The 72,089-nt window shown below is 41.3% G+C and overlaps 3 protein-coding genes across 4 annotated transcripts; 1 reads left to right on the top strand and 2 right to left on the bottom strand.

The window, feature by feature from the left end:
* Positions 1 to 543: 543 nt before the first annotated feature.
* Positions 544 to 13,158, bottom strand: lyar (Ly1 antibody reactive homolog (mouse)). The gene is made up of 8 exons (XM_024401569.2): positions 12,588 to 13,158; positions 9,317 to 9,431; positions 9,121 to 9,228; positions 8,869 to 8,952; positions 3,922 to 4,270; positions 3,723 to 3,788; positions 1,024 to 1,109; positions 544 to 778 (listed from the first exon to the last, which is right to left on the bottom strand). The coding sequence occupies exons 1-8, from the start codon at positions 12,707 to 12,709 to the stop codon at positions 641 to 643; spliced, it is 1,068 nt and encodes a 355-aa protein (XP_024257337.1). The 5' UTR covers positions 12,710 to 13,158; the 3' UTR covers positions 544 to 640.
* A 10,893-nt stretch (positions 13,159 to 24,051) lies between these two features.
* Positions 24,052 to 33,843, top strand: LOC112233751 (neuronal vesicle trafficking-associated protein 1-like). Its single transcript, XM_024401568.2, has 5 exons — positions 24,052 to 24,243; positions 24,593 to 24,746; positions 25,048 to 25,164; positions 26,792 to 26,902; positions 32,220 to 33,843. Exons 2-5 carry the CDS (start codon positions 24,618 to 24,620, stop codon positions 32,409 to 32,411), a joined length of 549 nt encoding a protein of 182 aa, XP_024257336.1. The 5' UTR covers positions 24,052 to 24,243; positions 24,593 to 24,617; the 3' UTR covers positions 32,412 to 33,843.
* A 255-nt stretch (positions 33,844 to 34,098) lies between these two features.
* On the bottom strand, positions 34,099 to 55,229 carry LOC112233750 (syntaxin-18-like). Of its 2 annotated transcripts, XR_002950793.2 has the most exons (12): positions 55,000 to 55,229; positions 44,864 to 44,931; positions 43,577 to 43,692; positions 37,054 to 37,131; positions 36,897 to 36,963; positions 36,463 to 36,578; positions 35,916 to 36,013; positions 35,708 to 35,766; positions 35,522 to 35,591; positions 35,319 to 35,399; positions 34,454 to 35,112; positions 34,099 to 34,371 (listed from the first exon to the last, which is right to left on the bottom strand). XR_002950793.2 is itself a non-coding variant. In XM_024401567.2 (11 exons), the coding sequence occupies exons 1-11, from the start codon at positions 55,150 to 55,152 to the stop codon at positions 35,017 to 35,019; spliced, it is 1,002 nt and encodes a 333-aa protein (XP_024257335.1). In that variant the 5' UTR covers positions 55,153 to 55,229; the 3' UTR covers positions 34,099 to 35,016. The 2 variants fall into 2 exon arrangements, 1 of the variants encoding a protein (XP_024257335.1); XM_024401567.2 differs by having other exon boundaries at positions 34,099 to 35,112.
* Positions 55,230 to 72,089: the final 16,860 nt, after the last annotated feature.

Consider the following 72,089-nt stretch of genomic DNA (forward strand, 5'->3'; position numbering starts at 1 on the left):
GAGTTTGGAACATCTGTACGTCACAATGGGTAAATGAAGGTTGGGTGCTGATTTGACAATGTCCATTTTCCCCACTAACATGGGATGACCAGCTGCGGTGATTGCAATTTAACCAATAGCATAGACAGTGAGGCAGACCTGCCCAGCAGCTCTGACTTTCTTTACATAAGACAACATGTCTCATATTTTCTAACTTCAGAAATACTGCACCAAACCCCTTAGTTAAATGTAAATTTGCTGAACTAAAACATCCTCGGCAAAAGCGTTAACATTTATTACGGAGTTCGAGTTATAGATTCTTTCTGGGGATTTTGAGGACATGAAATAGGCTAGTGTCTCATAGGGGGCAAACATCATTAACCAAATGTGGAATTTTTCAGGAAACACACCTCCAAGACTGAAATCTCATTTTCCTAATGAGCAACAGAAAAACATGTGCAAATTGGCCTGTTCAGTGGCTCTTTACACTAAAGCCTGCATTGTTTCTAGTCTTAAAGAAACAAGACAACATTGGGTGTCCAATTAAAAGTCAGTAAAGGGTTATGACTTTGTGTTGAAAAATGATTTAATCTTTCAGATGACACGCATACCACTGAAGACGACGGTGAGTTGTTAAAACAGCCATGCTGGAATTCATGATCTACTTCACAAGTCTAACTTTGTCTTTTAATTCTCTAAACTTGGGGTTGCCTTTAATCTTCTTGTTGAAGAGTGCGAGCAGCTCCTCTTCTGATTTGAAATTCCCCTCTCCGCTGAATGAGTAGTAAGCTGACAAAACCTGAAGGGAAAAATGAATTGTGCCATTAGTGAAAACAGTGACAATTACAATCATGACCATGTCATATCACTATTCTAGCCCTACAGGCATAATGTAAAATGGTAAAACATGCTGCTCCAGTAGTATGTATGAACTATATTTGATCAAATGTACAAATAAAAGTGAGATGCCAGAAAAGCTGACCTAAGCTGAACTATCTTGTGTGATGCACAATATTCATAGATGTCTGATTCAGATAAACATACCTTCTTCCTGAGTTTTTTCACCGCAAGTCCTTCTTCAGGAGATTGTTTTAAGACTGCCTTTATCGTTCCTTTCCAATTGAACTTGCCTGGAAGTCAAACAAGAGCATTAGCTGATCATGACTAATCAAATTGTATTGGACACATGCGCCAACTAGAACAGGTGTAGACTTCACAGTTACATGCTGTCTTACGAGCCCATTCCCAACAGTGCAGCGTTAAAAAGTAAGACAAATATTTGCTAAATAAAAAAGGAAATAGTAGCACAAAAACAATAAAGACGCTATATACAAAGTGTACCAGTACAGAGTCAATGTGTAGGGGTACGAGGGAGTTGAGGTACAGTATTTACAGTGCATTAGGAAAGTATTCAGACCCCTTCTCTTTTTCCACATTTTGTTACGTTATAGCCTTGTACTAAAATTGATTAAATTGTACTTTTCCCCCTCATCAATCTACTACAATACCCCATAATGACAAAGTAAAAACAGGCTTTTAGAAGTTTTTGCACAAAAAAAACGAAATCTCACATTACGTAAGTATTCAGACCCTTTACTCAGTACTTTGTTAAAGCACTTTTGGCAGCGATTACAGCCACACGTCGTCTTGGGTATGACGCTACAAGCTTGGCACACCAGTTTTGGGGAGTTTCTCCCATTCTTCTCTGCACATCCGATCAAGCTCTGTCAGGTTACAGCGCCGCTGCACAAGCTATTTTCGGGTCTCTCCAGAGATGTTTGATCGACAAAGACATTGAGACTTGTCCCGAAGCCACTCCTGTGTTGTCTTGGATATGTGCTTAGGTTCATTGTCCTGTTGGAAGGTGAACCTTCACCCCAGTCTGAGGTCCTGAGCAGGTTTTCATCAAGGATCTCTGTACTTTGCTACGTTCATCTTTCCCTCGATCCTAACTAGTCTCCCAGTCGCTGCTGTGGAAAAACATCCCCACAGCATGATTCTGCCACCACCATGCTTCACCGTAGGGAGGGTGCCAGTTTTCCTCCAGATGTGACGATTGGCATTCAAGCCAAAGAGTTTAATCTTGGTTTCATCTGACCAGAGAATCTTGTTTCTCATGGCCTGAGTACATTAGGTGCCTTTTGGCAAACTCCAAGCAGGCTGTCATGTGCCTTTTACTGAGGATTGGCTTCCGTTTGGCCACTCCACCATAAAGGCCTGATTGGTGGAGTGCTGCAAAGATGGTTGTCTTTCTGGAAGGTTCTCCCGTCTCCACAGAGGAACTCTGGCGATCTGCCAGAGTGACCATCATGTTCTTGGTCACCTCCCTTCTCCCCCAATTGCTGAATTTGGCCCGGCGGCCAGCTCAAGGAAGAGTCTTGCTTGTTCCAAACTTCTTCCATTTAAGAATGATGGAGGCCACTGTGTTCTTCGGGACCTTCAATGCTGCCGACATTTTTTGGTACCCTTCCCCAGATCTGTGCCTCAACACAATCCTGTCTCGAAGCTCTACAGACAATTCCTTCAACCTCATGGCTTGGTTTTTGCTCTGACATGCACTGTCAACTGTGGGACCTTATATAGACAGGTGTGTGCCTTTCCAAATCATGTCCAAACGATTGAATTCACCATAGCTGGACTCCAATCAAGTTGTAGAAACATCTCAAGGATGATCAATGGAAACAGGAGCTCAATTTCTTGTCTCATAGCGAAGGGTCTGAATATTTATGTCAATAAGGTATCCATTTTTGTATTTTTTTAACGCATTTGATAAAATTTCTACTCTACACCTGTTCTCGCTTTGCCAATGGGTATTGTGTGTAGATTGATGAGGAAAAAAATGCATTTAATCCATTTTAGAATAAGGCTATAATGTAACAAAATGTGAAAAAAAGGGAAGGGGTCTGAATACTTTCCATGTGGTTAGGGGTAAAAGTGACTAGGATATATAATAAACAGAGTATCAGCAGTGTATGTGAAGTGTGAAAGTGTATGTGTGAAGTCAAGGATCGGTGTATATGTGTGTATATGTGTCTTTTGTGTGCGAGCGTATGTAGTGTGTGTGTTGGAGTGTCAATGAGTGTGTGCGTAGAGTCTAGTAAGTGTCCTTAGTGAATGTGCATATAGCCAGTGCAATGGAGTCAATGTAAAACAATTAAGATAAAGAAATAAATAAGAGGGGGAGGGTCAATGTAAATTGTAGCCATTTGATGAACTGTTTAGCAGTCTTACTGCTTGGAAGATGTTCAGGTGCCTTGTGGGTCACATAGTTGGCGCTCCAATACCGCTTGCTGTGCGGTAGTAGAGAGAACAGTCTATGACTTGGGCGGCTGGAGTCTGACTACATGCATGACAATTTAAAATTGAAGGTGCTTTTGTCTGATATCTAATAATCACTGTTTCCAACAATTATTGAAAGCACATTCATGTAGGCCTACTCTGCAGCAAAGGGATGTGTCAACACTGTCCCCTGGTGGCAACATTTTAAAAATGTAAAAAACAGTGGTAATGAACTAAGTCCAATGTGCGTCCCAATTCTCCACTCCTCTCAAAGTGTGCACCCTTCTCGGCATGGATTTAACAAAGTCGAAAACTCCCTCCTGCCAATGCTTTTCAATCCATGAAAGGGGCATGGATTGCACACTTCAGTAAAAAAAAATGTTGGGAATTCGGATGGAGCCCAAGTCTTTTCTCACTATGAAAACTATGCAGGACAATGAGCACATTCCCAGAATAACTGGTACCTTTGGAACTTGCTTCTCCTGCAGCACCCTCTGCCTCCTCCTCAGCTGCCTCTGTGTTTTGGTCATCTGGAAGGTAGAATAAAAAGAAACTGAATCAAAGACTAATGTGCATTTTCCAACAGCAAGTGTGAAGAAGAGCAGAAACACCGGAGTGTCACACTCACTTGAGAAAAGAACCCCCTGAAAATGTGTTATATACCTTCGGAACTGTCCTTTTTACTGGTCTTCCGTTTCTTGGTGGTCACCTCTCCTCCAGCATTGTGGCCTTTTTGCTCCCCATCTTCCTCAGAACTCCTCTTCCTTTTCTTGTCCTTTCGTTTGCCTGCGCTTGCTTCCTCCTCCTCGGTGCTACCGTTCTCCGGGGCTTTCTTTTCTTTCTTCCCGCTCTTCTTTTGTCTTGCCTCTTTGCGCTCACGCTTGTTCAACTTCTTCTTCTCTGGTGGTGGCTCCTCCGATGTGCCATTCTGATGGCTCCCATTAGTCTCGGTCTTGCTTTCAGCAACAGACTGCCTAGGTTCCTCTGTCTGATTCGGGGCTTCGGGAGCCAGCTAAAATCAAAAGTTTATTCATATAACATTGTTTTGAATTATGAAAATTAAATCAATTGCTTTAGTTAACGTCACATGATTTGTAAAAATACACATTGATTCTGTTTAATATTTCATATAAACTGAGTGTACAAAACATTAGGAACACCTTCCTAATATTGAGTTACACCCCCCTTTGCACTCAGAACAGCCTCAATTTGTCAGGGCATGGACTGTACAAGGTGTCGAAAGCGTTCCACAGGGATGCTGGCCCATGTTGACTCCAATGCTCCCCAAAGCTGTGTCAAGTTGGCTGGATGTCCTTTGGGTGGTGAACCATTCTTGATACATACAGGAAACTGTTGTGTGAAAAACCCACTAGTGTTGCAGTTCTTAACACATAAACCGGTGTGCTTGGCACCTACTACCATACTCCATTCAAAGGCACTTAAATCTTTTGTCTTGCTCATTCACCCTCAGAATGCACGATATATCGGTAAGCATATTGGAATCGGACAATATTAGTTAAAAATGCCAACATCGGCCTGATGTCTAGATTAACGTCGATGTGCAAAACCAATGTCAAAGCTGACTAACCTAGCCCACGTATGCTGTGTGGATCTATTTTTTTAAGTTTCAAAGGAAGATGACGAAATGTCCATATGCAACGTCTGTGTTGCTATTATTTCCCGAGGAGGGGAGAAAGTGAAATCTGTCAATACCACAAACCTAATTACTAATTTGAAAGTGCATCACCCCCAGACAACTAAACAAGTTCAAGTCGAGCAGTCATTAGAAAGAGACAATTCAAAGACGAAATCCATTAACGCCAAGATAACCTAATTCATTACCCTTGACCATTAACCGTTATCTATCGTGGATGATGTTGGCTTTCGCCGACTGGTTGAGCACCTCGAGCCCCGGTACACACATCTAAGTAGGCGCTATTTTTCAGATGTTGCCCTACCAGAGTTAGAGATAGTATTGTTGAAACACACATCCATGAGCTACTTGCTATGGGCGTCACTGCTATTAGCTTCACGACTGACATTTGGACCAGCGACGTCAGCCCCATGAACATGCTGAGTCTGACAGCACAGTGGGTCGACAAGAATTTCGTACTGAGGAAAGCCGCATTGCATGCTCAAGAATGTGTTGGTTCTCATACCGCTGCTGCCATTTGAGAACATGTTTAAACTAGAGGTCGACCGATTAATCGGAATGGCTGATTAATTAGGGCCGATTTCAAGTTTTCATAACAATCGGAAATCGGTATTTTTGGGCACAGATAAAAAATAAAAAAAATGAATTAAAGAAAATATTTTTTTAGACCTTTCTAAAGGTTAATTTTAACTAGGCAAGTCAGTTAAGAACACATTCTTATTTTCAATGACGGCCTAGGAACGGTGGGTTAACTGCCTCATTCAGGGGCAGAACGACATATTTTCACCTTGTCAGCTCGGGGATTCAATATTGCAACCTTACAGTTAACTAGTTCACCAACTACTTTGCAGACAAGAGTTCAGTGTGTCAAATCGGAGGGCAAGCTGTCCGGTCCTCTGGCAGTCTCTATGGGGGTGCCACAGGGTTCAATTCTCGGGCCGACTCTTTTCTCTGTATATATCAATGATGTTGCTCTTGCTGCGGGCGATTCCCTGATCCACCTCTACGCAGACGACACCATTCTGTATACTTCCGGCCCGTCCTTGGACACTGTGCTATCTAACCTCCAAACGAGCTTCAATGCCATAGAACACTCCTTCCGTGGCCTCCAACGGCTCTTTAACGCTAGTAAAACCAAATGCATGCTTTTCAACCGTTCGCTGCCTGCACCCGCACGCCCGACTAGCATCACCACCCTGGATGGTTCCGACCTAGAATATGTGGACATCTATAAGTACCTAGGTGTCTGGCTAGACTGTAAACTCTCCTTCCAGACTCATATCAAACATCTCCAATCTAAAATCAAATCTAGAATCGGCTTTCTATTCCGCAACAAAGCCCCCTTCACTCACGCCGCCAAACTTACCCTAGTAAAACTGACTATCCTACCGATCCTCGACTTCGGCGATGTCATCTACAAAATAGCTTCCAATACTCTACTCAGCAAACTGGATGCAGTTTATCACAGTGCCATCTGTTTTGCTACTAAAGCACCTTATACCACCCACTACTGCGGCCAGACCCACTGGCTCCAGGTCATCTACAAGTCCATGCTAGGTAAAGCTCCGCCTTATCTCAGTTCACTGGTCACGATGGCAACACCCACCCGTAGCATGCGCTCCAGCAGGTGTATCTCACTGATCATCCCTAAAGCCAACACCTCATTTGGCCACCTTTCGTTCCAGTTCTCTGCTGCCTGTGACTGGAACGAATTGCAAAAATCGCTGAAGTTGGAGACTTTTATCTCCCTCACCAACTTCAAACATCTGCTATCTGAGCAGCTAACCGATCGCTGCAGCTGTACATAGTCTATCGGTAAATAGCCCACCCAACTTTACCTACCTCATCCCCATACTGTTTATATTTATTTACTTTTCTGCTCTTTTGCCTACTAATATCTCTACCTGCACATGACCATCTGATCATTTATCACTCCAGTGTTAATCTGCAAAATTGTAATTATTCGCCTACCTCCTCATGCCCTTTGCACACAATGTATATAGACTCTTTTTTTTCCTACTGTGTTATTGACTTGTTAATTGTTTACTCTATGTGTAACTCTGTGTTGTCTGTTCACACTGCTATGCTTTATCTTGGCCAGGTCGCAGTTGCAAATGAGAACTTGTTCTCAACTAGCCTACCTGGTTAAATAAAGGAGAAAAAAAGAAAAGAAGTCCAATGCAATAACGACCTGCCTCTCTCTCGTTGCAATCGAATGCAGTAAGCCAAGGTAATTTGCTAGCTAGCATTAAACTTATCTTATAAAAACAAATCAATCATAATCACTAGTTAACTACACATGGTTGATGATATTACTAGATATTATCTAGCGTGTCCTGCGTTGCATATAATCTGACTGAGCATACAAGTATCTAAGTATCTGACTGAGCGGTGGTAGGCAGAATCAGGCACGTAAACATTCATTCAAACAGCACTTTCGTGTGTTTTTCCAGCAGCTCTTTGTTGTGCGTCAAGCATTGCGCTGTTTATGACTTCAAGCCTATCAACTCCCAAGACGAGGCTCGTGTAACCGAAGTGAAATGGCTAGCTAGTTAGCACTCGCTAATAGCGTTTCAAACGTCACTCGCTCTGAGCCTTCTAGTAGTTGTTCCCCTTGCTCTGCATGGGTAACGCTGCTTCGAGGGTGGCTGTTGTCGTTGTGTTACTGGTTCGAGCCCAGGGAGGAGCGAGGAGAGGGACAGAAGCTACACTGTTACACTGGCAATACTAAAGTGCCTATAAGAACATCCAATAGTCAAAGGTTAATGAAATACAAATGGTATAGAGGGAAATAGTCCTATAATTCCTATAATAACTACAACCTAAAACTTCTTACCTGGGAATATTGAAGACTCATGATAAAAGGAACCACCAGCTTTCATATGTTCTCATGTTCTGAGCAAGGAACTTAAATGTTAGCTTTCTTACATAGCACATATTGCACTTTTACTTTCTTCTCCAACACTTTGTTTTTACATTATTTAAACCAAATTGAACATGTTTCATTATTTACTTGAGGCTAAATGGATTTTATTGATGCATTATATTAAGTTAAAATAAGTGTTCATTCAGTATTGCTGTAATTGTCATTATTACAAATACATGTAAAAAATATATATATATACATTTCCTCTCTTAAATCGGCCGATTAATCGGTATCGGCTTTTTTGGTCCTCCAATAATCGGTATCTGCGTTGAAAAATCATAATCGGCCGACCTCTAGTTTGAACCTTGGAAACATGAACACACTCTTAGCTCCACTGACTCGAGAAATAAGCTCATCAACTGCATCTGCAGCAGACGTGATACCCTCTGACATGGCATTAAAAAGCCTGCTCAACAAAACTGCAGACACAGACCAGTACTCTACAAGAGGCTGTGAACAAGTGATTCAGTGGCATTCTCTCTGAGCCTCTTTACTGTGTCGCCACCATGTTCGATGCTAGGTACAGGGACCACTACTTCGAAGCAGACAAGAAACAGGGTTTACGTGAAATGTTACAGACAGTTGGACAAGATGGAAAAGGACACAGTGACAGTGCACATCGAGGAAGAGGACCCACGACAGAAGAGGCCACAGACAGACAGAGCTGAAACGTCACTGCTTGACATGTATGATGAAATCCTGGTTGAGAATGAAACGACTGAACAAATGAACAACGAAACAGCACAGCAAGTAAGTGAAAGAAATAGGTTATGATTATGTTTTACTGGTAATAGGGACATACGTAAATGCCAACAAAATAACCTTTGGCCAGTGTGTGTGTTTCAACTATTTAACTGTACTAGAATGCTTAAAAGGCTGCTTAAAAATGCAATATTGGATATCGGTATTGTGGTTTTTGGCAAGGAAAATATTGGTATCGGCCAAAAATTATAATATCGGTGCATCCCTAGATAAGTGTTTGCTAAATGACCCTAATTATGTTAACACCCTTCCTTTAAGAGATACTCACGCTGCTGGTTGCTGCTGAAAAGATGTCCCACACCTGGTCATGCAGCGTGGGATTGTGGATCTTCAGACTGTTCTTCATCCAGTTCTGATGGAGTGAGCACCACGTGACAGCATTATTACAACAGAGTGATTTAACATTTCAGAAAACCAAGCATAAAATAGCAGTAAACGGACACTGCGGGCCAGCACAAAGTCACGCACCACTGACAATAAACGGACCATCATATCCTTAGCAACCATAGAAATAACCAACCTGGAACTTCGACTTCTTTCGTGGGACGTTGTCATACGAACTGACTTGATTTAGAACATCTTTCAGCTTGGCACCGATTCCTGGTTTGTTCATGGCTTCTTGGATCCTCTATGGAAAAATCTCATCCATTAATCATCTACCCCACAAAGTGCTGAGAAACAAAAGAGGGAACTCAGATGAACGATCTATTTCTCACTTGAATCCATTGTTGCTGTTTGACATCCCCTTTGTTGGACTTAGCCTCATAGCCCTTGCCCCCATACTTCTGATCCTCGCTGATGCATTTGATGTGGTTCTTGTAGTCATTTCCCCTGTTGGGGGAAGACATAGAATAGCTATGTACCCATCATAATCATTTACCTGTTCAACGTGTGATGTTGGCTTGAACCAGTATATGTGTTTGAGACAAAGCACAGATTCAAACTCCCATTCACCAGCTCTGCAGGTGTTACGTCAAAACACGTTTGTTGATCGCAAAATATGGAGATTCACTAAGCAGCCATCTTCATTTACTCCAATTACGGCCGGTATCTATCCCAATACCTAATCAGTTTAGTCCTAGTTATACGGTGCCTATAGAAAGTATTCATACCTCTTGACTTATTCCACATTTATTTTGTTGTGTTATAGCCTGAATTCAAAATGGATTCAATAGATTTTTTCCCTCACCCAACGACACACAATACCCCATAATGACAATGTGAACCCGAGATAATACACGTTAGAATCACCTTTGGCAGCAATTACAGCTGTGAGTCTTTCTGGGTAAGTCTCAGAGCTTTGCACACCTGGATTGTACAATACTTGCTCATTATTCTTTTTAAAATTATCCTGTCATATTTGTTGATCATGGATAGAAAACCATTCAACTCTTCACATACATTTTCAAGCACATTTAGGTTAAAAAACAATTCACTCCAGTGTAGATTTGGCCTTTTGTTTTATGTTATTGTCCTGCTGAATTAAATCTCCCAGTATCTGGTGTAGAGGTCGACCGATTAATCGAAATGGCCGATTTCATGTTTTCATAACAATCGGTCATCAGCATTTTTGGACACAGATTATGGCCGATTACATTGAACTCCACGAGGAGACTGCATGGCAAGTTGACTACCTGTTATGCGAGTGCAGCAAGGAGCCAAGGTAAGGTGCTAGTTAGCATTAAACTTGTCTTATAAAAAACAATCAATCTTAAAACAATCACTAGTTAACTACACATGGTTGATGATATTACTAGTTTGTTTATCTAGCTTGTCCTGCGTTGCATATAATCAATGCGGTGCCTGAAAGTGTGTCACTTCTCTTGCATTCAGTGTAAGCAGAGTCAGGGTATATGCAGCAGTTTGGGTCGCCTGGTTCGTTGTGAACTGTGTGAAGACCATTTCTTCCTAACAAAGACCGTAATTAATTTGCCAGAATTTTACATAATTATAACATAACATTGAAGGTTGTGCAATGTAACAGCAATATTTAGACTTGGGGTTGTCACCTGTTCAATAAAATACGTAGCGGTTCCGTATTTCACGGAAAGAATAAACTTTTTATTTTTGAAATGATAGTTTCCAGATTTGACCATATTAATGACCTAAGCCTGGTATTTCTGTGTGATTATATATTATAATTAAGTCTATGATTTGATAATTGATAGAGCAGTCTGACTGAGCGGTGGTAGACAGCAGCAGGCTCGTAAGCATTCATTCAAACCAAACTTTCCTCCATTCACCAGCAGCTTTTCGCAATGCTTGAAGCACAGCGCTGTTTGACTTCAAGCCTATCAACTCCCGAGATTAGGCTGGAAATACTATAGTGCCTATAAGAACATCCAATAGTCAAAGGTATACGAAATACAAATGGTAGAGAGAGAAATAGTCCTATAATAACTACAACCTAAAACTTCTTAACTGGGAATATTGAAGACTCATGTTAAACGGAACCACCAGCTTTCATTTGTTCTCATGTTCTGAGCAAGGAACTTAAATGTTAGCTTTTTTACATGGCACATATTGCAATTTTACTTTCTTCTCCAACACTGTGTTTTTACATTATTTAACCAAATTTTACAAGTTTACTTATTTATTTGAGACTAAATTGATTTGATGTATTATATTAAGTTAAAATAAGTGTTCATTCAGTATTGTTGTAATTGTCATTATTACAAATATATATATATATATAGTTTTTTTTTTTTTTAAATGTCCGAATAATCAGTATCGGCTTTTTTTGGTCCTCCAATAATCGGTATTGAAAAATCGGTCGGCCTCTAACATATACACATATTTTTAAACACATATTTAACCCTTTTTTAAGGTAGCACAACACTGCCTTCATACTTCCATTTGTTTGTTTTTTAAACCAGTAACGGTTACCTTCAGACTAGTCCCGTGACACACCATCGTGTTTGTGACAGTCTCCCATTTCCTTAGAGTGGACATAATAGTGCACTGACCAAGACCAGACTGAGAGCACACATTACACCAGTTTTAAGGTCTCTTCACTGGCTGCCTGTGAGTTTTAATTAATTGTAAGATTCTTCTATTGGTTTTTAAATCAATCCACTATTGTGCAACCCAATACATGTCAGATATGCTTTTAAGTTATGCACCCAGTAGGTCCCTCTGGCACTGGCCTTTTAACTATCCCAAAGCCTAGGACCAAAATGCACGACAAGGCACCCTTTAGTTACTATGCCCTCAGCCTCTCGAATAACCTGCAAGAGAACCTAAGGGGGGGACAAAACTGGAAATATTTAAAAGAGATCTTAAAACTCATCTTGTTTAGCTTTGCTTTCCATATGTCACGTTTTTTTTTTAAATTAAGTTAGTTGTTGAGGTAATAGAGCTTTTTTCCCCCTCAATTTTTTCCCTGTGAGGCACATTGCTTTGCATTCCATGTCTGAAATGTGCTGTATAAATACAGCTTGATTTGATACCTGGTGTATATTGCCAGTGATCGTTACTCATTGTGTATTAATTATTACATGTTATTAACTTTCTATTATTTCGTATACTTTCTTTCTCTGCATAGTTTGGAAGGGCCCGTAAGTAAGCATTTCCCTGTTAGTCTACATCTGTGTTTTACGAAGTATTTGATGAATGCAATTAGACTTTTATGTACTTCCAAATAAGGTCTACATAAAAATGCACAAGCAACCTAAAAAGTGCCTCTTCGGCAGCCCCAATGCATACATTTTTATTTAGACCTTTTTTGAAAGTACATATCAGCCGTAACCGGAGTGAATTAAGATAGTTACTAAGCGAAACTCCATATGTAGTGATCAACGAACGTATTTTAACGTTATAACGCTTACACAGCTAGTGAATGAGAGCTTCAATCTGAGCCTTTTGGGCGTTAGAGGTGTCTAAACGCACAGACAGATACTGGTTCAATGTTGGCTATGCAAAGCAAGCAACCAAACTGCGATGTACCAAACACAGCAAGAAGGGAAAAAAACATTCACAAGCACTTACCAAAAGTCTTTCCCGCAGTCAATGCATGACAAAATTTCACATCCACGGCACATGTTCACATGTTTTTCGACTTGGGCTTTCTTTAGTGATTCACCACACGCATTGCACGTGAAGAAGACCATGATGGACTAACGTTAGCTGATACTACCGTTCTTTTAAATCTCAATGAATACTACCAACTAACACAAGTCAATGAACTCAACAAAACAAATTCCTTTTGGACAACGTTGCCTTGCTTGCTATATACTATGCCAAATTACGTTTTAATCGATACACAGTGAGACACATGGCATGGGCCAACAATTCCTGAACTAACTTACCGGGCGGTAGCTAGCGTACGTTAGCCGGCTAGCTAGCTTATTCTAGTCATGCAAGGAACAAGCTTGTTACTTACTAAGTTACAACGGCATTTCAAACTAACATTGTGTCATATTAATTATATGAAGCTACTACACAGGTCATTAGCTGTAGTAGCAATACAAAGACGTTGGGGGAAAAAACCCATGTAGGTTCGTCAGTGCAAAAGTTTTAAAACACGCGACTTCTTTCAAGCCAGGAAGTGTTACATTATTTACCTTCCGGAAAGGCGGCAGATGGTTTTGAGGAGTTCCAGTTCATGGCATGATTCTTAAATATTTTCTTATGGCCCTGGGCCCAGATTCACAAAACCTTCTTAATTAATCCTCCTGTTGTGTTCGTTTCATGTTAATTAATTCTGTGTTCCCGGTCCAAAATGACCGCCCCATTATAGCTGATTATAAATCCATAATGATACATATATTATTACCTAATGTTGTGTTAGATCTTTTTATAATCAACTTAAGTTCTTGTGAACATTACAAGTTTTGAACTTCTATTTGCTATTTATGGCCTGTAGACCTCATTGACCTGAGCATTTTTGAGTAAAAAAAAGCATAATGTATGGATTATTTTGACTATAAAAATACTCAAATGAAATATATTGTGCTATTTATCATAGACTACTTTGTGTCAACGTTTAATAAGGACATTTGTTTTGAAACCATTTCAAATGTTTAAATAGTGGCACAAAATAACATCTGTTGTGTTCACGGTCAAAACTGACCGGTATGATTTTATAAGTAAAGAAAGGACATAGGCCCAAAACTACACATGAAAACTTTACCATATTACAAAATGAATGTCTGAACACATTAAAGAACAACAGTAACAATAACAGTATTACTAACAATAACAAAAACATTCAAATGTTCACAATCTGTCAATCAATGGTGGTTACATTTTGTGTGTTCTCATGCACATGTTGGACAATCCCTGGTGGTTGTTGCATGTGCCTTGCAAATATATGCACTGGATTTATGGCACATAATGCTTGTTTTGACATCTCTTTTGCACCTCTTCCTTTTGTCTCTTCTGTCTCCGGTGGCCATAGATCTTGCTTCTGGCCCTTGTATATCTCTCACCAATCCAGCCGAGGATGGTGTTTGAGGAAGATGTTGACGCCTTTGAATGAGGGGTGCCACCATGGCTTTCCCCAACTCTTCAAGGAATAGTCTCCTCTTGAAGAATTTCCCCTGCTTCCAGCCTGGATTCACCTTCATCCACACCACAAACGCGTTGTAGGCCGACACATCTAGGATGTTGAAGAACACCACCATGGGCCAACGTGCCGTCATCCTCTTACAAGAGTATGTGTCAGTAACCTGTAAAAGTGGAACAATCAGTAAATAAAATAATGACTACATGCAATTGATACTTCATGTCTTGCATGGTAACGTGAAAAATTGCATCAAGCGAATATTTACATATTCAAATGAATAGAATTCACTCCATATTGTTCACAAATTCAATGAGCATTTCACCAAACAACAACATGTCTTATTTTTTATGGTGCAGATAAAACAATCTGGTAATAGGAAAAAAAGTACATGAGACTTGAAAGATAAAAAGTAACATACCGTATCAAATTTATCAACTCCCCTTTTGTTCCTGTTCTAATCCAGGACAGCGTTGGACTTCTTGTCCTCCCTGGTACTCACAGCGACATCCCTGTGCAGAGTTGTCATCAGAAGCACGTTCTTATTTTTTTTCAGGCAGTAGGACACGAGTGTGTGTATCGGTGAAGGTACATTTAGAGGGAAAACAATCCTTGTCCTTGGTAATGAATAAGGCAGGAGGCAACTCAGGCTTGTTCCTCCTGACCGAGCCTACCATGGTCATTGTTTTGGGGAGTAGCTCCTGACCATGAGCATATGAGGTGAAGAAATTGTCACATGTTATGTTGTGCCCCTGGAGACCTGCAGTCATTTCCAGGACCACCCGCTTCCCCTGGTTCCTTTCGGGAACACCGTCAGCAGGTATCCCGGTGTGAACCTGCATGTTCCAGGCATAACTTGTCCTGGCATCACATGCTGCTCATATCTTTATTCCATATTTTGACGGTTTGCTTGGCATGTACTGTTTGAATTGGCAGTGTTCCCTAAAATCGACCAGACACTCATCCACTGTGATGTCTGGACTTGGGTTATAGATGAGTGGCAGCCACTCCATCCACTTGTGCCAAATCTCTCTGATCGCTGCCAGCTTGTCTTGTTGACAGAGGCCTGGTCTTGTATCACAGTTGTCAAAGCGAATCACCCGTGACAACACGTGAAATGTCTGGAGTGACATAGTGGCACAGAAAATTGCCCGACCAGTCTCTGCATCCCATAAACTGGTGGTAGATTAGTTTCTGGATCTGTACCAACCAGCCAAAATCAAGAGACCCACGTATGCTTGGATGTCTGTCCGGTGTACCTCCTCCCAGTTGTCTTTGTAAACGTGTCTTCCCTCCAAGTTTCTCATGTTTATCACTATAGTTTTGATTGACTCTGTCAGGCACAGCTCGAAGCAGGATTTTATGTCATCAACCTGGGATATGGCATATCTCGATGGTTCTGGGGTCATCCTGATAACATTTTCAGCCGACAGCCGACCTCTCAGGTGGGGATGAAGACCAGGACAAATTCCCATTCTTTGACCGGAATGTAACAACAACCTCAGCAGGGCCCTCTTCCTCATCACTGGAATGTAACAACAACCTCAGCAGGGCCCTCTTCCTCATCACTGGATTGTTCCACATCGGTTGTCTCTTGGTCTTGATCATATTCGGTATTGCATTCAACTTCTGACACTTCCTCCTCTAATGCATATTCACTGTCAGTTTCCTGGCTTCTCTCCTCCTCACCAGCGTCATGATCAAAGATATGATCAAGAGCCTCACATACAGCATATCGTTTGGTCATTGGGCTGCCACAGAATGAATTGTGAGCAAGACATGAAAAAAGCTTTATATACCAGAGCTGCGAGAAAAGTTCCATATATTATTGAAACAATGTTGCGATTGTTTGTGAGAATGCCAACAGGTGTGGTTTCCGTGGGGGAAAGATTATTTTGGGGAAAGGTCCCCTTGGGGTTTGCCATGGAAGCCAAGAAGGGGAGTGAGGTGTGTGTGTGTGTGTGTGCTCAAACACACATGCATATGGGGGTCTGGGAGAGGTAGTGTGTCCATCTGATGAATGGGCATGTGCCTGAACTCAATTTTATACACTAATTGTAGTCTCACCAATTCATTTCTAATGACCGGTCATTTTTGACCGGGAACACCACAGGTGTACAAAAGTTCAATAAAACACCCAAAATGTAATGAACATCATCTAAATGTATTTTGTGTGTTCAGATGCCCTGTGTGGACAAAGTCATGGAACCATATGGCAATCAGATTAAATCAACTACATTTTTCAGAGAGAAAACATGTAAATAGGTCCAATTTGACTGGAAAACAACAGGGGGGTTAAGAAGAAATGTCCTCTTAACAGCCATTTTTTTCCTTAACTATAGACTTAAGAAGGAAGTTAAGCAAAGTTGCTAATCCTCAAAAAGGTTATTGGACATTTTGTTGCACTGTTTCTTATGTTTCTCCTTAAGCAAAAAGTTCATGGAAATGTTCGTAGTTCCAAGACAGCCAAACTCAGGGCAGTGAGAGAAAAAGCTAATGAAAGCCATTTTTTAACTCACTCACTGTCACGCCCTGGTCAAAGTATATTGTGTTTGTCTTTATTTATTTGGTCAGGCCGGGGTGTGACATGGGTTTATTGTGGTGTGTTTTGTCTTGGGGTTTTGTTAGGTATTGGGTGTGTGGCTTAGTGGGGGTATCTAGCATAGTCTATGGCTGTCTGGAGTGGTTCTCAATCAGAGGCAGGTGTTTTTTGTTGTCTCTGATTGGGAACCATAGTTAGGCAGCCATATTCTTTGAGTGTTTCGTGGGTGATTGTTCCTGTCTTTGTGTTTGCACCAGATAGGGCTGTTTTGAGTTCTCACGTTTATTGTTTTCGTTAGTTTATTCATGTATAGTTTTTTCTTCATTAAACAAACATGAATCATCATCACGCCGCATTTTGGTCCGCCTCGCCTTCAACTAAAGAGAACTGTTACACTCACAAACTTAATTTGAAAGTTTCAGTATTTATTATTTTAAACCCAAGAACATGTTTTAGAACAGTAATATCAGTCACATAATTAGTTAAATAAAGTCAATGTCTGCAATCTAAGTGTCACATAATCTGACACATCTCAGTATATATAAACATGTTCTGAAAGGCCCCAGAGTCTGCAACACCACAAAGCAAGGGGCACCACCAAGCAAGCGGCACCACCAAGCAAGTGGCACCATGAAGACCAAGGAGCTCTCCAAACAGGTCAGGAACAAAGTTGTGGAGAAGTACAGATCAGGGTTGGGTTATAAAAAAATATCAGAAACTTTGAACATCCCACAGAGCACCATTAAATCCATTATCAAAAATGGAAAGAATATGGCATCACAACAAACCTGCCAAGAGAGGGACGCCCACCAAAACTCACCGACCAGGCAAGGAGGGCATTAATCAGAGAGGCAACAAAGAGACCAAAGATAACCCTGAAGGGGCTGCAAAGCACCACAGCAGAAATTGGAGTATCTGTCCATAGGACCCCTTTAAGCCATACAATCCACAGAGCTGGGCTATACAGAAGAGTGGCCAAAAAAAAGCCATTGCTTAATTAAGGAAAAAAACAAGCAAACACGTTTGGTGTTCACCAAAAGGCATGTGGGAGACTCCCCAAACATATGGAAGAAGGTACTTTGGTCAAATAAGACCAAAATTGAGCTTCTTGGCCATCAAGGAAAACGCTATGCCTGGCGCAAATCCAACGCCTCTCACCACCACGAGAACACCACCCCCACAGTGATGCATGGTGGTGGCAGCATCATGCTGTGGGGATGTTTTTATCAGCAGGGACTGGGGAACTGGTCAGAATTGAAGGAATGCTAAATACAGGGAAATTCTTGAGGGAAACCTGTTTCAGTCTACCAGAGATTTGAGACTGGGATGGAGGTTCACCTTCCAAAAGGACAATGACCCTAAGCATACTGCTAAAGCAACACTTGAGTGGTTCAAGGGGAAACATTTAAATGTCTTGGAATGGCCTAGTTAAAGCCAAGACCTCATTCCAGTTGAGAATCTGTGGTATGACTAAAAGATTGCTGTATACCATCTGAACCCATCCAACCTGAAGGAGCTGGAGCAGTTTTGCATTGAAGAATGGGCAAAAATCCCAGTGGCTAGATGTGTGTGGGGGGGGTGAAAAGTTATGCACACTCAAGTTTTCTGTTTTTTTGTCTTATTTCTTGTTTGTTTCACAATAAATAAAAAAATTGCATCTTCAAAGTGTCATGTTATGTAAATCAAACGGTACAAACCCCCCAAAATCCATTTTTATTCCAGGGTGTAAGGCAAGAAAATAGGAAAAATGCCTAGGGGGGTGAATACGTTCGCAAGCAACTATAGCAGATGTTAATGCGAGTGTAGTGAAATGCTTGTGCTTCTAGTTCCGACAGTGCAGTAATATCTAACAAGTAATCCAACAAATTCACAACAACTACCTTATACACACAAACGTAAAGGGATTAAAAAGAAAATGTACATATAAATACAGTTGAAGTCGGAGGTTTTACATACACTTAGGTTGGAGTCATTAAAACTCATTTTTCAACCACTCCACAAATTTCTTGTTTAACAAACTATCGTTTTGGCAAGTCAGTTAGGACATATACTTTGTGCATGACACAAGTCATTTTTCAAACAATTGTTTAATGTCACGCCCTGGCCATAGAGAGGCTTTTATTCTCTATTTTGGTTATGCCAGGCTGTGACTAGGGTGGGCATTCTATGTTCATTTTCTATGTTTTGTATTTATTTGTTGTTTGCTGGGTGTGGTTCTCAATCAGAGGCAGCTGTCTATCATTGTCTCTGATTGAGAACCATACTTAGGTAGCTTTTTCCCACATGGGTTTTGTGGGTAGTTGATTTCTGTTTAGTGTTTTTCACCTTTCAGGACTGTTTCGGTTATTCCCTTTGTTATTTTTGTATGTAGTGTTCAGTCTCAATAAACTAACATGAACACGTACCACGCTGCACTTTGGTCCTCACCTTCTTCCACCAACAGCCATTACATTTAAAGACAGATTATTTCACTTATAATTCACTATATCACAATTCCAGTGGGGCAGAGGTTAACATAGACTAACTTGACTGTGCCTTTAAATGATGATGATGTCACCTGAGTCAGCTCTCCATACTCGTCCTGAGGTGAGTGCTAGCCGTCTGGTGAAGACTGTGCCAGCCCCACACACCAGGCCCCCTGTGCACCTCCCCAGCCCTGCACGTCTTGTGCCAGCTTGGCACAAGGGTGGGACTAGGGTGGGCATTCTATGTTCATTTTCTATGTTTTGTATTTCTTTGATGTTTGGCCGGGTGTGGTTCTCAATCAGAGGCAGATGGCTTTAGACGCTTCTGATAGGCAAATGGACATAATTTGAGTCAATTGGAGGTGTACCTGTGGATGTATTTCAAGGACTACCTTCAAACTCAGTGTCTCTTTGCTTGACATCATGGGAAAATCAAAAGGAATCAGCCAAGACTGCAGAATTTTCTTTTTAGACCTCCACAAGTCTGGTTCATCCTTGGGAGCAATTTACAAATGCTCGTACAAACAATAGTGACAATAGAAGGGAGTTGCAAACATAGTATAAATTCATTAAAAATACTACAATGTGATTTTCTGGATTTTATCCCCTCATTTTGTCTCATAGTTGAAGTGTACCTATGATGAAAATTACAGGCCTCTCTCATATTTTTAAGTGGGAGAACTTGCACAATTGGTGGCTGACAAAATACCTTTTTGCCCCACTGTATTATGTGTGTAAAATTATTTTTTGAAGGTTGTACTGATTATGATGAGCTAAGCTAATTCCAGCTATGTGTGTGGAGCCATGTTTGTTGGCATACAATGCATTCTGGGTTTCACGTAATCGTCTGTCGGACCAAAGATGCTATAACAAAGTTAGGTGAGTAAGGGTTCACTCATTTTTTGAGAACTTCAGGAAGTGAATGGTGAGATGTGAACGATGGTAAACACACCCCTTCAAAATGCATACTATAAACATACCAAACTCATCTTGTCTTCTCTTATTATCTTTGGTTTCTGTGAGGAAAAAAAGCATGGCGGTGCACTGAAACTAATCGTCGGATTACTTTCGATTTCTAGAAAGTGTTTTACTAGATGATTTTGATCAATGGTGAGCTCACCTGCGATGTGATTAATTATAAATAGTAATTGCTATTAGCTAATTCATATTGTAGTTTGTCAGCTGAGATCTATACAAATATGACCACGTGTGTTGCATCAATCTTTCTAGGACAAATGTAGCCTACATTTTCTTTCCCCGGTTTGGATGATTGTGTTATGCTATAGATACTTCTGTGAACATCTGAACACTGCATCCAAAAAATAAACTGCTCACATTGTGGATATAACTTTGTAAGGACTGTGTTTGTGTAAATAGTTTCTGAAAACAAGTGTGGTCAGCTCAAATGCTAATTGTTGCGTCATTCGAAACTGGCCATTCTAAATAAGCGTTCTAAATAAGCGCTCTAATCACACGGGGATGATCTTACGCTTCAGGGACCACTGTAGAATGACCACACCTGTGTGATGGTACATGTGAAAGGGTTAATAAGCATGAATTGGATAGCATCACTGTGATTCCCTGATACTCATAGGTTGATAGGAGTGGTATTGTGGGTGACCCTGCCTATAGAGCGTCGGGCGAAACGCAGATGCAGACACGGGAGGCAGATGGTTTGAGGCTCTGATATTTATTATGATCCAAGGGGTAGGCAAGAGAATGGTTGTGGACAGGCAAAAGATCATAACAAGGTCAGAGTCCAGAAGGTATTGAGTGGCAGGCAGGCTCGAGGTCAGTGCAGGCAGTATGGTCATGCAGGTGTGTTCAGAGTCTAGGCAGGCATGGGTCAAAACCCGGGAGGACTAGCAAAAACAGAAAAGGAAAAATCCGGAGCACGGAAAAACACGCCGGTTGACAAACAAGACGAACTGGCACAGAGAGACAGGAAACACAGGGAAAAATACACCGGGGAAAATAAGTGACACCTGGAGGGGGTGGAGACAATCACAAGGACAGGTGAAACAGATCAAGGCGTGACAACCCATCCAGCAATCTAACATCCATGGGAATGGAGAGGAGCTGAGTGAGGATGCCCAGCTCGGATGCCCGTGTGGCGTCAATAAAACTCTCATCGGCCCCAGAGTCGATGAGTACCCGGAGAGTTTTCGACTGCTTCCCCCACAGCAGGATGGCGTGGAGAGGGGTGCGAGTAAGCGGAGAGGGAAAGTTCTCCGTATTGCCTACCAGAGTACTCACCCCTACCGGTGAGCCTGGTCTTTTATTGGACATGCAATACAGGAAACTCTTCGTGTTAAACCTGTGTAAACTGTCGGCAACCTACCTCTGCCTAGATGCATCGGCTCGGGAAGAGGCGAATCGGCAGACTTTAGAGACTCTCAGGGGAACTTGGGTAGCATCGGATTTTCGCGGAAATGTAGAGGTCGGGGATTTCCGGGATGCCTCTGAGGTGAGTTGGAATCAGTCCTCCTCTCCTTCCTACGTTCCCATAGCCGCCCATAAATCTGGATGGTCAAGGCGATGAGTGAGTTAAGATCCGTCGGTAGTTCCCAGGCTGCTAGCTCATCCTTAACTTCCTCCGATAATCTGTGCAGGAACGTGTCAAACAGCGATTCCAGGTTCCAGGCACTGTCAGCCGCCAATGTGCGGAAATCCACTGCATAGTCTGGCACACTGCGGGAGACTTGCCGAAGCTGGAGTAACTTCTGGGCAGCCTCTCTCCCGGACAATGGAGAATCGATAACCTTCTTCACCTCAGCCATGATCTGCTCCAGACTGAAGCATACGGCAGACTGTTGTTCCTACACTGCTGTAGCCCTGACGAGAGCCCTCCCGGACATCAGCGTGATGAGGTATGCTATCTTCGAGCGGTCCGAGGGGAAGGAGGAGGGCTACAGCTTGAAGATGAGGGAACACTGAGTGAGAAATGCCTGACAGGTTCCTGACTCTCCAGCGAAGCGTTCCGGAGGAGGTAAGCGGGGTTCTCGGGAAGCCGGGGTGGCCGGGAGAGATGCGCGCTGCTGACAGCTGGATAACTGAGGGGCTGGGAGGTTACCCGTCGTGGTAGGCTGCCTAACAGACAACCCGCAGAATTGCTCCAGCATTGTATCCAGCACGGGGTCATGGCGTTCGGCCAAGTTCTAGAAACCTTCCATGACACCACGAAGCAACTCCTCATGCCTTCCAATGGTGACTCATTGGGAGGAGGTGACGTTGCGGAGCTGGTCCGAGTCTGCTGGGTCCGTCATGGCCAGTCCGTACTATCAGACTTCAGGATAAGATCCAGATGCAGACAGTTCAAAATAACAAATGTTTATTTACACAACAGGGGGCAGGCAAACAACAGGTCTATGGCAGGCAGAGGTCAGTAATCCAGGGCAGAGTCCATAAGGTCAAGAACAGCAGGCAAGCTCAGGGTCAAGGCAGGCAGAATGGTCAAAAACCGGGAGAGCTAGAAAACAGGAACTAACAAGAAACAGGAGTACGGGAAAAACAGTGGTACGCTTGACGAGACTAGATGAACTGGCAACAGACAAACAGGGAACACAGGTATAAATGCACCAGGGATAATGGCGAAGATGGGCGACACCTGGAGAGGGGTGGAGACAAGCACAAAGACAGGTGAAAAAGATCAAGTGTGACATACGCTCCGTATTTTCCACTGGCTGCCCCACCACCACAGAAAGCACAGAGCTAGGCTGAAACACCTGCATTTTGGAGCTGCCTTACTCAGTAAAACAAAAAAGAGACCATGTTTGTATTTTTGCAAACTGATATGTGACACGTATTAATGCCAAAATAATATTCCCCACCTGCCCTGAATGACGGGTCGCCACTGCCCATAACATGATGCATCCACCGCTATGCTTGAAAATATGGGAGTGGTACTCAGTAATGTGTTGCTTCGGATTTGCCCAAACATAACACTTTGTATTCAAGAGAAAAAGTTAATTGCTTTGCCAATTATTTTGCTGTATTACTTTAGTACCTTGATGCAAACACAATGCATGTTTTGGATTTTTTTTTATAGGCTTCCTTCTTTTCACTCTGTCAATTAGATTAGTATTGTGGAGTAATTACAATGTTGTGATTCATCCTCAGTTTTTTCCAATCGCAGCCATTGATATTTGTAACTGTTTTAAAGTCACCAAGGAAATCCCTGGGTGTTTTCCTTCCTCTCCGGCAATTTATACTGTATAGGAAGAACACCTGTATATTTGTAGTGACTGGGTGTATTGATATACCATCCAAAGCTTGATTAATAATTTCACCATGCTCAAAGTGATATTCATGTCACGTTCTGACCTTTGTTTTGTCTTTTGTTTTAGTATGGTCAGGGCGTGAGTTGGGTGGGTTGTCTATGATTTTCTATTTCTGTGTTTGGCCTGGTATGGTTCTCAATCAGAGGCAGCTGTCAATCGTTGTCCCTGATTGAGAACCATATTTAGGTAGCCTGTTTTCCATTGTGTTTTGTGGGTGGTTGTTTCCTGTTTAGTGTTTTTGGTTCACCTTTCAGGACTGTTTGTTTGTTTGTTTGTTTGTTTGTTTGTTTGTTTGTTTGTTTGTTTGTCTGTCTGTCTGTCTGTCGTGTTTGTTGTTTTGTCTAGTGTTGCATATTTCATTAAATAATATAAATACTTACCACGCTGCACCTTGGTCCTCCTCTCCTTCCCCAGACGACAAGCGTTACAATTCATTGTCAGGTTAAAAACGTCTTTTTTTGTACCCATCTACCAATAGATGACCTTCTTTGCTAGGCATTGGAAAACATTTTTTATTAAATGTTCAGCTCAGTATCAATGTTTCTTTCTTTTGATTAGATTTAAAATAGTCTTTCAAAGTTTAGATGTAAAACCATTATCTCCCTAGACCTGCTCCCATGTGTTATCTCGTGCGTAGCCAATGCATGGGATGTAGGCTAATGTTGTTACATCACTTGGCTGCCAGCAGCAGCATCCGCTCAGAGGGTCCGCCTTTGAGGAGCATCAGCTAGAGCTTGTCCATATTGTGCATCTACAACATCTTAAATCGGCTGAGTCACACCTACACCGGCGGTCTCAGTTATAACAATAAAATACGACCATCAACAAGGATTAAAATAAAAAACGTTAGCAGGTAAGGGTTGATGTATTAGTCAATGTCATATACAAGTTTATCGTTCTTATTATGATAAAAAGTGTTAATTGAAAGTAACATCCAAAGGATACTACAAAGGATGTTTTATTTGCGAGCGCTCCTTCTGGTATCATATAATGAAATTAACAAAATAATCCACGTTCCATATCTATGTTATCAATTGCAGTGTGTTTGAAATGCAGGCGTGTTTTTGTTTCAGCTCAGAAATGATTGGCTACGTTAAGATAAAACTAAAACAATCATATGCCATTCATAATTTAGACGGCGCATAGGCCTACATGTATTCATCATACAATCACTATTGAACGCCATGTCCTTCTCCGAACAGGTTTTACACCCTATCGTCTCGAAAAATGGTTAAATTGGGGAATAATTTAAGTGACAAAAACAACACCAAAACCGTCTCAGAAGATGGATTCGACACCATTCCCCTCATAACACCCTTAGATGCCAGTCAACTGCAGTTCCCTGTACTCGACAAGGTAATATTTATTCGAGTGAATTGAAAGCCTATTGGTGCAGTATATCTACTCTACCCATCGTCAATGTTTTTATGGAGTTTTTTTTTTACAGGATGAAATAATATGAATGTGACCATCTAAGGATCCAATAGAAATAAACGTTTCAATGTAACCACTATTTTGTCAATAGCCTCAAATAAAAATCTATCAATCTATTCACCATTACACACATGAAGGATATAGCCTACAAATGTTACACCTTCGTGCAGGCCTATGATCAGCATTATTTATTTACCTCTTGGCATTTGCCATTGTGTTTCAGGTGGTGGTAAAGACCAAAACAGACTATGATGGGGGGCACAAGAAGAGCAAGCTGCACTCCCCCAAGATAGCAGCATTCTCAATAAGCATCATTGAAGGGGTATCTGAGCGACTCAAAGTAAGATATGTTTTCTTGTTCTTCACCCAAACCCAAGCCCCCCTTGATTAATTCAACTGTTGCCATGGCAATGGTCTTGTAATTGTCGTGTCTCACTCAGTTTTTTTTCTCTGTTTTTTAAAATGTAACCTTTATTTAACTAGGCAAGTCAGATAAGAACAAATTCTTATTTACAATGACTGCCTACCAAAAGGCAAAAGGCTTCCTGCGGGGACAAGGGCTGAGATTAAAAATAAATTAAATAAAAATATAGAACAAAACACACATCACTACAAGAGAGACAACACAACAGTACATAACGAGTGACCTAAGACAACAACATAGCATGGCAGCAACAGATGAGTTTACATAGAGGTCTTTGAGAAGCAAATTGCTAGGCTACAGATCACCGGAAGAAGCCACACCTGCTCACTATCTAAGAGTGGTCCATCAAAAACATTGGTGCGAATGCATTCCATGACATCCCATAGCACAATTGATTTCTATATCTGTAGTGCTCAAATGCTCTTTGTGGTATTTTCTAGCTCGCTATGCTGATATCTTTGTATCTGAAGTCTTAAGGCATAATCTGTTATCAGATAGGGCAAGACATTTACTTTTCTGTAGGCAATATGCACACTGTAGTTGAAAGGGACATTCCCTACCTGGTTTCTTTTTTGTCTGGCTCCATGCTGGTTTTGCAGAGCAGCCCTTGATATCAATTCTTTAATGATTTCCGCAAGATGTTTCTAACTCTAATAGAGAAATATGACATCATCTACATCCTGGAAAATCAGAAGGAACTCTTAGTAAACCTCAGTGTCAATAAAAATTGATGATATAATACACTAAGTTTGGGCCCGTGATCAAGACAAAATCAGGTCCCATATTTATAAAGTGTTCCAGAGTAGGATTGCTGATCTAGGACCAGTTTTGCCTTTTTTATTACACTGGTCTTAGTACAGCACTCCTTCTCTGAGACGCTTTAAGAATACGGGCCCTGGCCTCATATCTGAGGCTGGCATATTTGACAAAGTGATTTTCCTGACAACTCTCTCCCACTCCCCGCCTCCTCAGTTCCTTGAAACGCCTGTAGCCATTGCATAATACCCTGGAGATGCCAGTGCAATGTACTTTTACTCTTTTAAAGACATCATGAGTCTCACTCTGTTCAGTCTAACGTCCAATACCTATTCCCTAATCAAACCCTTAGACATGTCTTGATGAGTCCCAGTAGAGCTGAAGTAATAGGATAGGTGCAATTAGCCCTCTGGCCCCATATTCATAAAGTGATTCAGAGTAGGAGAGCTGATCTAGGATCAGATCGCCCCATGTCAATGTAAACGTATTCATTATGATCTAAAAGGGAAAACTGTTCCTGGATCAGCATGCCTACTCCTTCTACTGAGACGCTTTATAAATACGGGCCATGAAATAATTGGATTGGTAGAGGCAAAATAGTAATAACTCCGCCTATCCCTGTGGTTGGGCAAATGCAGATTCTGTCATATTTCTTACACCCATCTAGTTCAGTAATCTACCACAGAGTAGTATCTAGTGGCTAGCCGTCTAGGGATTGATTTGGGCTTGGGCATAGTGTGACCTATCAGTAACCCAGAGATGATGTTTGTGTCTCTCATCTTCCTAGGTCACTCTGCTGGTGATTTGTGCTTTGGCATTTCTGGTCTGCGTGATGTTTCTGGTGGTCTATAAAGTCTACCAGTATGAGCAGCCCTGTCCAGATGGCTTCATGTACACGGTAAGCTACTACAGTAAGCATCCCACTGGGCACACACTGGTTGAATCAACGTTGTTTAAATGTAATTTGTCAGCATATTGTGACATGGAATCAATGTGGAAAATGCATTGGATTTGAAAAAAGTCATCAACCTCGGCTCGGTTTCCCGATAGTGATGGAATTTAGGCTTATGGACCTTAGGCTTAACTATGCATCATAAAAATAACTTCTGAAGATGTCACACCCGTTTCCCAAAACACCATGCAGTGCACTCGTTACAAAGTTAAACTTAAATGAGTCGCTTCAGGAGCTGTATTGTGCTGAAAATGATTCCAGAATATAGGCTAAAGAGCTCCCTGTTGCTCTTAAATGGTTTATGGTTCTTTTTTTACACAATAGCTTTCCCATCATGAGAATAAATGTTCTGTAGTCTATTATGTATGTAAGTGTTTGTATTATGTTTGTCATGTGTTATAAGTGTTTACTCGTACCATTTTTTTAAGCAATCTTTGATTAAGTAAAATCTGAATTTTTCAGTTTGTCTAAACTGTGAGCAAGAATGAATAAAAGTTGTTTGTTTGCTATAGAAATAGGATATGATGACAATGTTTTTTTGTAATTGCTCAACAAATCATTGTAGCCTAATGGCAGGCAGGAATTGGGCTTCAAGTAGGCCTAACAGATATTCTACAATTAAATCATTAAACAAATAGAATAATTAAACACGAAGTAGCAAGTTAAGCGACTTTGCTATAGACCTAATATGTTGACCTTTAGGTTATTGGTTAGGTTACAACGAAATGCGTCAGCTTCTAGATAATAGTAGTCTATAGGCCTAATAGATACGAATATGGAATAGACTCAGGTGTAGCCTAATGGCTTAATGCTAGGTAGGTCTATCAATTGCACACGAAAGTGCTGTCAAACATTTAACCTAAATATATAATAGCTAGATTATTATGCTATTTCAGTTTTCATTAAAAAAGCAAATTCATCCTTGCTTTGCTTGGTTAAAACACTGCACACTTTTTAGGCCATTCAACGATGACGTTTTCGGCGGTCACAGAGAGACAGATAAACATCTTCATTCTATGTTTAGCTGAGATTTTCTATGTGTAAAGTGGGTAAATGGTGATCTAATGATGCACTTAGCTGTTCTACGAGGGGTCTGAGGCAGGCATTAGATTACGAGCAATTTCAAGTACAGCGTTAATAAAGACAGTTTTGGGAAACGGCTCAGAAGTTCTAAGGATTAACTTAGCCTTAAGATGCTTTTGGGAAACCGGACCCAGGATTGTTTTCATCTCATTTCAACCAGCATTGTAAACATTGAAATTAGGGTAAAACGTCATCTTAAATTCATTGACTTAACCTGATGAACAAGTTTTTACATCGATCTAATTCCAACATAATCATCAGAACTATGTATATGTTGAAATTGCATTGACAATTCCATGTAGAAATGTTTATTTAAAAAAAATCCTACATCAATATATATTGGGTGGTTGAAGTTCTGTAGAATGTCATATTTGATTAGACATTTGACCTTGTTTCACTGTTGATAGTAAAATTATATTTGAATCAACGTCATTGTTTCAACATCATTCTATCAACTGAAATAAATAGATATATTTAAATCAAATGTGAAGCCACAGTCCAATAATTCCTGACTGAACAGGGACTCCTACTGGAATATGAGGAGTAATGCACTTCAGTGAGAATAAGTCTACCATCCAGATTCATACCTCTATGTTTCCTGTTTAGCTTTGGAAACAAGCTGTGTTCGATTCAGCTGAGCTATAATGTTAACACATTTAGACATTGATCAGCTTTCATACTCTTTTGCGTAGACAACCTAAATGACACTGCATAGTTGAAAATAGAGCATGAACAATATGGGATTTTTGGATCCGATATCGATTCAAATTTTAGAGTGGAAATATTCGCAGATAACCCATATCTGCCAATATGTCTATTATTATAGCTAGAATAAAAATAAAACCTTTTTCTGTATGGATTGTGCTTAAAACAGCCCTTCGACAATACTCAGAAAGCTGATTTCTTAAATTTGAGGAAATGACATTTATGTAAGTGCCACACAGAATTTAGGTGCACCAGAAAGCTGAGATTATTTAATGGAAAAACTGTTACTCTAGTGAAAGGAGGATAAACTGCACTGATTCCAGCAAAAAAATATTTTTCTCAAGGCTCTGAAAACTGAGCTGCCTCATGCTGGGAAACGACATAGGACACATTTTCAATGTATTGCTATTTAGCTATGTTTTCATCAATTGTAAGGCTATTGCCACTGAATTCTGGTAGTTGTCACTTGAAATGAAAAATATCAGTCACAAAATGCGCCGCTGGCACAGCGTTGGCTCTGTGATAGGTCCTTGCTATGTGGCATCCTTGGGTTGTCCCTACTCCATTGAAGTTGACATTTAAAATGGTTACGGTTCGGGTTTAACGTATGTATGTCCTAAGGATCCCAGATATCACTAACCCTCCATGAACGCCGTCAAGTACACAGCTAGTTATCTGGCTAGTTAGTTAGCACGCGTTATGGAAATGGCGATTAAGTGAAACGTGAATTTGAACCAGTGCCTATCAAGTGACAATGAGTCCATACATCAAAACGTAGCTACGAAGCGCTACTTTGTAACCTACTATGTTTTTTAGTGTCTCTGAAAAAATTTGAATGACAGATCTTGAGGAAGACCCTTTGCAAAGAGCAAATATAACACCAGATTTCGCTGGCTTCACTAAAGGGCTGTAACTTTGTGTAGGGTGGTAGTGTCCTGTCTTGCTGTAGCGCACCAAAGCAAGATAGGCTTATAGCCATGTAAAGAGTGCCCTCTTCAGGACAAATAATGAAATGCAACAACAACAAGCATTTAATTCTATTTAAAAAAAATATAATATATATAAATATAAATATATATATATATATAAAATATAATATATAATAATATATAATATATAATATATAATATAAAAAAAATTCTCCGCATTTTATATCGGTCATTCTCGGTGGATTAAATGGCGATACAAATACATCGGTAAAAGGTTAATATTATCGGTCACCGAGAATGACGTTTCGTACGTTTCTTTCTAACGTTTCTTACACAAGCTGTATGTGAAAGTAAATTCGGAGTGAGGTTGGGTTTATGTAGGCTACATTGACATCTGATTTGCCCAAAGGACAATCATTGGTTCATGGCATACTATCGTTCGTCCATGGTTGATTGGACCTTTCAAAGTAGTTACCATTAGCCCTATAAATGGGATGCCAAATTCATGATATTAGTAGAACACTTTTACCTTTGGATATTATCTCTGGTATTCATTATAAGTGGCCCGATTAAGAAATCATAGGCTCTGGGGTGCTTTTTTTGGCTGTTACCTGTATGTGCTTGTCATAAGATTTAATCCACAGTTCTTTTTAAAAAGAATGTTTTAGAAACAAAATTATGCTCTCTGCTGTATTTTGAACATTGAAAGTGGGCTCCTGTCGGTTTTTTAAATTATTATTCTCTGCCTCGGGCCCCCTAAGGGCTTGGGCCCACATACACTTGTGTAAGAAAAGTTAGTTACTTTTAACTATTCAATGTTATGTAGGTAGTCTATGCAAATGAGTATGGAAGCTGATCAATGTCTGAACATGTTGACATGATAGCTCAGCCGAAACATACACAGCTTGTTTCCCAAGCCAAGCAGGGTACATACAGTGCATTCGGAAAGTATTGACTTTTTCAGACCCCTTGACTTTTTCCAATTTGTGTTGCATTAATGGCCTTATTCTGAAATGTATTAAATTGGTAATTTTTCCTGACATCAATCTACACACAATACCCCATAATGACAAAGTAAAAGCAGGTCTTTAGACATTTTTGCAAACTTACACAAAAAATTAACCGAAATATCACATTTACATAAGTATTCAGACCCTTTAATCAGCACTTTGTTGAAGCACCATTGGCAGCGATTACAGCCTCGAGTCTTCTTGGGTATGACGCTACAAGCTTGGCACACCTGTATTTGGGGAGTTTCTCCCATTCTTCTCTGCAGATCCTCTCAAGCTCTGTCAGGTTGGATGGGGAGCGTTACTGAACAGCTATTTTCAGGTCTCTCCAGAGATGTTCGATCGGCTTCAAGTCCGGGCTCTGGCTTGTCGAAGAGTCCCAAAGCCACTCCTCCATTGTCTTGGCTGTGTGCTTAGGGTTGTTGTCCTGTTGGAAGGTGAACCTTCTTCCCAGTCTGAGATCCTGAGTGCTCTGGAGCAGGTTTTCATCAAGGATCTCTCTGTACTTTGCTCCGTTCATCTTTCCCTCGATCTTGACTAGTCTCCCAGTTCCTGCCGCTGAAAAACATCCTCACTGCATGATCCTGCCACCACTATGCTTCAACATAGGGATGATGCCAGGTTTCCTTCAGATGTGACGCTTGGCATTCAGGCCAAAGAGTTCAATCTTGTTTCTCATGGTCTGAGAGACCTTTGGGTGCCTTTTGACAAACTCCAAGCGGGCTGTCATGTGCCTTTTACTGAAGAGTTGCTCCCATCAGGCCACTCTATCATAAAGGCCTGATTGATGAGGTTTTCCCATCTCCACAGAGGAACTCTGGAGCTCTGGTCACATCCCCGACCAAGGCTCCCTTATTGCTCAGTTTGGCCTGGCAGCCAGCTCTCGGAAGAGTCTTGGTGGTTCAAAACTTCTTCCATTTAAGAATGATGGAAACAATGACGTTGATTAAAACATACAATTTGACTCTCAACATTGAAACATGGTCAAATAAAATGTCTAATCAAATATAAAATGAAACAACTTCAACCACCCAACGTTTCAATGTTTAATTTAACGCAATTTTAATGTATACATAGTTCTGAAGATTATGTTGAAATTAGATTGACGTAACAACCTGTTCGTCAGGTTTAGTCAATATAATTAAGTTGTACTCTTATTTCAATGCTTACGACGCTGGTTGAAATAAGATGGAAAAAGGCGCTGGCGGATTATATTTAAAAAAAATCTAATGTATTTTTCCACATCACAATGCATTGATAAATTATGTTGAAACAACCAGTGTTTGCCCAGTGGGATGCCTCTTGTAGGTACCAATGAAGACCTTCTTTCAAAAAAAATGCAGCATACAGTTGCACTTGCAAGACAGAACTTGAATCAATTCTCCTTTTTAAAAATATTATTGGCACCTTGATGTTATCTTCTTTTCAGTAACGACAACGACAGGTTTTCACAAGCACTTCCAGGTCTTATCTTGTCAACATTTTTAGAGTTCTGCCTCTTGTTCCTATGCTAAAATCGCTCTCTCCCTCTTGCAGCAAGGTCGGTGCATGCCGACGGGGATATACGGCTACTACCCCCCTGGTGGTCGCGGGCGTCTCTTCACCATCATCAACCACTACAACATGGCCAAGCAGACCATCACCCGGTCCGTGTCCCCGTGGATGACCGTCATGTCAGAGGAGAAGGTCACCCAGCAGGAGACCGAGACCCACCAGAAGCTGGCCTAATCCACTGGGCTGTATTCAGAGAGGTGAAACGTTAAGAATGTTACAGATACAATTGCAATGAATAGAGCCAACCTGATGCCCAATTCTACATGAGCGCTAATCATATGTGTGCTACAAAATGTGTTTCTATCTCAGCGTTCTGTAACGTTGCAGCCTTCTGTACTAGGATCACCATCTAGCCCTGTGAAAAACTCCAAATCTGGAAAAGCGTTGGAGCTAAAATGATTGTTCCTGAGCTGCACCAGTTTTAATTGTTATTGTAGAACTGCAATATATCAGAAAAAGTATAGTTTTAAATCAGTTCAATTATTTTACAGATGCCTTTGTGTAAGCAGACTGGAACAGGGGTAGGAGGGATATTGGTTTTGCTTGAATAGCATCCGCAGTTAGTTAAAATTATTTGAGGGGAGAACACGCACACAAACATGTCTTGCCACATACTCGTTGACAAAACGTATTTTTACACAAACGTAAAATGGGGAATGAAATCTCATTATAAACATTATAAACTCATCCCAAATATAAACTGACTGAACCATCTAGTGTCTGTGGAGCTGGTTTAACCACACATGACTTTACAAGGCTTCTGCATTTCACACAAGCAGACTGTCTTTGTTACAAAAATACACATGAAGTACTGTCAGAGAATGTCCTGTTTAGCCCTTGAGATCCAGCTAAAATGACTGATAAAAAAATACTGTTTTGCCTCCCCTATTTGTGGATGAATGGGGTATGACTCACTTGAAGATGCATTTTGATGATCAAAAATCATGTCCTATTTGGAAGTCAAATGACTCCAATGTGTAGATGAGTTTTAATTCTGGGTCTTGTTCAGTAAGCATGAAACAGGGGATCACATTTTGAAACGGGGAGATACTACCTAAACTTATCCAATAAGAAATTCCCATTTTCTGTTTCCGTTTCAAAACACTTTGCAACGCTGTGCTATACTGAACACGGCCCTAATATGACGCTCACTATATGTCTGTAGAGCTCACCTTTATTGTGGACACTGTTTGATCAGGCACTATGTCAAGGTCTTCAGAAAGCATGTGAATGCTTATTGTCACTGTATAGCATATCCCATGTATTGTTGTTGATACTGAATGTTTTTGCATTGCTCTTGAATGTAATGTGTAATGCCATTGAATAGGGTTCTGTAGTAGTCAGTCACCCTAAAAGGCAGTCAAGTCATACAGATATACCAGTGAGGGATGCGTGCAGTGCAACTCTAAAAACAACATATTTGACAAGAGAAATCTTCATTTGCTTAAAAAAAACTTTAAAAAAAGTTTCATTAGTTTTTTTCAACGATACAATGACTTAAAAACATCATCAAATGTACTTCTGTTTTTTGGGGACAATTGAGGAAAATGGATTGGCTTTGAACTGTACACCAAATATCTATTAAAATGCACACATTTCACATCAACCTTGGAGTAATCCATCATATGTTAAAAAAAAGCGATGAAGTTCCTTCATGCTCATTTCCAAAGGCAATTATTTGGATTGTGGTTCATGCCATAGGCCCAGATTTCTAGATCTGTATATAATCTGGATACTATTGTTTTGCCATGAACTAGACTAGAGAATGGCTGAAGTACAATCCATATAATATATCAACTAGTGAAAGTGTGGATTTCTTGCTGTAATTTGGGGAAATAAGAAAAAAAAAAGGAAAATTTCATTCATAAGTAGTGCTTCATTTTATTGGTGATCGGACCAGGTTTTTACACAAGCAGTGTAAGATGCAATGTGAAGTTATACCAACACAAATACTCCCATTGATTGATCATAACCACCATCTTCACACAAACAAAAGGCTTACACGCTCATTGTAACTAACTATTCTTGAAAATATCCCATCTGCAAAAGCTTAGCCTTAACTCATGGTATATTAGTAATTATTAGCCGGGTGGTTTGAGCCCTGAAAGCTGTGGTATGACAAAATATACCACAGCTAAGGGCTGTATCCAGGCACTCCGCGTTGCGCCGTGGATAAGAACAGCCATTAGCCGTGGTATATTGGCCATATCCCACACCCCATCGGGCCTTATTGCTTAATTATCTCATATCTTCTAAATGTGTACATACCATTGAAATAAATACATATGAAAGACCACAAGGGTTTAAAAAAAAACATTTTCTTCATCTCAACAAAGCATAAGTACAATATCAAGATCTCAATACAGAAAGAAAGACTAATAATTCAGAAACCACTTCCATCCTTTGAGAAAGACAGCAGAGGACAGTTGCTGTTGATGCAATAACAAGCATAGTGGTCAGTATGTATGCGATACCGACTGCCCATATATACACAGTGCAGGTGGATGACAGCACTTTGTATTCGGCCAAAAGCGTGCTTTGCTGAACAGGAAGAGTTACCTAGTAACATGCATTTACACTGACTTCTAGTGGCTCGAGTACGGTTGACATGTAGTGAAGTCGTCATCAAAGCACTGGTCTGGGGTCAGTATTCTGGGGGAGGGGGGGTTTAGGAAAAGCTGGTCCTATACCCAACACTCTGTCCATCCAACCATATACTTCAATGTGAAGGGCTAGGCCCGGGCTGATGTCACTTCCTGGTTCTGCCAGGTTCAGGGGGTTAGCTGTCGTACCAATCCAGGAAGAGCAGAGAGAAGGAGCACATGACAAGGAAGAAGAGGATCCAGACACGGAATCCAGCATTGTTTTTGATGGCCTGGAAACAAGTTAAGCGTACAATGAAACATACAGAGCTAAAACAGATCACTGGCTGTGTCGAGCAATCTCAAGAGTCAGTTCTGAATATTTGGTTTTAAAAAATTGTTATAAAAGTTATATCCAATGGAAATCTATAAATACAACAATATACAGTATAATGAGTAGGGCAAACTACTGGGGTTGTTTAGCATAACCTGCCATTACCTCTCGGATGTCCTCGTTTCCCTCTTTAACGTTTTCAGTGGCTCCCACAACTAGCTGATGGATACTGTCGATCTCAGTTTCCTGTGAACAATGCATCGACAGGAAATAAGTAACACACACTAATAACACTTTATTAAGTGGGGTGGGCGTTCTTTTCAATAGAGGCATTTTCCTTCAGGGATGGCCAAATGGAGGTCACTCACTTGCATTAGCACCTTCTCCGCAAAGATCTCCTGGAGTCGCGAGATCTCGACGACCTTGCCCTCAATTTGCCTGAAAGACATTCGGGGAGGAGATTGACTCATCTTTTTCACCTTTGTTTCACCTCAGTCATATCTAGAAATGTAGTGGTAAAAAAAAATGGTCTGAAGGACTGATTAGAGACTCACCTGACTTCATCTACTAGGTTGCTCATCTCACTCACCAGCCTCTGGTTCTCTTGTTCAAACTAGACAGAGTGAAACGCATGTATTGTAAATGCTGTGTAGAATCTGACCCATCAGACAACAACATAAAGGCAATAATATAAGTAACACGGAGAGAGAGAGGGAGAGCACATAGAAGCAGACACAACATCTCTGTTCCATAGTTCCATACCATCTGCATCTCCTCAGGCGAGAGCTCGTCCTCCACACGGCCCTGGCCCTCCTCCCACAGGCTCACGTTGTTCTCAGGTACCTCCGTCACGCTCCGCTCTTCAGGGAGAAAACACAAAGGGAGAAATACACCCCGTCTTCACTTCAAACTCACGCAAACTTCAAGTCACTCCTGTGACTGTCATAGCCATTTACTTTCCGCTCTATCCATTTCCCTTTATCACACAAAGCCACTCCTTTCATAACCATCCCTTTACCTCTACCCAATTTGCTTTATTTTAAATACAGAAGTCAACCATTTTCATTCAAACATTTGAGTTTTAGGCACTTGTAAGATGTCCACGTGCAAATAGCGCTAAATGTCAAATGATTATACCGGCAGTAGTAAATAAATGAAAATCCATGAGAGAATAACATGTTACATGTAGAGATGTGTGGGGCTGTAAATAAAGACAAACACCATGTAAATAGTCGGCTGTAGTGACTCAAAATAGATGTTCTTTCCAGCCAGAGTCTCTTTGGGAACTCGTCTTGGTCTCTGTACTCACCACCACCGCTGCTGCTGCTCTCCTCCTTAGCTGTTTTCTCCTCGCTGTGCTGCTCCGCCGGTGAGCTTCTGTCTACCGCCACCCTACCGTGGTGGTGCTCTGGCTCTAGTCTGGACCTGGAGTAATATCAAAACACCAAAGACAAGGTCAGGCTTCCTAAAAGCCCCCCGAAAAAAACACAAGGCAAGGTTACAGCATATATTATGGAGATAGCTTACTGCCAAAATGTTGTCAATGAATGAAGAATCATTCACAAATAAATGATGTGTTATGAATATACATTTGTCAGAATTCAACTCAACGGTCCCCGAAATCAAGAATTCTGTCAATAAATGAATAACTCAAGGTATTTTGTTCCATAATAGATGTGATTACTTTTAACATTCCATTGCAATTTGTTAAACTTTAAATAAAAATATCTTTAAAACACTCACAGTCTCTTCTTGTCCACCACTCGCTTCACTCTTATAGCCCTCTGCTCGGAGTAAAGCTTGCATACTCCTGCAAACAGGAATGATCAACACAAATCCGATATTGTCGACATTATTACAAAGTACTTACAATATGCACTGACGTCGCCAATGAGCCCACCTCTCAAATATATCTCTATGAGGTCGAGGACCGCCCCCCTGTGCTCTCTGATCTGTGTCGGTATGACCTGCTTCTCGGCTGGAAGGGTGACAATAAAGGACAAAAGGGTTGTTATTATTGTGTATTATACAGTATGTCTCGTCATCATCCAAGATGGCATAGCAGTCAGATGTCCTTTGTCCTCGTCTTGTCGTGTCCCGTGTATATACAGTGGGGCAAAAAAGTATTGTCAGCCACCAATTGTGCAAGTTCTCCCACTTAAAAAGATGAGAGAGGCCTGTAATTTTCATCATAGGTACACTTCAACTATGACAGACAAAATTAGAAAAAAAAATCCAGAAAATCACATTGTAGGACTGTTAATGAATTTATTTGCAAATTATGGTGGATTTTTACTTTTTTTTCTTCTAAAAACTCAACTTCAAAACACTCTCCTGCAACCCGCCTCACCAATTCATTAAAAAAAAGTATTATTGACCTCAAATCTGAAATCCACAACAGAAGCTAGTCAATTCACTGGCTAAGCATGCCTCTCCTTAATGTCAATATGCCTTGTCCATTGCTGTTCTGGTTAGTGTTTATTGTCTTATTTCACTGTGGAGCCTCTAGCCCTGCTCATTATACCTTTTCCAATCTTTCAGTTCCACCACCCACACATGTGATGACATCACCTGGTTTCAATTAAGTTTCTAGAGAATATCTCTCTCATCATCACTCACTGCCTAGGTTTACCTGCACTGTATTCACATCCTACTCTCTGTTTCCAGACGTCCTTGACGACCAATTCTCATAGCTTTTAGCCGTACCCTTATCCTACTCCTCCTCTGTTCCTCTGGTGATGTAGAGGTGAATCCAGGCCCTGCAGTGCCTAGGTCCACTCCTATTCCCCAGGCGCTCTCTTTTGATGACTTCTGTAACCGCAATAGCCTTGGTTTCATGCATGTTAACATTAGAAGCATCCTCCCTAAGTTTGTTTTATTCACTGCTTTAGCACACTCTGCCAACCCGGATGTCCTAGCCGTGTCTGAATCCTGGCTTAGGAAGACCACCAAAAACTCTGAAATCTCCATCCCTAACTACAACATTTTCAGACAAGATAGAACGACCAAAGGGGGCGGTGTTGCAATACTACAATCGAAGCTTGATGCCCTCAATCTCACACAAATGATCAATGAACCTACCAGGTACCACCCCAAAGCCATAAACACGGGCACCCTCATAGATATCATCCTAACCAACTTGTCCTCTAAATACACCTCTGCTGTTTTCAACCAAGATCTCAGCGATCACTGCCTCATTGCATGCATCCGTAATGGGTCAGCGGTCAAGCAAGCACTCCCTGAAACACTTCAGCGAGCAGGCCTTTCTAATCGACCTGGCCCGGGTATCCTGGAAGGATATTGACATCACCCCGTCAGTAGAGGATGCCTGGTTATTTAAAAAAATGCCTTCCTCACCATCTTAAATAAGCATGACCATTCAAGAAATTTAGAACCAGGAACAGATATAGCCCTTGGTTCTCTCCAGACCTGACTGCACTTAACCAACACAAAAACATCCTATGGCGTTCTGCATTAGCATCGAACAGCCCCCGTGATATGCAACTTTTCAGGGAAGTTAGAAACCAATATACACAGGCAGTTAGAAAAGCCAAGGCTAGCTTTTTCAAGCAGAAATTTGCTTCCTGCAACACAAACTCAAAAAAGTTCTGGGACACTAAAGTCCATGGAGAATAAGAACATCTCCTCCCAGCTGCCCACTGCACTGAGGATAGGAAACTCTGTCACCACCAATAAATAATAATAATCCACTATAATTGAGAATTTCAATAAGCATTTTTATACGGCTGGCCATGCTTTCCACCTGGCTACCCCTACCCCGGTCAACAGCACTGCACCCCCCACAGCAACTCGCCCAAGCCTTCCCCATTTCTCCTTCTCCCAAATCCAGTCAGTTGATATTCTGAAAGAGCTGCAAAATCTGGACCCCGACAAATCAGCCAGGCTAGACAATCTGGACACTCTCTCTCTAAAATTATCTGCCGAAATTGTTGCAACCCCTATTACTATCCTGTTCAACCTCTCTTTCGTGTCGTCTGAGATTCCGAAAGATTGGAAAGCTGCCGCGGTCATCCCCCTCCTCAAAGGGGGTGACACTCTAGACCCAAACTGCAACAGACCTTTATCTATCCTACTCTGTCTTTCCAATGTCTTTGAAAGCCAAGTTAACAAACAGATTACCGACCATTTTGAATCGCACCGTACCTTCTCCGCTATGCAATCTGGTTTCAGAGCTGGTCATGGGTGCACCTCAGTTTAGGACGCTCAAGGTCCTAAACGATATCATAACCGCCATCGATAAGAGACATTACTGTGCAGCCGTATTCATCGACCTGGCCAAGGCTTTCGACTCTGTCAATCACCACATCCTCATCGGCAGAGTGGATAGCCTTGGTTTCTCAAATAATTGCCTAGCCTGGTTCACCAACTACTTCTCTGATACTCTAACTTCCGCGACGCATATAAGACCCTGCCCCGCCCCCCTTTCGGAAAAGCTGACCACGACTCCATTTTGTTGATCCCTGCCTACAGACAGAAACTAAAACAAGAAGCTCCCACGCTGAGGTCTGTCCAACGCTGGTCCGACCAAGCTGACTCCACACTCCAAGACTGCTTCCATCACGTGGACTGGGAGATGTTTCGTATTGCGTCAGACAACAACATTGACGAATACGCTGATACGGTGTGCGAGTTCATTAGAACGTGCGTTGAAGATGTCGTTCCCATAGCAACGATTAAAACATTCCCTAACCAGAAACCGTGGATTGATGGCAGCATTCGTGTGAAACTGAAGGCACGAACCACTGCTTTTAATCAGGGCAAGGTGTCTGGTAACATGACTGAATACAAACAGTGCAGCTATTCCCTCCGCAAGGCTATCAAACAAGCTAAGCGCCAGTACAGAGACAAAGTAGAATCTCAATTCAACGGCTCAGACACAAGAGGCATGTGGCAGGGTCTACAGTCAATCACGGACTACAGGAAGAAACCCAGCCCAGTCACGGACCAGGATGTCTTGCTCCCAGGCAGACTAAATAACTTTTTTGCCCGCTTTGAGGACAATACAGTGCCACTGACACGGCCTGCAACGGAAACATGCGGTCTCTCCGTCACTGCAGCCGAAGTGAGTAAGACATTTAAACGTGTTAACCCTCGCAAGGCTGCAGGCCCAGACGGCATCCCCAGCCGCGCCCTCAGAGCATGCGCAGACCAGCTGGCCGGTGTGTTTACGGACATATTCAATCAATCCCTATACCAGTCTGCTGTTCCCACATGCTTCAAGAGGGCCACCATTGTTCCTGTTCCCAAGAAAGCTAAGGTAACTGAGCTAAACGACTACCGCCCGTAGCACTCACATCCGTCATCATGAAGTGCTTTGAGAGACTAGTCAAGGACCATATCACCTCCACCCTACCTGACACCCTTGACCCACTCCAATTTGCTTACCGCCCAAATAGGTCCACAGACGATGCAATCTCAACCACACTGCACACTGCGCTAACCCATCTGGACAAGAGGAATACCTATGTGAGAATGCTGTTCATCGACTACAGCTCAGCATTCAACACCATAGTACCCTCCAAGCTCGTCATCAAGCTCGAGACCCTGGGTCTCGACCCCGCCCTGTGCAACTGGGTACTGGACTTCCTGACGGGCCGCCCCCAGGTGGTGAGGGTAGGCAACAACATCTCCTCCCCGCTGATCCTCAACACTGGGGCCCCACAAGGGTGCGTTCTGAGCCCTCTCCTGTACTCCCTGTTCACCCACGACTGCGTGGCCATGCACGCCTCCAACTCAATCATCAAGTTTGCGGACGACACAACAGTGGTAGGCTTGATTACCAACAACAACGAGACGGCCTACAGGGAGGAGGTGAGGGCCCTCGGAGTGTGGTGTCAGGAAAATAACCTCACACTCAACGTCAACAAAATTAAGGAGATGATTGTGGACTTCAGGAAACAGCAGAGGGAACACCCCCCCATCCACATCGATGGAACAGCAGTGGAGAGGGTAGCAAGTTTTAAGTTCCTCGGCATACACATCACAGACAAACTGAATTGGTCCACTCACACAGACAGCATCGTGAGGAAGGCGCAGCAGCGCCTCTTCAACCTCAGGAGGCTGAAGAAATTCGGCTTGTCACCAAAAGCACTCACAAACTTCTACAGATGCACAATCGAGAGCATCCTGGCGGGCTGTATCACCGCCTGGTATGGCAACTGCACCGCCCTCAACCGTAAGGCTCTCCAGAGGGTAGTGAGGTTCCGCACAACGCATCACCGGGGGCAAACTACCTGCCCTCCAGGACACCTACACCACCCGATGCTACAGGAAGGCCATAAAGATCATCAAGGACATCAACCACCCGAGCCACTGCCTGTTCACCCCGCTGTCATCCAGAAGGCGAGGTCAGTACAGGTGCATCAAAGCTGGGACCGAGAGACTGAAAAACAGCTTCTATCTCAAGGCCATCAGACTGTTAAACAGCCACCACTAACATTGAGTGGCTACTGCCAACACACTGTCAATGACACTGACTCTACTCCAGCCACTTTAATCATGGGAATTGATGGGAAATGATGTAAACATATCACTAGCCACTTTAAACAATGCTACCTTATATAATGTTACTTACCCTACATTATTCATCTCATATGCATACGTTGATACTGTACTCTATATCATCGACTGCATCCTTATGTAATACATGTATCACTAGCCACTTTAACTATGCCACTTGGTTTACATACTTATCTCATATGTATATACTGTACTCGATATCATCTACTGTATCTTGCCTATGCTGCTCTGTACCATCACTCATTCATATATCCTTATGTACATATTCTTTATCCCCTTACACTATGTATAAGACAGTAGTTTTTTTTTTGGAATTGTTAGTTAGATTACTTGTTCGTTATTACTGCATTGTCGGAACTAGAAGCACAAGCATTTCGCTACACTCGCATTAACATCTGCTAACCATGTGTATGTGACAAATAAAATTTGATTTGATTTGATTTGATAGAGTTCAGTGTGTCAAATCGGAGGGCCTGTTGTCCGGGCCTCTGGCAGTCTCTATGGGGGTGCCACAGGGTTCAATTCTTGGGCCGACTCTCTTCTCTGTATACATCAATGATGTAGCTCTTGCTGCTGGTGAGTCTGATCCACCTCTACGCAGGCGACACCATTCTGTATACTTCTGGCCCTTCTTTGGACACTGTGTTAACAACCCTCCAGACAAGCTTCAATGCCATACAGCTCTCCTTCCGTGGCCTCCAACTGCTCTTAAATACAAGTAAAACTAAATGCATGCTTTTCAACCGATCACTACCGGCACCTGCCCGCCCGTCCAGCATCACCACTCTGGATGGTTCTGACTTAGAATATGTGGACAACTACCTAGGTGTCTGGTTAGACTGTAAACTCTCCTTCCAGACACATCAAACATCTCCAATCCAAAGTTAAATCTAGAATAGGCTTCCTTCACTCATGCTGCCAAACATACCCTAAAAACTGACCATCCTACCGATCCTCGACTTCGGCGATGTCATCTACAAAATAGCCTCCAATACCCTACTCAATAAATTGGATGCAGTCTATCACAGTGCCATCCGTTTTGTCACCAAAGCCCCATATACTACCCACCACTGCGACCTGTACGCTCTCTTTGGCTGGCCCTCGCTTCATACTCGTCGCCAAACCCACTGGCTCCAGGTCATCTACAAGACCCTGCTAGGTAAAGTCCACTCTTATCCCAGCTCGCTGGTCACCATAGCAGCACCCACCTGTAGCACGCGCTCCAGCAGGTATATCTCTTTGGTCACCCCCAAAACCAATTCTTCATTTGGCCGCCTCTCCTTCCAGTTCTCTGCTGCCAATGACTGGAACGAACTACAAAAATCTCTGAAACTGGAAACACTTATCTCTCTCACTAGCTTTAAGCACCAGCTGTTAGAGCAGCTCACAGATTACTGCACATAGCCCATCTATAATTTAGCCCAAACTACCTCTTCCCCTACTGTATTTACCTCTTCCCCTGAAATATTTATTTATTTCTACTTCGCACATTTTTCCACTGCAAATCTACCATTCCAGTGTTTTACTTGCTATATTGTATTTACTTCACCACCATGGCCTTAAAAATAAAAATAAAAACTTTACCTCCCTTATCTCACGTCATTTTCTCACATTGTATATAGACTTATTTTTCTATTGTTATTATTGACTGTATGTTTGCTTTACTCCATGTGTAACTCTGTGTTGTTGTATGTGTCAAACTGCTTTGCTTTATCTTGGCTAGGTCGCAGTTGTAAATGAGAACTTGTTCTCAACTTGTCTACCTGGTTAAATAAAGGTGAAATAAAAATGTCCAGTACATGCAACCCAATGGATTCACACACACACACACACACACACACACACACACACACACACACACACACACACACACACACACACACCTTCAGAGCGGAGCTGCTTGATGGCCTCAGAGCAGGTTCTCATGAAGATCTGGGCGTCCTGGTCGATCTGGTCTCGCTCATTGTCTGTCATCCGGGTTAGGTCTGATGAGATGAGACTACAAAACAAACAAAGCAATTGAAAGGAAACAAATCATATTTGGACCCAGGTCTACTGTAAACTAGGTCTGCAGATTCTCTACAGTTAAATCAAAGTGCTAAGCCTATGTTGCCCTCTAGTGGATTCCTACTTTACAGCTCATAGATCATTCCCTCAGTTCAGGATGACTGACATGCTCATTTTTCATTTTCTGTCAAAGAAACCCAGCACCCAGACCTTTCCTGTGTTTGCAGTGTTTAATACATTTAAAAAATCCAAATAAATACTTAAGTCAATTCTATGGGAAGATCACATAATGTACTTCTTCCCATGTAAACTAATATGTTTTAATTTATTACATTTTTAATGCATGTGACAGGTTTTTAATCACACATTTTGTTGGGGGGGGGGGCTAATAGATCCAAATTGATGGCTCTAAACTAAGGCAAGAAAATGTGAAAACGTTTTTCAAGGCCCGCCCTGCGAGCGCGCACACACTGCCCTCGGGGCCTTGACCAGATGAAGCCTATGATTAGTCCCAGGGCGTGATTTGCTCTTCACTTGGTTGCAGCTCAATTATTCCACCCAATTAGACTGAGTCTCCAAAAGACCACCCCACTCGCTACTGACCTTGTGCCAGCGCCTGCCTTTCCCAACCACCCACCTCAATTAGACCAGTCAGACCTTAGAGCCTGCAACACAGCCTGCAGTCAACTCTGTAGACAGACAGAGACAGACAGACCAGACAGACCAGACCAGACCAGACCAGACCAGACCAGACAGACCAGACAGACCAGACAGACCAGACAGACCAGACCAGACCAGACAGACAGGACAGACGCTCCGCCCACTTTAGCCCCTAAGCCTATATAACTACTGCTTAGGCTTATGGTGATTAGTTAATGCCATCTACTTCTTTGACAATGAAGGCTCTAGGGTTGAGAAGGTTAAAACCTTTTTTGGATCCTTTATGAGACTGATGTTTCAAAGAGGAAAAAGCTCAATCAAGTTGTCAAAAGGTTAGATACATCCCATTCCACGTGGAGGTCGAGCTGAACCTTTCCTGGAGGATTTTCTTTAGGACAAACATGTGAAAAGGGATTAGCCCTACATCTTATAGCCACATGAAAGTCACCGTTGAAAACAGACAGTCAAAAGGGCAGGGTTTGGTGACCTGAGACGAGGATTACCTTCCAGCATTCACATAGTCCTTCCTGTGCTGCAGCAGAAAGTCTTTCAGCTTGGTGATGTTGGAGATCTGTCAAAATGAAGAGAAAACACATTAGAGAAGTCTATCAATGTCTTCATGTCTCGCTCTCTATTTGTGGGCCACATCTCTTTTCCTCTTCATGATTTTGTCCCTGTCATGTCTTAAAGTAATGATGGACTGTCATTTCTCTTTGCTTATTTGAGCTGGTCTTGCCATAATATGGACTTTGTCTTTTACCAAATAGGGCTATCTTCTGTATACCACCCTTTTCACAACACTACTGATTGGCTCAAACGCATTAAGAAAGAAAAAAATTCCACAAATTAACAAGGCACACCTGTTAATTGAAATGCATTCCAGGTGACGAACTCATGAAGTTGGTTGAGAGAATGCCAAGAGTTTGCAATGCTGTCATCAAGCCAAAGGGTGGCTACTTTGAAGAATCTCAAATACAAAATATATATAACACTTTTTTTAGTTACTAAATTATTCCATAGATGTTATTTCATAGTTTTGATGTCTTCACTTTTATTCTACAATGTAGAAAATAGTAAAAAAATAAAATAAAGAGAAACCCTTGACTCAGTAGGTGTGTCCAAACTTTTGACTGGTACTGTATGCATGTATGTATATAATTATTATTATTATTTTTACACATTTTCTCCGCTCCTGACTGCATGTGCTGCCATAGAAATAGAATGAATAGAACGGGTGTCCCCATTCAAGTCAATAATAGCAGAATGGGTGGACTGGTAGCCATTATGAGTGTATCCATAGGAACAACGCTAGGTTGAAGATGACAATATTACATGTCTCGCACAGCCGAATGCTGCAAAGACGTCTGAGAGGTTGGTGGATTTCATTCATTCACTGGTAGACCAAAGAGTTAGTTTCAGGCCCTGCTTGCAGGTCTCAAGTTAGGCCTTCCTTTAAAATGACCAAACTTAGCAGTCATTGACTGTGACAGGCCACCTTGTCCATCTGTCTCGCTCTATCCATTCTGAATTTTACAAATTAATATTTGTTTACCGCAGGACATACCAAATTCAAACTGGCAATTTTCTTGTTAGCCTAGCTCATGTAAATAAAATTATACTCTTCTATACACTGTTGCTCCCTGACAGAAAACATTTAAATACGCCTGAAATGTAGAATCTGTCGACTATGTATCACAGATAAAATGTCCGGGAAGATGTGTGCACAGGAAAACCAGAGGAAACTCTGTGGAATCCAATATTTGCTCCTATAATTCGGTTAACATCGAAAAACCCTTAATTGCTTCCCCATCCACAGAGTGGAGCGCAAGAAGGACAGACTACACACACAGCAGGCTCTGTTTGTGAAAATATAGGTATTTTTTTCTTATGAGAGAATCCAGACAAGCGCCATGTTGAAAATGACACAATGAGTTCGACTGTGACAGAGACCCAGGGCGAGCGGGATTATTTTTCTAAAGCCAAACTACGCCGTCTTCGGTCCAGTTTTTTTCTTCTAATGACCGTAATTACCAAATTGCTGCAGTGGTAAAAGCACGACCTGGGTCTTGGTCTCTAATGGCGACTCTAAAAATATCAACGAGAAGAAAACGACAGGACTTTGAAAAGAAAAGGTTAAAAATAAAAAATAAAATACAGAGCTACAATTTGCTTGAAACCCATCACCTCTCCTAGGAAGCAAATAAGCATAGATGACTCGAGGTGTGACATTGCTTCAGAGCAATTAGAACAGAGCAGGTTTAAGATAACCGAGTAAAGGGCTGTGGCAGTGAGTCGACCCTTGTAATAATACAATTATCAGGGGTCAAAAGTTAATCGTTGTTCAGAGCACTTGTGAAGGGGTTGAGTGAAGCACAATGTTCCCATGGTTGAAAGGCAGGAGTGTGTTGTTGTCTGCTGTCTGTGTTGTTGTCTGCTGTCTGTGTTGTTGTCTGCTGTCTGTGTCGTTAGATTCAAGATGAATGCCCTGTCTGGGATATGCAACTCCAATCCTCGGGGGCCTGAGTGTCTTTATTTTCCTCTTCTCCCAGACACTGACTATATAAAATCGCAGCTATAAACCCATATCATGCTATTTTGGCCTGCACTAGATTACTAATGTGCTATTTGAAATAATGGGCTACATTCTGCTTTTGTATCACACCTTCTCACCAGCAGGTAGCAATAGGCTGCCAGTATTGGAGCCCCACTGGCTTTCAGGAGAGAACAGAGGAGAAGAGAGAAGATGTCAAGAGTGCTGGTTTGGGGGGGGTTGATCTGTCTCCTGTGTGTATACATTTGGGCTCAGATTCCCACTGCAACCTCCAGGGTTTGCAGGGGGTCACCGGGATCAATTGCTCTTGTAACTTAAGACTCTAAAGAGCTAGTAATACCTAAACAATGAGGAAGGGGGTAGCCTTGTGCTTGCGGCTGGAGGAGAGTGTGTGTGTGTCCCTGCCAAAGTATGCGAATGTATATGAAATGTGCTTGTGCGCGTATGTTGTGTTTGGAGCGAGGCAGCAGGAGGAGACAGTCTGCCGGGCTACATCTAATCTCATCATCATCAAGGACCCCCACTTTATCTTCTCACTCTCTCCTGCCCCTCAGCCTGTACGAAGCGCAAACAAACCATCACAGTGCATTATTATAAAAATGTTTAAAAAAGACTTAGTCAGCTGATTTTTTCTTAAGTCAGTCTGGGTAGGCTCTTTATTTGACTAAAACCAGGTAACTGAGACAATTTGATAATGATCACCCAGACTCCATTGCTTGACCCCGAGCTGTCCATTTTGAAGCCTGTCCAAATCTGATTTGAGATCTATAGACTATAACTAGCCTAATTGTTCAAAGAAGACACAATGAGAAACACTTAAAGCTCTATGCAGTGGAGGGGACGTCGCCACATTGATTTTTTTCACTGCATTTACTCTTGAGTATTAGAAATGGAGATTTCTGGTCAGTCACAGCAATGCAGTCAATAATCTACACTCGCATTCAAAGGCAATCTAGGCGCTTTTTTAAAAAAAATTGTCAAAGAATGTGCATGTTGTAGGGTAATAATCTGGACTACAGCAAACATTCCTAAACATCTCAGATTTCAAAAGAAATAGAGAAAAATACATTAAATACCAAAATAAGTTTTATTGTTTTAGTTAAAACTAGGCCTATAAATACTGCGGTGTTCCCATAGCAGACTCACGGCGTCAGGATGATACCGGATGTCACTGTTTTCAATGAGATGACGACAGCAAATTCTGCCACAAAATACCATCCACTGGGTCCACTTTGTGGTTCAAAGTGCTTTATTTATTCAGTTAAAAATGTTGGCCGTAAGTTAGCGTGTTCTTCTAACCAGCTAGCCAGGCCAACTGCCAAGAAATGTACGGTAGTCCACGAGTTTTCATGCCATCCAAGCGGACTTTTTTGAGTTACATACTTCAACGCAGCACAAAGTATAAGTTTAACGAGGAGACCACTGTCGTTCTCCTGTTGCTCTAATGTCAGATGTAGAGTTTTTGCCCTCGACAAGTAAATTGTTTCTGAAAACTCAACAGCAGCATCTTGTTTTGCAAATGCATCCAAGTTGTGCACATCACTGTATTTAAAAACATTATTTTCCTTTTGAACGTGTTCACTTGATGAACAAAGGCTCTGAGGTTTATCCTGTTCAAAGCAGCGCTCTCTCCTGACTACAATGGATGCGAACAATGTCAATTTTCGAGCTTCATTGAGAATGAAAGGAATTGGGAACACATCAGACTTCCCCTCAGAACCTCTACCCCTTCACTTATTTTAGCCCAGTCTTTGTTTTGAACTTTAATGGAAAACATGACTAACAAACCTGAATGTTGTGTTGTTTGTTGGGTAGTTGAGCAACACTAATGTTTGGTTTTGTTGCACTTCAGGGATTCATTGATGATACACACAGATGGACACATTCCCCTCGAGGCCTGTGTATATGGTGCCCACGGTAGAAAAGACTAGATTAAACTAATGTAGGCTACCCAAATGCAAATGTTAACTGGTAATTAGGTTTGTCTAATTCTTTGACACATGTTCAATGTTTATCGTGTCTTTGTGAAAAAGGTTTGTACGGAACAAGTGATGAGGTGAAAATATATTTTTTAAATGAAGTAAGCTTTTATGCAACACCTTTTTGTTTGTCCTATTACAAAAGCCCTGAAATAGTTTACAATTGTTTTGAGAAAAGTCACTTTCCCCTCTAAGGTTTGTTCTGGTTGTCCCTGAGCCTGAGAGTGGATGTTCCCTAGTTTGTGATTGAGGACATTTTTCTGCCTATTTTAATACAGATATGTTAAATAATAACCTAATTGAGAATGTTTGAGTAATCAATTATCCTATTGATTACATATTGTCTTATGTGACCTAGGCCTATTTGTCAAGGAATGAGCCTCATTGCTTAATTAAATAATGACGTTATGGCTCATATCAATCTGAATTTTGCCTATAAAGCCTGTCTCTCTGAAGCAGTACAGTATTTTTGTTACAATTACACTGTTTAGTCTGCCAAGTATCTGGATTTCATCTCGCTGCCCCCTAAGTTTGACACTCGTCCACAGACATGTGTTTGTGCATTTACGTCTCCATATTTTACATTTTACCAAACTGGCAAAATCCCCTTTCTTGAAATGTCTGTGGGGAAAAGCTAGATAAGATTGTATTCCGCACTTGCATTTGATGCCTCAAAATTATATTTTCCTGGCCTCCGTGCGAAAACAGAGCAGAGATTAAACCAACTGGTAAAGACAGTGTTTAGCAGGACATTCAGATCAGGTAAATCCCCTCAAATCCCAACCTGATGGTGAGAGAATGCAGTTGAGTGAGTGAGAGAAATATAGATATATTTATAAAAAAATAAAAACTTTGTGGGAGATAAGACTAGTGAGACTACAAAACATAAATCACTGATCATGACAGCGGATGCAGGTTCATGGCAATTATTGTGGGATGACATGCAAAAACTTGCTCTGTGTCAAAAGGGAGAAGAGGAAGCAAATGGGGTGAAGAGATGTTCAAATTAGGTGTGTGATTCTCAGGTAATGGGGCCAACAAATATAGCCTAGGCTTGTACCTTATCTCTTAGCCTAACAGTTAGACTATGGCTTTCTATTTTTAGAGCAGCTACATTCCATCAAAGCATCACATTTACTGCCCTGTGTAAGCACTTCAAATCCTTAGATTTTGACAGAAAGTGTTTTTCCCCCAATAGGAGAGACTGTTTTAGGGAATTTCTCAGACATTGACAGTTCACTTGCGAACAGAAAAATAAAGTCTGAAAATGCACCCAGGTTATCAAAATGTAACTCAATGTTTTGAGAATATACCAGATTATAATTTCCATTTCAAAATACGCCATGAGAGGGCAACCCCTACCTCGCTCGAGTTGGGTAATAAACACATTTCTAAGTGCTGACTGATCACCTCACTTTTCGGACATTCAAAGAAAACACAGTAAAAAGCAGTCCATTGTGGAACGGCGCTCCTGATTTGAACAATTTCGGGGTGACATCCTGCATTTAAACACGAGAAGAGCAGCCTGCTGTGGAGATGAGGAGGAGAGTGGTGAAACTGAGATCACAGTGCCCCAAACCGACCCCTGAGGTAAAAGATTCATTCCCTCCCGATCACCGCACCCCAGACACTTACTAGCCGCTCTTACTAGTCCATCAAGCATTTTGCTTCGCCATAAAAAAGGTTCACTTGCTGCAAAGGGTAAAGTTTTAAGAGAAAAAAAACAACCCATACATGCTACTTTATATTTGTTTACTTTGAAGTTTTTCCTCCCTATCTGTTTTGTGAAGTGTCACTGGGAACTGAGAAGGCAGTGCATGTCTTGGAGGGCGCCCACATATGTTCAGCATTAGGGGCCGGCCGTCAACATTGTTACTTGGGACCTAATTTAATGTTTTCTCTGCTTTGATCTTCCACCTTTAATCACTGGCTCTTGGGAGGATCGGCTTTCCTCAAGAAATTGTTAGAAAGCTGAAAGAAAATGTTATTGCAGCATGTTTATGGAATCAAACATGTGAAGAGAGGGCTCGCACACAGAAAAAAAATGGATCCTGTATCTGAAGTCTCACAGAGAAAAGGATGAGGGGGTGGGGGCAGATGAAAACCACCACATAACTGTATGCAGTGAGGACATTCCAAAATTTCTATTTCTCCAAACATTGGTTCACCAAGATCGTTTCAGATGATATCGGTAGCACAGGGGAGACAGCGGGAGGGTGGGGGCCCAGGGTCGGGGGGTGGGCACCACAGGCTAGGTTTGAGTTTCCTCAAATCAGCATCCCTGCTTTCATTAAACCATCATTTCCAATATCGTTGCAACAGGGGTGCGAGAGGCATAACAAAGCATAGTTGTGTGGAGCTGAGTGACTGGGCTTGTTTCTCCTGGCTATGGTTGGTGGGGACATCAGGTATGGATCAAGAGCTGATGTCCCTGGGGAAATCCAGAGGAGTTCTTCAAGGTGCCTTTGATAGGGCTTGTATCCATGATACTCACTTCTGCATAGTGCTCACGCTGCATGTGGCGCACTTATTCTATTTGCCAGTCGCTTTCAATGAGTCCTCTTTATTTCTACACCAATGATGGGTCGCGACTATGTGGTGGTGAGAGTCTGAAAGTCCGGGAAGACCACAGATCTAGATCCACAGATCTATCCCCAACCTAATGCATTTGAATGACATGTAAGAAAAAAGAGGAAGATGTGTGTGGGGGGGGTGGAAACACAGCCTCTCATCAGGACGGTCCATCACTGGGTGTTTCATATTAGGCTAACATTGGAACTGGCTTTAATCAAGGAAGGCCCACAACTTTTTCAGACTCCAGCCACCCAAGCCAGACTGTTCTCTCTGCTACCTCACAGCAAGCGGTACTAATGCACTAAGTACTAAGTCTGGAATCAACAGGACCCTGAACAGCTTCTACCCCCATGCCATAAGACTACCAAACGAGACAGGTTATAGCTAATTAAATGGCTACCCGGAGTATCTGCATTGACCCAATTTTTACACTAACTCTATGCACATACACTGGACTCGACCCACAAATACTTACCCTGCCAACCCAACACACACTACATACTGTGCATTCGGCAAAGTATTCAGACCCCTTCACATTTTGTTACGTTACAGCCTTATTCTAAAAAAAATTAAAAAATGTATTTAAAAAAATAAATAATCCTCAGCAATCTATACACATTACCCCATAATGACAAAGCGAAAACAGGTTAAGAATTTTTTGCAAATGTATTAAATATTTTTTTAAACAAATACCTTATTTATATAAGTATTCAGACCCTTTGCTATAAGACTCAAAATTGAGCTCAGATGCTTCCTGTTTTCATTGAACATCCTTGAGGTGTTTCTACAACTTAGAGTTCACCTGTAGTAAATTCAATTGATTGGACATGATTTGGAAAGGCACACACCTGTCTATATAAGAACCCAGAGTTGACAGTGCATGTCAGAGAAAAAAAACAAGCTATGAGGTCGAAGGAATTGTCCGTAGAGCTCTGAGACAGGACTGTGTCGAGGCACATATCTGGGGAAGGGTACCAAAACACATGACAGCCTGCTTGGAGTTTGCCCAAAGGCACCTAAAGACTCTCAGACCATGAGAAACAAGATTCTTTGGACTGATGAAACCAAGATTGAACTCTGGCCTGAATACCAAGTGACACATCTGGAGGAAACCAGGCACCGCTCATCATCTGGCCAATACCATCCCTACGGTGAAGCATGGTGGTGGCAGGATCAGCAGCAGGGACTGGGAGACTAGTCAGGATCGAGGGAAAGGAACGGAGCAAAGCATAGAGAGATTCTTGATGAAAACCCGCTCCAGAGCGCTTAGGACCTCAGACTGGGGTAAACGTACACCTTCCAACAGGATAACGACCCAAGCACACTGCCAAGACAATACAGGAGTGGCTTCGGGACAAGTCTCCGAATGTCCTTGAGTGGCCCAGCCAGAGCCTGGACTTGAACCCCATCGCACATCTCCGGACAGACATGAAAATAGCTGTGCAGCAATGCGAGAAACTCCACAAATACAGGTGTGCCAAGCTTGTAGCGTCATACCCAAGAAGACTGGAGGCTGTAATCACTGCCAAATGTGCTTCAACAAAGTACTGGGTAAAGGGTCTGAATACTTATTTTGTATTTTTTTATATAATTTCTAAAAACCTGTTTTTGCTTTGTCATTATGGGATATTGTGTGTAGATTGATGAGGAAAAATACAACTTCATCCATTTTTGAACAAGGCTGTAACGTAACATAATGTGGGAAAAAAATAAAGGGGTCTGAATACTTTCTGAATGCACTGTATGCCCACAAACACATATGCATACTGATTCCACACACTTTCCCACTCCGCACATACGCTGGTACTGTCTATTTTCTATCCTGTTGCCCAGTCACTTTACCCCTACCTACAGTGCATTCAAAAAGTACTCATATACCCTCCACTTATTCCACATTTTGTTGTGTTACAGCCGAGCAGATGGGCTGAGAACGGAGAGGAGAAAAAAACCCAAGGAAATCAAAAGATGTCAAATCCCTTTAGATAAGTTCTCAAACACGGCAAAAAGACAACACAATATGATGCCCTGACACCGTATTAATTCAGCCACTTACTTAGTTAACTAGTAAGTAAAACATTTAGGGGTCATGTTAACGCAGAATTCTTCATTTTTCATGCAGGATTTTTTTTTCTAAACACATAATACATATCTTGCTGCGTTTTGTAAACGCAGATCTAAAATGCTTCTTATTGTAATTTCTGCTCGGCATCAGACTAATTTTGTGCTTGCACTAAAGTATTTTCTGTGAAGAAAAACTATAGTTGTATATCTGATAACTCTATTGAAGCAACAACAAAAAACCACGACTTTCAATATAAAATGTGACCCCTGTCAATACACAGCTGGACTCGACTGCTCCTGCTTTCCCCAGTTGTGCTATTTACAAACAAACACGTGACTGGCTCAACTGTTCCTGGGAACTATGGTAAGCTTCATAATGCAAAATAATGTGACAGGTGAAATGAAGAACGCAATCGGTTTTATCTTCTAACATATTGCACAAGTTGATGGCAGGTATTTCCTAAAAAAGTAGCTACAAGTAGTAAAATGTATAGAAACATTTCAAAACAGTATTGAAAAAACATCCTGTGGCTATTTCCAAATACACCCAAGCCTAATATTTGCCCATTATTATTTTCAAACGTCTTCAAGCTCTGTCAAATTGGTTGTTGATCATTGCAAAACAAAAACATTTACAGGTCTGGCTATAGATTTTTAAATAGATTTATGTCAAAACTGTAACTCGGCCACTCGGGAACATTCAGTCTTCTACATCTCCAGTGTAGATTTGGCCTTATGTTTTAGGTCATTATCCTGCTGAAAGTTGGATTAATCTCCCAGTGTCTGGTGGAAAGCAGTTTTCCTCTAGGAGTTTGCCTGTGATTGGCTCCATTCCGTTTTTTTTATTCGCGACGATTACAAGCATACCCATAACCTGATGCTGCCACACCTATGCTTGAAAATATGGAGAGTGGTACTCAGTAAACCGAATTGTGCTCAATAATATGTTAGTCTCATGAACCACAACGACATGAGGCAACAGTCCAACAATCTGTGACTGTCCACTTTTGCGCAGAAAATGTGTAGCTATCTAGCTAGTAGAATACACTGACGGTATGTAAGCGATCTGGAACGCACCACTAACCTGTCAAATGCAAAAAGTAGTAGGTGGTTAGCTAAGTTACATGCCAAGTTCTGAACGTTTGAGCAAAGTATTATTGTTTACTTAGAAGTCGATATAAGTAGCGAGCACATCATAGACCTAGGCCTTTTTAGATAGCTGGCTAGTTGTTAGCTAACGTTAGGTGTTAACTTTCACGACTTCCAGATACATTTGACTAATGTCGTTAGCACGCTAGCCTCTGACTCGGCTAACGTTATCTAACTGACGAGCTAGCTAGCTACCATTAGCTATAACGGCACGCGAACTCTATCAATCTCCATCTCTACACAACTGTTATTAAAATACATTAGCTACATTAACTAACGTTAGCTAGCAAGGCGAACGTTAGCCTGTGCAGTGAATGTCACTCACCACTTCCTTCGCCTTGAGAGAAAATCCATGTTTGGGTCTGCTCTTCTTGAAGATTTCTTCTTTAGGCAAATCAAACCCTACTCCGATAGCTTTATTTCGTGTTTTTACCGTTTTGACACTGGCTTTGAACAGTACAGTTATATCAACAGCCATTTCTGTCAGTAGCACGGCAGCACACGCCACTGTCAACAGCGACACGTCACCACATTCAACGTCATATTTTTGCGACGTATGGGTGCGTTCGAAACATGCATGGTTGGCCACTTTAGTGACAATGCCGGAGATGCCGGTGTTTGGAGGATATATTGGCAGGATGTTGTTAGGCCCGAGACTAAGTCGATGGTCGGCAAACCGTGCAAATATATCCTCCAAACACCGGGTTCGAAGGCATTATTACTTTTATACAAAAGGTTACCAACATATTCAAATAATGATTGACATATTTTCATTTAAAAAATGTTATTTTGTTGAATTTATTCATAGTATTTTATCCTTCCACATGATACAGTCCTGACACAAATTTAGGGTTGCTACCCAAGCCATTCGTTCTATCGATTCAGTTGCCAGAGCTGCGACCCAGTTGTTCAGTCTTTTTGTTTTGTATCTATGGATGCGACCCAGTCATTCGTTCTAAATGTTCCATTGCCATACTGGCTGCCAACGTTCTTATCCCTTGCTTGCTAGCTAGCCAACTACAGTTAATTTACAGTCATGTCAAACAGTGCCGCCAGAATAACAACAGTAGCTGCATTTGCATTTGTTTAAACCTGTTTTCTAGTGAGATTTATTTCAACGCATCCATTACAATGAGCTAATGAGGCGCAATTTCGCCTGATATAGAAAATGTGATCCTTCATCAGGACACTATTTTTCAGAGGAGCTAGCCAACAACACAGCTAACACAATCACTTCAAACTGAAGCTGGAAAGAATGCAAACTAGCTGCACTTCATTTTGTTTTACCTTTTTTAATTTACATTTATTTGTATATATCCATAAAAATGCCTGTCTGTCTCATCCAGACTGCCTACACGTTCATTACTATGGGACAGCTGGAGATCAATTTGAATATTGAAACACTGTTGCAAATGTCGGAGAGACAGATAGCAAGGTTTATACACAAACTAAATGTTAGTGTGCAATGTGAGATAATGTCTAGATGCTTTTTAGAGTGGAGATCAAGTTTATAAATTGCCTGGCTGGGCTGATGAGACAGTGGATTGCGCAGTCAGATGGAACAAAGTAAATAAGCGGGAATGTGGTTTTAACCAACCAGTATTCAGGATTAGAACCACCCGTTGTATCATTAAGCACAGATACTGTAGAACAATGAGTTATAAAAAATATTTGACACGTGTGCAGCATTCCAGTAAAAGACTATCGAGGGATCAAAAGTGCAACAGAAAAATAATAAAATGAATAGCATGTATTTCACCCCAATATTATGTGGAAGAGTTGCTCACTATTATGCAAGGGTGGTTTTAATGTTTAGAATGTACATTAACCACATTTAAAAATTGATGAATACATTTTGCTAAAGCATAGACCAAGCTAACAATTCTAGGGAGATAATGTTTTTGTAATGTTATCTGTAATGTTCCCCTAATGTTTGAGTCTCCAGTTTTCTGTTAGTTAGGGGAACATTCTATTTATGATAGCTAAAAACCTTCTGAGAACCTTTTTTAGCAGGTTTTGGTGTTAGAGTTAGGAGAACATTGCCTTAATGTCAAGCCAAACTTATCTACAATGTGGTTACAATGTTCTGAGAATAGACATGTTTCGTGGGAATGTTGCAAGAACATTTCTGTGTATCAGTTGTCAGGACGTCGCCTGATGGTCCCAAAGAAACGTCCCAAAAACTCACTACACATCACATCTTGTTACTGTTGCCAAGCCCTGATTTGTGAACCACTGATCTATTCACAGCTCTTTTTGTCTGTTGGCAAGGGATACTCACACACACACACATACTGGACAGGGCCTCACTATATTGGCCCAATAAGCACATACCCTAATGATATCCCTTATTGGCACAGTGGTTATGGTGTTTGTCATGGGGGCTGTTGGCCTGGGTTTGAGTCACCCTACTCTCACATTCTTAGCAATATACTGTATGTTCATGTCATTATTTCACAACAGTTACAACACACCTATCTGATATAATTCAAATGGTTTCTCATTGAAAAATATGGGAATTGGTAGAATTCTAGATAGCTGAGCATCTCAGAGAACTCTCTATCGTCTTTTTGAAATCCACACCACAAATACCACATAGAACAAACATGTGTCTCAAGGAATCATCAGCTCTCGTCATTGCATTTCTATCTGTAACGTTCCTAATTTGTTGCCGAAACATGGCCCAGGTGGTAGTGTGTCTTCCTGATAGAAACATACCCAGAACATGGTTGCCATATTCTCAGAATACCAGAAATGTGTACATTTACAGTAGCATATTTGTACTTTCTCACATTTGCCATTTAAGCAATGATGATACCAGTTATACCAAAACAATACACAACACAGAGTTTCACAAAATTGCAACAGAATATATTACGGCAATATATTACTTTTATGAGTAACAGAGCTATAACGAGTTACTGTCTTCAAATATTGTAATATTATTAGTTACTTTTTCAAGTAACCCGTATATTACTTTCAGATGCATATCTCTACCGGCGTGTTATATACATAAAAAAAAGAGAAATCTATACACATTATGCTAATATACAAAGATGCATAAATAATATTTCCAGATAAACAATCAAAATGTGAGACTCCCCTAGTAGCTCTTGAACCAAGGTCACCAGAACCAACAACAAACACCCTAACCACTGTCCCAATAAGGGACACAGTATATCTAAGCCCTGTGCTTATTGGGCCAGTATTTTTTTTTTTAAATTTTACGTAACCTTTATTTAACTATATTTAACCAGAATAAACCAGAAACCATCCTCCTTAGGCACTTGTTTAGATCTGAAACAACTTGATAGGTGCAAGCAATAGGGAGAATGCACTTTGAAGTACTGTAAATCGTAGCTGTGCTAAAAGTACACTCCAGAAAAACATTTTATTGATCATATGGATTCAGGAGTGTCATTTAAACAGGTTCATAAGCATTTCTAGAACATTAATATCTTAAGATCTGAGAACATGGTAACCAGATTGTTGCTAGCTTGGCAACCAGGCTACCAGGCTACCAGGCTAGGAATTCAGGCAATTGACAAAGAGTTTCAGTGCTGCTGTAGGATTCTTACCTAAGTACACTGTAGAATTTTGAATGCTGAAGTCATTTAATTGCTAAGGTATGTGATGTATACTTAAGTGCATATTTGGACGTTGTAAATGTTTGACATACACCAATACAGATATTTATTTTAAAAATGACACTACTACGCTACCAAGTTCAGTAAAACTAACATAATGTCCTGTCTAGACGGATGTAGTAATTTGTATATAATATTTCTCACTTGGGTTGGCACCTAGATGTAAGTGTAGGAGCCCAACGTGTTGAATAAAATACTGTTATTTGCTGTGCGGTTTGCTCATTTCCTTTGTTAGTGTTGTGCCAAACAGTAGAGTGGTGCGAGTGTCTCCTCTTCTGCAGCTTCAGCACTCAGCACTCAGCTGCTTTACTCATATCTCATATGTTTTTCCCCCTAAAGGAGTCTGCACTGTAAAAAAACATTTAGCTGGCTTTACTTTTACTTTAAAAAAAAAATTAGGTAACAATTTATATCAGCTTTTTGAGTATTTCCAACATAAGGTGTTCTTTGTGTATAATATACTTAGCTTTTGGTGTTTCACAAACACTAATATATTGAGTCCAGCATATTTGTTGTTGCTGCTGAGATCCAACTTAATTTGATCAATTCCAAAATTATTATTATTCATAACATCTACTTCGTCTTTTTGATCAGTTAATTTCAGTGATCATGTCTTAATGTTTGTAAAAAAAAATGTTTGTCTTCAATTATTTGCCTTTTTCCCCCACTTAAGCAGGCATTTCTGAACACAGCTCTCATTCCACTAGTAGTCAGTGGAGGTAGAACTGAAAGCATTTTTTGATGCTGCATGTGCCTTTAGCATTAAAGGTTGTGTGCGGTTGTGCCAATGAGCTTGTTGTTGATGGTGGGACTGGGGGGTCTCATCTTTGAATGTCAATTTGCCGGATGGTTTTGATATCCATTCATCATGACCCGTTACACCATAGCATTGTTGTAGTCGAGTCATTAAACCTCCAGTCCAAGTCGAGTCCCAAGTCTCCTGTGCTCGAGTCGGGTCAAGAGTCCCTATGGCTAAGTCCGAGTTAAGTTTGAGTCCAATTTCGAGTCATCAATGGTCGAGTCACGAGTCAAGTCATGAGTCTCTATGGCTGAAGTCCGAGTCCCAGTGGTCCAAGTGCTTAAGTCTGAGTCACTGGGTCTGTTTAACAAAAAATACCATATTAACATTGGTTTGTGTGCACATATATATATTTTTTAACTTTTGGAAGCAAAACAACTGATTCTGTGTACTTTAGACATATTTGGTAGTTTTGTTTACTGCTGTTTTTTTGTTTGCTTATACTGCCGGCTTGCTGGTTCGATGCTTGTCTGTTTCTAAATTCACACTTTAATTGATTTGGCCTGGATTTGGTAGAGAAAATCTGCTTAGCAAAGACTAGTGGCGGGCTAGCGGGAAGATTTTTATGTGACCATTGAAGTCAAGCAAAGATTTTCCTCTGGTCATAATTGCCCGCAAACAAATAATAGCCTATGAAACAAAGAAGTCCTTCATACACAGGCTCACACACATTTTATTTTAATATAATTACACTACCATTCAGAAGTTTGAGGTCACTGGGCCCACTGTCCATTAAAATATCATCAAATTGATCAGAAATAGACTGTAGACATTGTTAATGTTGTAAATGACTATTGTAGCTGGAAACAGCTGATTTTTAATGGAATATCTAAATGGGCGTACAGAGGCCCATTATCAGCAACCATCACTCCTGTGTTCCAATGTGTTAGATAATCCAAGTTTATCATTTTAAAAGGCTAATTGATCAATAGAAAACCCCTTTGCAATTATGTTAGCACAGCTGAAAACTGTTGTTCTGATTGAAGAAGCAATAAAACTGTCCTTCTTTAGACTAGTTGAGTATCTGGAGCATCAGCATTTGTGGGTTTGATTGCAGGCTCAAAATGTCCAGAAACAAAGCACTTTCTTCTGAAACTCGTCAGTCTATTCTTGTTCTGAGAAATGAAGGCTATTCCATGCGGGAAATAGCAAGAAACTGAAGATCTCGTACAACGCTGTGTACTACTCCCTTCACAGAACAGCGCAAACTGGCTCTAACGAGAATAGAAAGAGGAGTGGGAGGCCCCGGTGCACAACTGAGCAAGAGGACAAGTACATTAGAGTGTCTAGTTTGAGAAACAGATGCCTCACAAGTCCTCAACTGGCAGCTTCATTAAATAGTACCTGCAAAACACCAGTCTCAACGTCAACAGTGAAGAGAAGACTCCAGGATGCTGGCAGAGTTCCTCTGTCCAGTGTCTGTGTTCTTTTGCCTAACTTAATGTTTTATTTTTATAGGCCAGTCTGAGATATGGCTTTTGCTGATAATGGGCCTCTGTAGATATTCCATAAAAAATCTTCAGTTTCCAGCTACAATAGTCATTTACAACATTAACAATGTCTGCAGTCTATTTCTGATGAATTTGATGTTTTTTTAATGGACAATTATTTTATTTTTTTGTTTCTTGAACAAGGACATTTCTATGTGACCCCAAACTTTTGAACGGTAGCCTAATGATGTTTTGAAGGGATGAATGCAAGAGAACATGCGGCATGGCGTGCTGTAAAACCCCCGCCAATCCTTTCTTTGGATCAGTAGATACATCTCATTATTTTAATACTTTTTGGATATTCAATGAGGGTTGTTGACGTTGCTCTGCTGCACACCCCACTGCTGCTAATATTCTGTTTATCATAGTAGCCTGTCCAGTCCAAGTACAAATACAAGTCACGGGAAGGCTAGTGAGTCCGAGTCACCAAAAGTCAAAAGTCATGAAAATCGAGACTTGAGACGGACTCGAGGCCTAGTCTAGGACTCGAGTAATACAACACTGCCTCATAGCACACATTCTGCTTAATACTGATATAGAAGTATGCTTTTGTTTCTTCAAACGTGTACATAACGTTGTGTAAAAGTATAGTAAAGTCTAAAAATGTTGAATTACCCACAACCCTCTAAAAACGGAGCCACGTGGAAAGTTGTTGCAAAAATGTACAATTCTTAAGTTGAGAGTAAATATTACGAAAACGGAGCAAATGAAACCAAGTATATTAGATTGAATTTACATAAAAAGGAAGTATTTAAATATTGAAAGAAAACCAGAGCTTTTAAAAGAGATAGTCCTTTAATGAACCGAGGCTATATGGACACAAGACTGTGACAAGACTGGTGGTTTGACCCCCAATATGTTCATTGGAGGAGTATCCAACCATGGTATTATAAATAGAGAAAACTCATGCATTCTTTAAGAGCCATGGTAGTTCTTGCTAAGCCACCTTGACCATTCAGTGGTGTCAAGAATGCCCAGCGGAGAAATAACCATCCTGGAATATAAAGACAAAAATGAAAAGAAAAGTATTTACATGATCACTCCAACTTCAAGGCTGCTTGACATTAGCATAGTAGATGTGGCAGTTATGTTCTGTCATGATAGGCTATATGTCAGGGTGGGTGGTTAGCTTGGCCACAAATTAGCACTGGCAGCCTAACCTACTGTACCATTGTTAATTATCTGACTTGATTGCAGACAAAGTATTTCTGACAATGACAACATACAACCTCCGCCTTGTCATGTCTATGACTAAGTAAAGAAGGTTGATGAATTGCAGAGCAGGATATCAAGATATGCTATTACATTCAATATACAGGCTATCAACTGCAGATTCGCTGAATAGAGAAAGGGATTCTATCAATTGCACCTTCTAGTATTTTCATATAAATCCCAAACAAAAATGGTCCTCTACGAGGTTTGAGTGGGACTGATTTACAGTACCATGTGACATGAAATCCACAAACTGCCAAAAAGAAAAGTAGGTGATATGCTTGATAGAGAAATTCTCTGATGTATATCTTTATTTTGACAAGCGGAGAAGCGTAGCTTGGTCATAGTATTCAGTCACTCTCTCTGTGACAGATGAGCCATGTTGTTGAGTGTCCTCTGGGCAGACCACTTAACTCACTGAAAAGGAGCCCTAACTCCTACCCTTAATCTTCACTTTCTCTTTGTCTGGACTATTATCTGGCCTGTCAGTCCTGGCCACTTTATCTTCAGAGGGCACATCTATTGACTGTTTCAACGTGGCTAGATTATATCAAAGGCCCTTATCTTTGGTCCCTGCAGCTATATTCTCCTGTTTCTGACCAGTTGGAATGGTTTCAGGATTTGAACACAATGTTTTGGGATGGATATTGTTTGCTGGTTCATCTCATATTTTGGATATGCATCATATGTAATTGTGTGAAGACATACTTCAGAACATTAGCAGGTAGAGGTAGAGTTGAGAGATAATAGCTAAAACAATGGTAACGATCTAAACCCAAGATTAAGTTGAGTTTCTTCTTCGTCCATAAGACTGAGATGGGTGTTCAAAGACCTTTACTGGAATGCAGACAGTGATCCCTATAACCAACACCTTCCCTGGTTTGAGTTAATGGCTTCCTTAAGTTTCTGCAAGCTCCTGAAGAATTCCATGCGGTTAGATCTGATGGTAACCGATTACCTGGTAAGGCAACTGACGTTGAGGTGGATGCTTAGTCACCACACCCCTCCAGCCTCAGCGACTGATGAATCAACTCTTGGTTTAGTCCCTATAGTCTTACAATGACCTCCTTTCTCTGTCTGCTTCCTTTCGTGGCCCATGGTCTGACAGTGTTTGACAGGTGAGAGCGGGGGTGGCGACTCCGCCCTGCCTTCATGGGATTTAACCCATCTATAGTCCCCTCAGATCAACTGTCATGACAGCAAGGAGATGAGGAAAGGAAGTCATGGTAGTCATTTCAGAGAGTTAGGTCATAGATGAACTGAGTTGGCACGAGCATAGCTGTCAGGTACCCAGACACCAATCCCTGTAAACTCCCAAACTGTTCATATTGACACATTGATTACTATTTTTAAAAACAAAGTGTATGACCAATTGCGAGTTGTTTTCCCATGCGTATGAATACATGTCTGTTGTTGCATGTCTACATGTTTTTCAATGTAATATAATGCAACGCAATAATGTATAATACTGTATAATGTAATAATATAATGCGTAACGCCACAATAACTGGGACGTGTTTTGCATGTACAGTATGACAAATCTCTGTGAGCAAGGTCAGCGACATACAGTGTGCTGTAAAAAATTTGAATGGAAAAGACATGCCGCTCAGCAGCTCAGATGAACGAAGAATCTGTAGCTTAACCATTTAGGTTAGCAGATGTTGCAATCACAAATAGGATTTTCCATTGAAGGGTGTCTGTAACAAATGCTTAGCTTTACTTCGATAGTAGACATTACCAATAGACTGTAGGCGCACTGCTGTCGCTCTCCGGGTTAACTGTAATTTATACGTTTTTTTGTTTGTTGGCCCCAGTGACAGCCAAGAATAGGAAAAAAATTGAAATGAAAGAAAACCTTCACGAGGTTATACAACAAAGTATGCCTAGACTTGATTGGTTGTGTCTTTATGCCTTACCACACGCACAAACAAAATGCTTAATATGAATACAAACTTTCCAATGGCCCATGTTTAATTAAGAACCCTGAAGATCATACCATGATTTTTTCCTCTGCTACACATCTTACTCTAGGAACTTTCGATAAATAAATCTACGAAAGGTCCTATGTGCAATATGTTGACTATGTCACATATCACACATGTTCAAAAATAACACCATCAGATCAGCGGAGGCTCCTCAGAGAAGGAAGGAGAAAAACATCCTTCTTAGTGAATTCCATAAAAATAAAAATTGTGAAACTATACATAATATATTAATGTCACCAAATAATTTATTAAAAAATATTGTTTTGCAATGAAGGTCTACAGTAGCCTCAACAGCACTCTGTAGGGTAGCACCAAGGTGTAGCCGGAGGACAGCTAGCTTCCAACCTCCTCTAGGTACATTGACTTCAATTCAAAACCTAGGAGGCTCATGGTTCTCACACCCTTCCATAGACTTACACAGTAATTATGACTACTTGCAGAGGACATCCTCCAACCTATCATAGCTCTTGCAGCATGAACTGACATGCTGTCCACCCAATTAAAGAATCTAGTACTGAATGCATAAGCTACAGCTAGCTAGCACTGTAGTATATGCAATGTGGTGAGTAGTTGACTCAAAGAGAGAAAAAGACAATAGTTGAACAGTTTTGAACAAATACATTTCAAAAATGAAGGGGGAGCAAGAGCGAGAGAGATAGCTAGCTACAGTGGGGAGAACAAGTATTTGATACACTGCCAATTTAGCAGGTCTTCCTACTTACAAAGCATGTAGAGGTCTGTAATTTTTTTATCATAGGTACACTTCAACTGTAACAGACGGAATCTAAAACAAAAATCCAGAAAATCACATTTTTTTAGATTCCGTCTCTCACAGTTGAACTGTACCTATGATAAAAAATTACAGACGTCTACATGCTTTGTAAGTAGGAAAACCTGCGAAATCGGCAGTGTATCAAATACTTGTTCTCCCCGCTGTAGCTATATTTAGTTTTTTTTTTCACTTCACTTTCACTTTTGAGTAAGTGTTCTAAAACTTTTGACCGGTAGTGTACAATGCAATACATCCAGGCAGAGCAGATCAGTTGTACCTTACTCGATCTTTCATAGGAATAGTCAGTCCTAAAACTGGACAGCAATTAGCCCACCAATGAAAGGGGATCCTCTTTGTAATTAAACTAATAGATCATTTCCCCCTATATAATGTTTTTTTTTTAATTATGTAAAAATAAAAAGCATAATTTATGCATGGTCTTTTTTCACATTCCTAGATAGTATGACATTAGGGGAATTTGAGTTCCCGTGGCAGTTCTAAATTATACCTTTCATCAAGCGATCATGAGAAAATGGTCTGACATCCTCGATAGCAACATGTTTTTGGTCCTGAATTAATGTAATTGACATGAGCCTTTGTATGAGAGCACTACCTTCATTCACAATGCAAACAACACTTACTTGTTTTACAGAGATGTGGTGTACTAATCCACGCATTATAGTTGTTAATCACAAAATGTATTGAGTTTTATGTTTGTCTCATTCTTTCCTTCATTCCTCCATTCCTCCATGTACCAATTTTAAATGCAGCCATTTCATGTATTGCAGCAAGTTTGTTTTACTGCAGAATTCAACTATAATGTAAATAAAACCTTTAAACCCTATTGTTTATTTGTGGTTGACATCTCATTTAAACAAAACCTGTGTGCATTGATGACTTGCAAATTCTCACCAACTAGCCTCACTAAGGTGAGTTGAAATAATGCTGAAACAATGTTGACTCAATCCATTTTTTTCCTGTAGGCAGCTACGTCTTAACAGGTCTCTGGTGAGCTACCTGTAGCAACTAAATTAGCACACAGTGTTAATTCATTATGACAAAATACCCTTAGAGGGAAAACTGTTCTACAGAAAAATGTACAGAATCGATCACAGATTGTCCCATTGCCTCACCATAATAGGACAGCTTTCACATAAAGCAAATTGTTGAAATATGAACTCATTTAGGCACTTACGGTTATTTACTGAAGTCAATGGGAAACAGGTAACCTATCGGTTAGAACATGGTGCCAGTAACCGTAAAGTTACTGGCTCAAATACCCCGAGCCTACAAGGTCAGAAATCTGCCGATGTGCCCATGAGCAAAGCACTTCATCCTAATTTGCTACAGGGGTGCCATAATACTATGGCGGACCCTGTAAAACAACACATTTCACTGCGTGTATGTGACAAAGAAAAGGTAGCTACAGTGTTCAGTGCATTGATGGCTGCAAAAAAGTACATACAGAAAGTATGACTGTAGTCAAACATCAGAGCACAAGGTGCACATACAAATCTATATCTATTCTGATAATGGAATACTATTCTATTAAAATAAAAAATGTAACTAGGCAAGTCAGTTTAGAACAAATTCTTATTGACAATGACAGCCTACCCAGGGAACAGTTGGTTTAACTGCTTTGTTCAGGGACAGAACAATTTTTAAAAAACTTGTCAGCTTGGGGACTCAATCCAGCAACCTTTTGGTTACTGGCCAAACGCTCTAACCACTAGGCTACCTGCCACCCCTCTTATGAGCTACTGCATGTTGAGTCTTTGATCCGTTAGAGCAGACGGGACAAGTTAAGACATGTCAAGACATGACGCTGAACAGCACAGTCACTTCAGCACTTCAATTTACCACGACTACAACTGGCCCATTTTGAGGTCAGTAAAAGTAGGACTCTTTTGTTTCCGCAAATGCACAGTAGGCTTCTCTTAATGAAAAATGACCTAAGTAACATTAAGAAAACAGTGACTGATATTAAAGTTATATGGGCACTTTCGACTAAATCGCTTGCTGCAAAACCAAAGACCTCTGCAGCACAGGGAAATTAACTAGAACTAATTTGTGTTTACATGATTTCTCTCATTCTTAACCTCAGGCCGGCCCCCTCTGGCCAAGGCTAAATATTTGCTAGAGACTCAATGTATTTATAAATAGGCAGAGAGTGGAGAGGAACCCGAATGAATATGTGACTAGAACCATATGGGTATTGGTAAGAAAGTAACTAATCTTGTGACAATATAGCGTGGCCGTCCCTCAGAGCTGAGCAATCTCCATTCTGTGTCATGTCAGAGTCATTCATGAACAGACTGCAAGCGGAGAAGGTCAGTCCGTGGCTAGGCAAAGAACATAGTGATCATGATTTTAAAAGTACATGTGGGATCTGAGGAGGAAATGACTTTGCCACCTTCATCTGAATGGCACATTTTTGTCATTTTATCTCTTGATGACTTGATGACCTTTACCCTGTGATGACCTTTGGAGAAAGACAATCTCTAACCATAACAAATTAGCACTCCTTTGCCCTTTTTTCACTTCTACAAATTTTACAGTGGCAATACTGAGCCTAGATTCAATCCGGACCACGGAAGATCGCGTTATAGCACGATTGACATTTAAAGGTCATTTTCCCGATTGAGCCAGAAAACATGAATGACCTTTTACCATGAATATGCATAGCAGACGAAATGCAAATGGATTGAATCTGGCTCAGTGGAGACTCCTCAGAGGAGGAAGGGGAGGACCATCCTCCTCAGTGAATTTCATAATAAATAATAATAATAAATAATAAAAAGAGTGAAGAGAGAGAAAGAGAGATATGTAGCTATATTTCGTCATTTTTAAAAAACTTTCACTATCACTTACTTAGCTAGCAAATGCAGCTAGCTAGTTTAGCCTACTCAAACACCCGGCTCAAATAAAGGGATGCTATGTTGGCTAGCTGGCTTTGACTATCCAACACTGGAACTCTTCCAAGTCAAGGTAAGCTTTTGGTTTTTCAAATGTATTGCCACCGGGACCTGTCGGTGTAACTGCTGAACTTCTTACTGACTGTACACTGTACTGCAAGATTGTAGCAGGTTTACTAACGTATTAGTTCTATTAGGTATGTTGACTATGATGTTACTTTAGTTAATATGGTGACAACGATGTCAATCAATCAATCAAATGTATTTATGAAGTCCTTCTTACATCAGCTGATGTCACAAAGTGCTATACAGAAACCCAGCCTAAAACTCCAAACAGCAAGCAATGCAGGTGTAGAAGCACGGTGGCTAGGAAAAACTCCAGAGAAAGGCCAGAACCTAGGAAGAGAGGAGAACGCGTATATTCGAGAAGGAAGACAACAAGCTGTTTGTATGTGGTTATGAAAGTGAACTGTTTGCGTGTGATCAAAGGTGTATTCATTCCGCCGATTCTGTTTAAAAAAAGCTTTTCTTAAACAGAAGCAAATGGAACGAAACGGGGATGAACCTACTTGAATTTGTCCAATAGAAACTCTTGTTTGCAACTGTTGGACTAATGGTTACACCCTAGATCATCTAGATGCAAGCAAGAGTGTGCAAGGCAGTATTGAATGTGATACTAACCCTAAAATAAGGCCATGCTCATAAAAAAAAGAATTGTCCTACCTGATCTTAAACGGCACCGACTGCCACTGATCTGGCCCTAGGTCTGAATAGACAAAATTGATAGGGCCTATTTTTATTTTTTATTTTATCCTCTGAAATAAGCTCTATAACACGCTTTATATATCACCCCTCTCACTAGTGAATATTTGAACTAGAAAATGTGACATGGTTGAATTTAAGCCTTTGTATGTATATATTATATCTCTCTCTTGCAAAACCCCACTCAGCAAATACCTGCATTAGTATATGTTAGACAGACTGTGAACTGAGGTATACACTGCACGGCAACTGAGTACAGTGGACCCTGTGTGATTGATAGTCACTTTTAATTTAATTTAGTCTCTCTGTGTGTTTCTCCAATGAATTATAGGCCCCTTAAACATACCAAATTGTAGATGAGGGTAGAGAGGGCCTTTGAAATGAAGCAACCTCTGAACCAGAAGATAATCAGGGGACTTAGACATGGCACTGTGGCCGGAAATTCGCTGTGAATACTAGTTTCAACCATGACCATTTTGGAACCCGCCTTTTTGGCTTTAGCATAGATTTATTTTGCCCCCCCCCCCATCTTTACCCTTCACTGTATGTCACACAGTCAATTTGGGCTCTTTCTGACCTAGAATCTGATGAGTAGCTTCTCTGTTTTCCAGGGGCTTGCGTCAGCAAGAAAAATGAATTGATGCACGTCTCCATACCACCCCACCTCCCCAGTCTAGACCTGTGGCTTGCCTTCTCCATAAACATCACAAGAATGGCTACTTTTCTGCTCTTCCAGCATAATTCTTTACTATTTTCCAACTGTTTTCTTTCTACTATTTCTCCTCATCTTCCCACCCGGAGCCAGAAATTGTGGTTGGACTTTTATGGATCTTGGCCAAGTCTTCGCACAGCTTGTCCTGATTACCAACTAGACTAGAGCCTAGTGGTTAGATGGAACCAGGTCCGCTGGCCGTTTGTTTCCCTTCCTTCATGTTTTGACGTGACAACCTCTAAGGGTTTCCTGAAGGACAGGGCATGTGACTACAAGGAAAAGCGTTGCAAAGGCAACACACAGAGAAAGAAAATATTATCATTCATTCCTAATGTAAATGATTGAGTTATGAAGTATGAAGAATAATGATTCAGAAGGCAACTTATGGTTTTCTCACTGAATTACCCATTACAGAAACCGAGCACAGTTGTAAGGATAATATCACCTCTGACCTTCCCTCGGAGGACCTACTTACAGCATACATCTGCTTTGTCAGGCCAGTGTTAGAAAACACTGAACCTGTTATGGCCACTGGGTCTCATAATCGCATGCATTGACGCATGCATCATCATAGGCATTATGCTTCACCTCCACGCTTCCCCTCTGCATGCAATGAACTGGGGTTACACACCTTGGAGCCTGACGCATCTACCTTTGTATAAGAACTGTTTCGGGCTCTGTCTTCTGTATGGGTCACGCCTTATGCAGTTGCAAGTTTTCTGCATACATTCCCCCGTAAGCCTCCCTCTCCTCTCCTTCCTTCTGATTACTGCTTTCTAAGCAATTAGTACAGGCAAACAGAGCAGACAATCAGGCCTGAGCCTTAATGCACTGTACTGCTCCGGTAGTAAATACTGACTGATTCTTGAAAGCATTGTCATTTAAAACCCAGTGGCTCTGGTCTTTGTCTGAGCAGAGAGTTCCTTTGAATTGGCAGGCCATAGGAAAACACAACCCGAGGTGGATCACAATGGCTGATTTTGCCTGATAAAGGGAGATTATAGTTAACTGAGTCTTTTCATTGTCCAAACAAGTTCTGTTTTATGGCGTAACAAGGGCAGGTCGCAACACAGAGGCTCTTAACTGCCAAATACTCCCTGTTCAAAGGGGGATGACTTGCATCTTGCCACACAGTCCATGAAACCCTATTGTTGGGTTGTAATCAGGTTAGAAAGCGGCGGTTGTACATGTATTGTATGTTTTGACTCTGTTGTCCTTTCGTAGGTCTAACGTTAGGAAAATGTAGATGTTTAAACCTGTAGGATTTGTCATCTCACTCAATTGTATCTGTTGTGTGTAAGGATATGCTTTGGGAAGATTAGGAAGATTTATGTTGATAAGCATAGTCTTTTATTGAGAGTTAAACCAAATCAGATGAAAAGAGAAGATGGGCTAAATGAGAACAACAACAAGGTAAGAAGAGCAGACAAAGAGCTTGATAACGAAGTGTGAGGATAAAAAATGCGATGCATGCAACTTCAGCAGTCTACAACTGCAAGGCTCCTGAACACCGTGCAAGACGGTGAAGAGAATGCAGTTCTGATGGGAACTCCAGTTGCCAGACCTAGTGGCAGAGCTATTGTCACCCTTGCCTCTGAGGCTTTCACACAGAGAGCGGGAGGGCAGGAGGAAGAGGGTGGGACCGAAGGAGAGAGAGGGAGAGAAAAGAGAGAGGCGCTGCTAACGATGGTGGGAGGAGGAGGAGGGGGGGGTCAGGCGCCTGTGGGCCATGGCAGGAGACAGGGGCTGACAGGGGCCCGAAAGATGGATGGAGAGGGACCCCCGCTGGGAGTGCGTCTCAGGGGCCCGTCTTCGACTCCTCCGCGCTCCCATGAGCACAGAGTGGGGGCTGCAAGCAGGACAGTGTCCCTATACCGTTCCCTCTCCCTCCACGCCCCCTGCCTCCCCCTCCTCCACTCCTTCACTTCATGATACTGGATACCCCCCTCTCTCCTTCCATCCCTCCCTCCTCTTCCCTTCTCCCTCTCCTCTCATTAGGGCCCATTTTCACTTCAAAGTAGGTATTATCAGCCATCTCTGAAGGCAATTAGGAATGGGTGGCTTTGAGCGGTGGACACGCCACGGCTTTAAGGGACTCATCCCCATTGTGGCCTTTGTGGGCCTGCCGACATTGATAGAAGGAATGCCACGCAGGCCCCATGCAGCCCCGCCAGCCTTACCTTTGACTGGTAAACAGCAGAGTAAAACTGTGTGTAATTAACTGACAGTCAAAGCAGGTCCTGTTCAGTGCTTGACAGACTCATGGGGGTAGTGGGGGGAGACTTTAGGACTTTAAAGGGCTGGGGGGGTGGGACAAAGTCATAAGGGGTCCTTTGGAATGAATGAGAAAGGAAGGGGCAGTGGGGCACAATGACGAGGCTATGAAACAGAGAGGCGAATAACTCTGGGCCAATGAAATAGAGTCAATGTTTACTCACGCACACCTAGGGACGGTTTCAATGTGTAAGAGAAGGGGAGGGGCTGGTGTTGTCAAAGCACTGCCTGACTGCGTCATATATGACAGCGATAATGATCAACTGTATACAGAACAACAACAACACAACCCTGATATCCACTTCAGTGTCCCAGATGTGTTAATTCTTCAAATGTATCTGTCCACACCACAGCAGATCAAGTCAAGGTCATTTCTGAGATGTTTTTGAGGCATAATAATTCAGTTTTATGGCTGAGAATTGTGGAACGTCTGGCAGTAGAACATCTCTTTCAGTGTCTATTTTTCACAACTTTCATCTGACCATTTATTATGTCACTTTTTGAATTGTGGGGAATACAGACAGAGAGAAAGACGCTGTCACCAAATAAATACATATTTTTCACGTCTACAGCTACTTTCGCTATGCAACTCAAAAGGGGTGAGAGTCCATGGAGCCCTCAGTTTTTGCGCTGAGTGTTATATATGATTTTGAGAATGGCAGTTTGTGTAAAGTCAGCCTGATGGCTATTAGTGTACTATGGCTGCCAGGCCAATGAAAAGGGTACACAATAAAGTGCAAAGTGAAGACAGCTGTAGCACTGGAGACCATTGGTAAGGTAGCAATGATATATGTGTCTACACTGCAAGCAATGAGTGCAGGACAGAAGAACTGGATTGAAGGGTGTG

The sequence above is a fragment of the Oncorhynchus tshawytscha genome, linkage group LG02 (genome assembly GCF_018296145.1).
Source record: "Oncorhynchus tshawytscha isolate Ot180627B linkage group LG02, Otsh_v2.0, whole genome shotgun sequence".
Classification (NCBI taxonomy): domain Eukaryota; kingdom Metazoa; phylum Chordata; class Actinopteri; order Salmoniformes; family Salmonidae; genus Oncorhynchus; species Oncorhynchus tshawytscha.

Excerpts from the sequence above, each read along its gene's own strand:
- LOC112233750 (XM_024401567.2), bottom strand. The coding sequence starts at position 55,152 with ATGGCTGTTGATATAACTGTACTGTTCAAAGCCAGTGTCAAAACGGTA. Across the intron at positions 36,964-37,053 it reads CATAGAGATATATTTGAGAG|GAGTATGCAAGCTTTACTCC; the intron begins GTGGGCTCATTG and ends TCCTGTTTGCAG. Across the intron at positions 36,014-36,462 it reads GAGCAGCAGCAGCGGTGGTG|AGCGGAGCGTGACGGAGGTA; the intron begins GTGAGTACAGAG and ends TTCTCCCTGAAG.
- lyar (XM_024401569.2), bottom strand. The coding sequence starts at position 12,709 with ATGGTCTTCTTCACGTGCAATGCGTGTGGTGAATCACTAAAGAAAGCC. Across the intron at positions 9,432-12,587 it reads GACTGCGGGAAAGACTTTTG|GGGAAATGACTACAAGAACC; the intron begins GTAAGTGCTTGT and ends TTCCCCCAACAG. Across the intron at positions 4,271-8,868 it reads TTTCAGCAGCAACCAGCAGC|CTGGCTCCCGAAGCCCCGAA; the intron begins GTGAGTATCTCT and ends TTTTGATTTTAG.
- LOC112233751 (XM_024401568.2), top strand. The coding sequence starts at position 24,618 with ATGGTTAAATTGGGGAATAATTTAAGTGACAAAAACAACACCAAAACC. Across the intron at positions 25,165-26,791 it reads GGGTATCTGAGCGACTCAAA|GTCACTCTGCTGGTGATTTG; the intron begins GTAAGATATGTT and ends TCATCTTCCTAG. Across the intron at positions 26,903-32,219 it reads CAGATGGCTTCATGTACACG|CAAGGTCGGTGCATGCCGAC; the intron begins GTAAGCTACTAC and ends TCCCTCTTGCAG.